Source organism: Aspergillus candidus, assembly GCF_002847045.1.
Source record: "Aspergillus candidus strain CBS 102.13 unplaced genomic scaffold BDW47scaffold_23, whole genome shotgun sequence".
In the NCBI taxonomy this organism is placed as follows: domain Eukaryota; kingdom Fungi; phylum Ascomycota; class Eurotiomycetes; order Eurotiales; family Aspergillaceae; genus Aspergillus; species Aspergillus candidus.
In genome coordinates, this window is record NW_020194028.1 from 279,512 (window position 1) to 339,894 (window position 60,383).

A 60,383-nucleotide genomic window follows, 5' to 3' on the forward strand; every position below is an offset into this window, starting at 1 on the left:
TGGTGAACACGATAGAATGTGATATGGAAGTATGACTCGTTTCGTTTCTTCGGTTGGTTGGTGTTGACTGTATGTATGTGTGCATGGATGGATCGATGGACGGATCGATGGAATTACATGGGACGGACTCGATTAGGTGGATTGATCGTCGCATGAGCATAGGTTAGGTATCGGTATGAGATGAATGGATGGATATGGTTATCTGAATTTGCCATGCGTAGTTGTCTATCTTTGGGATGATTGTCGACTCCGGCTCCTTATGTCCCTAGAAAAGAAAAGAGGGTGTACGTAGTGTAGATCACATACTAATGCTGTCCTATATAGATGGATAGATATACCCCCGCATCTGCATCTGCATCTGCATCTGCATCCTATCAACTACCAGTTCCTTTCTTTCCATCTATAGGGCTAGGTATTGTAAACGGCGGTATGCCGATTTCAGTGGGATTAGGAGTAGACATCATTTAGACAGCTAATCCCCTACTTATTAACAGACAGATCTCTTTATAAAGAAGATAAAATATAGAAAGAAAAATAGACATAATATATTTTGAAAGAAATTACTTATTCTTCTTTTAATTAATTTTAATAATTTATTATATCTAGTGTCACGATCAGGAATAAGAACCGAGTGCTCAGTTTGGTAAAGCAGATATAAGACCTTACTGTGGGTAGATAGTATACTAATTGTTAGGCGGCAGCCTCAGGCAGCCTGCTCGCCAAGACCTGCGGGGGCTGAGTCATTGAAGACACTGCAAGCTATGTGTATATAGCCTCGGGCTTTAGCCTCCTAACCTCGCATCCTTGAAGAGATTGGTAATTAGTTCTAGTAAGATTCTTATTATACTCTCTTATATATATTCAAGGGAATCATTGTCCGTCGGTTGGCTTCTACGATGCCGGGGGGAATGCAGGTCCTGATATGCTACCTCCGATAGGTTAGTGTTGGTGGCCGTAGGAAATGCTTTCCATATGTACTGAAACGATCGGAGTATGCTGGGCTCTGGCCGAGCGAAGATCTGATACATCTGGGACGATAGACCACCCAGAAAAGCAGTGTGAGCTGTGGGTTTGTGCGGGCTTCCCAGCGTGAGCCCTCTTGGCGATATTATGGGCGGGAAAAGTTGCTATTGTACTGTATACACAGCGGTGGAATCTGGCGAGGTGGATTGGGGCCTTGATTGTTAGTCGTCTTATATCCTGCATGATCCCCTGCGTTGGGGGACTAGGATGGTCTTGCATAAAGAGACCAACATTGAGGATGTTTAAAGCCCATTCATTGTTGGCGCCGAAGGTGATTGTACGATGGAGTTGAGAGAACAGAGCAGTATATAGTGTAGTTGATACTAGGCTTAAGGACCGAACACTGCGTTGTGGCAGCTGGCCTGTTGTAAGCAGTGTCACGGAACCCCGCAGTGTTACCTATAGTACCAAGTCGGCGATGGAATGAAGAAGCTCGAATGGCAACTGGCTTAGTATGACTCTCATGTTGTGGTGGACTGCTGTTTTGGTTATGGATTGATGGAGTTGGAGTTCCTTCTTATAGACCCGGCCATGGCCTACTAGCATTGTGGGGGCATTCTAACACTTTCTTCCCATAGGGTTGATTGGGCACGCTCTCCTACTCGAAAGCCGTTCCACTGATCCTGCAAAGAGTGGGCGCGAACCGTAGGCAAGGACCGAAGAAGAATCAACCCTAATATAACCAGACAGGTCGTTCCCTATCAATTTCTATATTCACCCCGTACTAACAACGCGTCGCGGTCGATAACGATAACTGGAAGTCTGGATTTAAAGACGATGCTTAATTCTCTCCTACAGTTGAAAATTAGGTTCTCTTTCCTCGCCTTTAAACCTAGATACTTTCTCGCCAGGCAGATTTAGGCGAACGTCAAAAGACTGCCCCCACAAAGGCTTGCAATTTCGCTGCTTCGGTTGTAACCATGGATCATGGTCCTTAAATGTCTTCTGGCAGTTGATTTGAAATTGCTATTCCTAGACCGATACAGGCTAACTAACACTTCCAAATCGTAAACTGAATCACATGAATCGATCGCCCTGCAGTTCATGCCAATATCAACAGAATCGCGAAGGCACCCTAGGAGTAGTCACTTCCTTCGATGTGAAAGTGCAATAAGGGTAGTGGCTCACACCGTCTTGAGACCCGGCCTCGACCATATCTGAGTTGTCTTCCTCATCCTGTAGCACCTCCCCGTACATGACTGGCTTCAATGATGCGCTCTCATCTCCGGGAGGGGGATGACACACTGCACTAATTGCAATGCTGCAGTATGAATCTAGCGGCAAATTTGACCGGAGACGTCGGAAACTGAAGCCTGTAAGGACAAGAAAAGTCGATATGCCCACTATAATGGTGATGAACATGGCAAGAGGGGAGTAGCCACATGCGGTAATATTTTCATCGGACAAATATGCGCTACCCTTAAACTCCTGTCCGTAGATGTTGTAGGCGTTTATCTTGACAAGGAATATACACTGGGAGAGAAGCCAATGCATAGCTGATGATACTGCAATGAGAGGGACACTGTATCGGTACGCAAGACTGAGGTAATATGTCGATCGCTGCTCGCCCTTTGGCCAAGACACTCTAAGCGGTTTTCGTTGGATCGCATAGCTATTGTATTCAGCCACAGCAGTCATGCATGTAAAAAGGCCATTACACAAAAGGTATAATGCTGAAAACACGATCTGTGGCGTGTTGGCTAAGAGTGCTAGGAGAATGAGGTTTTGGCCAGAGAATATGATAGCAGATCCGTTTGGCTTCCCAAATCCTAGTTCTCGAGCAGCTGAAACTGACCACGAAGGTATTGCCAGGTTATATAGAAAAATGGATACGGCAAGGCAAACGATAAACCTATGATATGTCAGGAACAATATCTTTTGTTTGGGCCAGGGTAAGTACAATATAGAAGTGACGGTCCAGCGCGTCCAGCTGGCAGCCTTCAGCCATCTCTTCGACTTGGAATCCGGTCGAGGATGGAACCCATGGGTTATACGTCTTTTTGACATAGGGCCGTAAACTCTTTTTGTTGTATCAGGCGTGTTCAAAAAAGAAGAGAGCGCATCACCAACTGTTAAGAATATCTCTTTATGATCTGTTCTTGCCGCCAAATACATACAACACACTTTGACGATGTTGCAAAAGATAACCGCGAGGCATATCGGTAGACTAAAATAAAACTGGCAGTGCTGGTCGACGTCTTTGGTCCAGCATTCGGATATAGCAATATGCGGAATGCGATCACTGCTGGAGGCTATATCGTACACACTTGATCGGCCGTCGGAGCGAAACGAGAGTTGGGCAACCCGGGAATCATGCTGCCAATTCGAAGCTGTGCCCAGAAAGTCTTGCAGCTGCTCACTACCAGGATTGTTCAGCAAGATAAAGGTGGTAAGAGTATCAATATCATCCTGTACACTAGAGTACGTTCCCACATCGTCCGTCTTGAAAAAGGCGGGATACAAACTCTGCAGGCTTCCCCAAGTGTCGGTGCCGTTTTCATTGAAAGTCCAATTTGGATAGTCCCAATTTAGCGCCATGACTTGTGGGTTTTCGCGTAGTAGACCGAGTGAACTGAAGTACCGCTTGTCCGCTGCCTCATCAAAGATAGGGGCGAGGCAAGAAAAGCCGCGAAGATTGTTCCTTTCTGTGACCAGCAGAGCTGTGCCTGCTTTTGTGTTGAATTCCACATCATATCTTTTAGCGCAATCAGATATGCTCATCTTTTTATAAGTACCATTAAAGCGTTCGGCAAGTATGGTCTCTGCACCAGCCCCATTCAGATCGTGGAAAGATCTGGCTTCATACTGGTCCACAACAAGGGATTCCTTTTCCCCCAGGTCTTTTGGAATAACGGCAATCCCGTACCCATTAGAACTTATTGATGAAAAGATAGCCGTGTTAAATCTAGAATATTCCTCTGTTAGTCATGTTGACTTGGGTATGATGTTTAAGGTCGGTATACGAACAGCATATGGATAGGCAACGAACTAATAAATAGTAAGGCCCAGAGAACCTTTCTCTTAGCGTCCATAACCAAAAGGTTCCTGAGGCTCAAAACGCCAATATTCAGCTTGTCACGCCGTGAATGGGCCTTATCGACGTCAGACCGTGACGGTGCGCTCAAACACTGCATCACATAATTGCTAGCAGCTAATAAGGCACTGCTGAGGATGTTAATCACCACATGCATTCCGGTAACCCAGCCACTGGTCACAGAGCAGTCTCCTTCATAAAGCTCAGCGTATGTGAAAGACTTGTCGCCTGATTGTTTCGAATATCCAATGCCAATCGCGATGATAGTCAAAATCATGTTGAATACCAAAATCGCCGCAGTGCCATAGGCACAGAGTATAGCACCTTTAATCCACTCCTTTCCGGGCTGAATCTCCTCTTTAACAAACGGTAGCGGAACCTTGTCAATTCCGGCTTTGTCTTGAACTCGCTGGAACAGATCCTTGCCTTTCCAGAACCAGGACGAATTCGGAAGATGGGTGTATTGGAATTTCTGGTGAAGCCGGCGGGGGAAAGACGGTGTATGTGAATGAAAGCCTTCCTGCTCAGTAGTCATGGTGGAGGCATCATCTTCCTCGGATTCAGAGGAGTAGAAAGAGTAGGTACCCCTATTCTCATCTGCCATCGTGTAGAAGATTTTAATCAGTGTGTAAGAGAAGCTCACAGTATGGAAAGTAAGCAAAAGCAGCTCATAAAAATGGCATGCGTTTTATGTAAGTGTGTTCCGCGACCCTCAGCCTTGTGTGCTTTCAGTAGAACACAGTCGTTTATTACCAATATGCCAAGGATGGCACTGCCACTTGTATTCGCTTGCATTGGTCCGTTGTGGCTATCATCACCCATAAGAGTAATGACAAGGCTGTCCGGCATAATTGACGCGAAGTATGACATAAGCAGAGGCCATCGGACTCCATGCCAGCGTTGACAACGCCAAACAATGATAGCTCTTGTACGTGTCTTTGGAGACAAATGCATTCCCAGACTACGGGGAAAATGTAAATCTTCAGAGGCTCAGGGGGAAATTGCTTCATTTATTATGAGCTGACTGCAATTATCTGATGAAGGATCCGCATGGTCATCGTCGAGCGAAACACCAGCCTTGCATACACGAGTATCATAATAGTGTTTACCAAGGCAAGGCAGCCTCAAGCAAACGTCTTCTCACTGCCAGAATAGCTTGTGTGAACCTTGGGGGATTATTTACGGCATTTGGAAATTCCACATTAATTTACCAGCTGTTGGTCCGTATTTCCAGAGATAATACAGGTTTTCATAGGCACTGGCCAGCCTGTTGTATTACCGAGATGACCTAGAGAGTGCTCTAATTATTATCATCATGCTGATAAATGTTCCTATAAACACCAGCAGACACGACTTTGTGAGGAAGAATGGAATCTATAATTCCTGCTTGAGAGCGCCGGCTTTTGTAATTTTGTATTCTTATTGTTCCACGGTGCAAACCAGAACATTGAGATTGTATATTCTAAATCTAGTTGATGTATTTACCTGAAAAGAGAAAGGAAGAGAAGAAAGAACATTAAAGGTCAAAAGAATATTTGCACCCACAATCAGCTCCCCTCAGCTGAACCCCCAAGATTTCAAGTTTTGTAAGAGCGGCTGGCTGAGTAGCATGAACCTGAAAAGATAACCAGGATTTCACAAGCATGTCACATTCATTCAACCATTCTTTCATTCATATTCCATGAGCTGTTGCTCAACGCGGACAGTTCCATGGCTGCTTTTACATTTGTAGCTGTGCCCTTATGCAGGTTGGAAGGAATGAGCGAAGAATTTTGTGTGACAGGATCCACGCCTAACTTGAATCTTTTCAGATGGCTACATTTTCCTACAAGACGAGGTTGAATGATTAAGCACTTAGGTCGTTGGGTAGTTGAGACGTCTCCAGTATATGCATGCGTGTTCTAATTGCGAGGTGAGGATGAGTTGTCTAGTACTCTTGGTAGTGGAGGTATTCTGAATGCCTCTTGCTGCTTGTGGGTGGTTCTGTTGCGGTCTTACTATATTACTTTTTACTCTTTTGATTAGGTATCTATAGATTTTCTTGCTAGTGGTTTCTTGAATATCTTACTATTACTTGGTAGGTTATCTTGTAATCACTGGTAGTCTGTTTCGAGAGGAGATTCCTACAAGTTCTATATAGAGATTCGAGGGTTATATATAAGATTGGTGCAAACCCATACACAGGTGTTAAAATCCTTTCCTGAATGAGACAAAGCAAACATGGCTAGTTCAACAGAACCCAAGTCTATTGATTATATCACAAATCAATCAGAATTACGCCAGCCCAGTCAAATCATGGAATGCTTCAATCAAGTCAGAGTAGTGCGTGCCGGGTAAACCGATGGTTTCATCCGACGACGTATCCCTGGATTCCAAATACTAGACAGCTGAGACTGATACTGCTTCGGCCCTACCACCGAAAACGTACCGCGCCAAATCAAACAAGTCGACTTAAGGTTGACCTATCTCCAGCTCCCATCTCAGAGTCTATAGGTTCTCGTATCAATTCAATACAACCACTACCTCACTCTCTCCACCCATCATCGCCCACCCCTCTACCAAAATGAAACTCTCCAACATCGCACCCCTCAGCACAACCTGGATGGCATCCGCCGTCACAGCCAGGGAGCCCTACAACGCCGCATACGACCAGTACTGCGGCAACGGCCAGACCCAAAGCTCACTGTCCATCAACGGAACCCCCTACTCCTACTACTGCGACGTCGAGCAGAGCACAGGCGCCAGCCCGTCTTTGCGTGTGCGCTCCCCCGAGATCTGCGCTGACATCTGCGACGGCGATAGCTCTTGTGATACGGCGGTCTGGGACCGCTCAAACGGCCAGTGCTAGTATAGCACGGGCTCGGGGCCTCGGACCCCAGCGCCTAGATACATGGTCATCTCCAATGACCCGCTGGCGGTCTGCCAGGCAAATCTGGTCAAGTACATGCCGGTTGCGCCGCTGTGTATGTTGCGGATGTGCCATGCTTAATGTTGACACGATGTCGTTTTGACTGACCCGCCACAGGTCACGGCGCTGATACGCGAAGATCACCGAGGTGAATGGGCAGAAGTTTGTCTTTGCGTGCAATACTCGTATGGATGCCCCTTCTTGACCCCGAGCATTCTGTTTGGGATACTTATATACTGACGCATGGTAGAACTCACAAACGCGACCCCGCCGCTGCAGAACATTGGCACTACTCCTGACTTTGATGGGTGTCTTGATCTCTGCTCCAAGCGAAACGACTGTGACAGTCTTACCTGGACAACCTGGCTTTGTGCAATGGCGACAACCAATTGGCGTCTCAGCTCAGGTTACCCTAGAGCAGCGTAGATGAAGAATGGAAGCGCTTCGAGGGTTGCTTGCATGAAAATATGTATACTGCATGATAGATCCGACTAATCCCAATTTAGTAGTCCAGTCATGTGATTCAGTGAATTGATCATTGTTGCAGTTACCACCATACAATAGGATTGATTTCAATTAATGAATAGGGAATCACTCAAGGAACACAATAGACCTATACCAGCACCCCATCAATGCCCAAGTCAGGTCCCTAGTCACTGAACTAGGCCCCTACTACTCTGCATGTAGAAGACAGCGGCTATAGGGCTGACCACATCCCGTGACCCACCCAATCACATCCCATCCCTTCCATCGCCCAGCCGTGAAGAACAACCAGTCCACTCCTGCAGTATAGGCGCCTGCCGAAACACAATCCCCAAAATAGTTTGCCACTAAGAGGAGCTCCCTTGAAGAAACCTTCGCGCGCGCCATCCTCTTACGCGAGAAAAACACCCTGTCAAACATGACCCAGTTTCATCCTGAGGAAGGTTGGCGCGATCACTGGATGGGAGGGATTCTTTGCGCAAGGGGATATTTTTAGATATTGCCGGCTGGGATAGCTCTAGAGAGAATCAAATAGTATAAAGGGAGGGAATAGTCAATAGATGCTTGCATTGATTGATTCATCACTGGTAACTAAATAACACTCTTTCTTTGTGTGTCTTTCTCCTTCGTTCATTTCTTTTTCAAACCCTTGCGCTTTGTCGCTTTCTAGAATATTTAGATCTCGCCATTGTTCTTTATCATTCTTCTTCCTTTGAAGAGATTCTCTGATTGAGTCTATCTTATACATAATCTGTGGTTGCGCTGGCGCATTACTTCCTTACTCTCGTCTATTTCACGACTCTGATATACGATATACTACATCTACCGTACATACATTCACCATCTACAAACAACCTCCTTCCGAACAACAACAAAAACAACATCAGCATCAAAAGAACCTAGAGAGAAGAAAATGTGGTTCATCATCCTCAAAGTCCTCCGCTACGGCTTCAAAGCCGCCAAAACGCACAAAGCCAACAAGTCCAACCCGTCCTCCACCTCTCCCAACGACATCACCCTCTCCAACATCCCCTCCACCACCACCAACCCCCCCAAACCCCCCCGCAACGCCCTGAAAACCAACCTCGACAAAATCCTCTTCACCCTCCAATTCGCCCTCGCCCTAACCGTCATCGGCCTCTACAGCCAAGACATCAACAGCAAGGACGAGGACGCCCCCGCCAAATGGGTCTACGCTGTTATAACGGCCTTTCTGGCGGCGTGCACAGCGCTCACGTACCTGATTCTGGTGTTTGCGATGAAGGCGCGACCGCTGCCGATGAGGCAGGGGGCGCATCTGCCGCTGTTTGCGTGGGAGGTCGTGCTTTGTATACTGTGGCTGGTTGTGTTTGGGGTGTTTGGGGAGATGTTCATTGGGGTGAGGTATGGTGGGGATGAGGATTCGGAGAGGGCGAAGAAGTTGGAGAGGATGAGGAGGGCGGTTTGGGTGGATTTGGTGAATTTTGGGTTCTGGGTGGTGTCTGCTGCGTGGAGGGGGGTTAGGTGGTGGAGGGGGAGGGTGAGGGGGGGTGATGCGCAGAGTGTGTTGGAGGTTGGGGGTGGGGATGGGGTTGAGAAAGAGGTGGAGCGGGTTTGATTGTTTAGCTGGGTTGGGTCTTGGGGAGATGGTTGTTAGGTTGGGGGCTCGTCTCTTTTTTCTTTTTGTTTTGTTTTTGTTTTTACTTTGTCTTTTACTTGGTTTTTTCTGTTGTATTTATGCATTGGTAACTCATCTGGGATGGGAATCAGGGTTATGAGCGACAAGGCATACTGAAGGAATGAGTGCATCATGATTCATTGTATTTAGTCCGTATCTCATCGCCAATCTCGTGCAGTCATAATATCCTCATCCTACCTATCACGCCCTCCCATGGCCTCCTCAAGGCGACTCTTCTCCAGCAAGAAACTCAGCTGGCTGCGTCCCTTCGATGACGGCGTTACTATGGACATTCCATCCGACGTCCGCCGTCCACTCGGCGAGAACATGGACCCATTCTGACTAGGCGTCCTGATCGGAATACCCGAACTGGTAGCCATCGACGTCCCCTGCGAGGTCGGCGAGATGGACTCCATGCTTTCGCCTCCGGACGCGTTGATCGGCATCGAGGCATCTCCCGTGGTCAGCGACGACGCGATCAGCTCTTCCTCCTGCCGCTTGCGCTCTGTAAACCGTGTCCGGAAGTCCTTGTCCACCAAGGACGCAGATGACGGCTGCTCATAGTTCTCCGACTTGAAGAACCGCGCGTCATAGTGCGTATAGTCGTCGATCCGAGAGATGAATCCGTATTTTGGGGGAGACGATTTGGCACTCTGAGACGGCGACTTCTTCTGGAGGATGTCTTTCAGGTCGACAAGGAACGAATCCGGCAGCTGGACGGGTTTCTCGAGATCGGCTGGGTCCACAGGAGCCACAGTAGGGGCCACTTTTTCTTTGACATCGGTCAGCATAAGATCAACCGAGTCTGTCGACTCCGTACCTGGAGCGTCGACTTCGGGCTCGCCGTCTTCCAGCTCCATGAATTGGTCGGATGCTCCGACTGTCAGCGGAGTCGGAGCCCTGCTGGGACTGTGGTTGCGCGTGTTGGTCCCGGACGAGGCCTGGGATGACTTGCGCCGCATGATAACGGGCCGCCTCTTACTGGACTTGGCCTTGGCTTTGGTCGAGGCGACATACGTCTTTTTACCTCTCGTAGTCTCCGGCTGGGCCTGAAGCACAGGGGTTGGCGCGTTAGAAGATGGCTTGCGGGTGACGCTTGAGCCGCCTTCCCCTGTAAGGAGCAGACGGGTGGTCTTGGGCGACTCGCTGCGGGTGTGGGTGAGGCTGGGTTTCTTCAAGATGGGCTGGAGTGGTGTTTGAGATGCATTATCAGACAGCTTCCGCGAGGGCTCCGGCTTCTGTGGACGGTGTTCTTTCTGGGGGCACAGGTTAATAAGAGCAAATGACCAAAGGGGCTCACTCTTACCTTCGTGCTTGGCGTTAGCGAGGCCGATGGGGTGTGCTCCGCGATGCGCATAAAGAGTCTAGCCAGGGATGTACCGTTGAGGGAACATCGGATCCTTTCGTTGCCCCATATTCTCCAGAAGAAATGAGCCAGTCGATGTCCCACATCGCCTTCGTGCACTGCCGGATTGGTACTGTACACTGCCCAACATCAGTCGAGATCTCCACCAGCCAACAAGCGACGTACCTTTCCAGAGTTTCACAATATCGTCCACATCGATGGGGGCCGTGTCATCCAGACCGGACGGCAGCTGCGTCGAGGTCGACACCAAGCCTTGCGGGAGGTTCTCCATTTTAAGAGCCAGCGATCCACAGTGACGTGATTTAGTGAGGTTCCAGAGACTACATGATTTGGGGGAAGTCGATCGATGATTTGACGACGCCGAGACGCTTAGAAGGGAGAGAGGGAGGCGGAACAAAGAAAGAAGACGGGAGAGAGAGGTCAGCCGGAAAGTGAATCAACTGGGGAATGATGCGTCTGGCGGTGAGTTAAATTGTGTGGCCAAAGAAGCAAAGACCAGGTTGCGTTGACAAACGCAGGGAGGCAGGAGAAGGAATCCGGGGAAGGAGGCGGGTCTGTGTCTGTGACCAGTCCCGAGTGATCTGGGGAACAAACAAAGTCGCAAGGACCGATACTATTCGCAATGGTTGATCTGCAGCGGTGTAACAATCGAGCCCGATCAGGCAAGAAATGTGGTCTCTCCCTTACTGCAGAGTCGCCGCCGTAATATTGACCATCTCCGCCTTCAGCCGCTGACCAGGGAGGCGGGGGGGGGGAGTGGGGTGAATAACAGGATAAGGACTAGTGCGTGTGTGTTTTGCGATGATGGACAAAGAAGTGAGTCAACAGAGCGTCATCCAGACCGGCCGAGGGCCTTGAGATTAATCTATCTGCAGAGGTGAGTGAGCCATCATCTATGGCATGATGTGTATGGTAAGGATGATAGGTGAACAGAGGAGAATGAAATCGCCTAAAAAAGGAAGAGACAAGAGAAGGTTTGACCAAGGAAGGACCAAGGAAGAACCGGGGAAGAGCAGAAGACGAAAAAGAAAAAGAAGACACAGTAGAAGGAAAGAAGCGACGACCACGGGGCCTGAAAAGTGTCATTATCATTGGAGAGAATCACTAGGAGTGTCAAGCTAGTCCCATTTGGTGCCAAGAGAAGTATCAATCCAGCCTGGAATATCAGGCCTGTCGGGTTGCCTGAAAAGCGAGGTATTATAAGCCAGACTAACGCGAGGCACCCAGGCACATCAAGTAGACACGGATCTATCATTCAATCGCCGAACCTAATCTTCCCTCTTACCTTACTCTACAGCCGACTAGATACTACAGGAATGCGCCAATATTCCTTCGAGCTAAGAAGGAAATGAGGAAAAAGAAATATGGGCAGATCACTCAACGGCGGTTACGTCGGCTGCTCCGATTTTAATTTATTTATTGATCACAAGTCCCTCTCAAATGACTGACTGAGCTGGTCGGTCTTCCCAATGTGGAGACGGGCGAGTGCTCATCGATCCATTTTAGGGAGTTGATCTACGGTGGACCAAGAGCTCTGAAGAAGTGGAAAGCGGGCGCTAAAACCGTGGCCACATTCAAGGGCATGAATCGGTGGGTCGGGAGATGTATAGACATCTGGTCTGAAAACAAGGTACTCGGTTGCCCTGTCTTCTGTGTGTACGGCACAGATCTCGAGACAATTGCCGAAGGTACTGGGTTTCGTGACCAGGCAGAGCCACAGTGTACCCCTTAGCTGTGGCTGGCCAGTTCCGACTACTCCCTGTAATTATGATGTCATGTTAGATCGGCCAATGCACCCGCATGTTCCAGTAGATCTAGCCACACACTATGAAAAATAATATTAATGCAATGAGCTCTAGTAAAAGCAAATCAACAGGATGGGGAAAGCAAAAAATCCAACGCTATTCAAAGCCCATACATCATGACCACGACTAATCAATGATAAGCAATGCCTTATCCCCAATTTTTCAATACGGGTGTATCCTTCCTGTACATCTTACGGTCTAAGTCAGGGTGTAGCCACCGTCGACACGGAGGTCAGCACCGGTGACATATCGAGAGGCGTCACTTAGAAGGAAGGTCACGGCGCCCATCAGGTCCTCCGGCGTGCCCATCTTGCCGGTGGGGATCAGCGAGATCCACTTGTCGCGGAGCTCCGGGTTCTCATCCAGAATCTTGCGCGTCCTGGAGGCCCGTCAGGAGTTACTCAATGAACTGGAATTTAGTGGAGGGACTTACAGCGCGGTCAACATGTATCCTGGACTGATACAGTTGACTCGGATCCCGTGGCCCGCCCACTCGACGGCGAGCGACGCTGCCAGATGGCGAACGGCAGCCTTGGCGGCATTGTACGGCGCCTGTGGCTGCGGCACATTCACAACAGCCCCAGACATGCTACCGATCATGACAATGCTGCCAGAGACCTTGCGCTCCATGAGGTGTCGGGCGACACCGGTCGCGAACAGGTAAGTGCCGTCCACATTGACGCCCCAGAGCTTCTGGATGCGATCGTAAGGGTACGAAATGGCGTCGAAATTCTCAGTGAACCCGGCCGAGGTAACCAGTTTGTCAATTCTGCCATGCTTCTCGAAAATCTCAGCTAGTACTGTGTTCACAGAGTCTGGATCGGCCACGTCTGAGTAATGGGCGGTAACCCTCGGCATTCTATGGAGTAATTCAGTATCTGACGTCACGCATGCCGTCCAATGGATTCACATACTCCGCATCCTGCACGCCCGGGTTCTCCTTGCGGAACTGCTCTACCAGTTTCTCTGCCTGTTCCTCGGCTTCCGTCTCTGTATATGTATCCCGTCAGCAATTGTTCTTCTATCCCCACAAAGGCCCGTTACACTGAATCAACCTACTATTCAAATCAACAATCGCAAGATGTGACCCCGACGCCACCAGCGCCTGAGCCATGACAAGACCCAAACCACGCGCACCACCCGTCACCACGCTGACCTTATTCTCGAGGGAAAATGCGGCCAGCGTCCGTTTGAAGTGCATACCCCCACGGCCTTGAACGACCGGAGAGCGAGGCATATCCTCATCTGGGGGGTATTCGATCTGCAGGCTCTCATCAACACGGGCATTGCGGCCCTCTTTGTCACCCAATGTGCCCTGGCGTGCTCTGTCGGTTGCGGTCAACAGGGGATCTTTTGAGGCTTGATCTTCTTCCTCTTCTTCGCTGGCCCGGGGGGGGGGTGGATGAGAGGGGACGACGGAGAATTTTGACGCTGGATGATCGGGTGAATAATGAAGCCGGGCGGGCTGTGGTGTGATTGAGAGACTTGATGGCTTGACGAGCGACTGCAATTCTAAGCATGTTGGCGTGTGGGCGAACAAACGGTAGATGAAGAAGGAAGTAAATGAGACGATCGATGCCCGAAGGAAAGAAAAATACAACTGTAGAATTGAGATTAGACGCCAGCACAAAAAGGTTGCTTACAATGTAGAAAGAAAAAAATGAGACAAATCCACCTACCTAATAACACGAAACAGACAATGCACAAATAAATATAATACTGACAATGGGAGACGGTGGTGCGTCCTCTGTGGGGTGGGGCTGTTGTAAAGAGGACGAACAGGGTGACAGACTACCTCCTATAGAATCTTGGACTCAATTTCTCTCTTGTCCATCCCGGTCAAGGACATTCTGAAAGAGTGATGTCAGATACAGAAAGATCCCTGAAAGGACTGCAATTATTTGCCTTCCGCGTGACTCCGGCCTGTCTATTCAGGCCGACCAGAATCTAGACCATCACTGCTGGGCTGCATGTATTTTCTTCTTATCTGCGGGGAATATTGGAGAGCTTCATTTCTTGACCGAAGAGATTTCCAGTATACAGACAGATCCATACTTGGAGGGTAAATTCGAGACAATGTTCAGTTTGAAATGTGTCATCCATGTTTCATTATTTAAGCAACGCTGAATGATCCTCTGTATGTTCCATGTTCCCCATAGAAATAGATCCACTGATTGAGCCGTGGGCGTGATCGTCTCCGCTTCAAGACCCACTTCCCCAGTTCTCGGCACGCCCGCCTTCCTATTCCTGATTTGACCGATGGTAACCGTTTACTTGGGTTGTATACTGTTCACGCATATATTTCGATATTCGCTTTTGTGCCTACCCCGAAGACTCGGTGTCTACCTCGGTGAACTCGACAAGTGGTGTGCCGCTTTTGCATTGATCCTGCAAGACAGTGCGTGTTAGTGATGGCTCGTACTTTTGATAGGTAGATAATCAAAATGAAGGGAAGGGGGAAAGAAGGATGAGGAGGACAAAGTAACGACAATCCATCGACCCAAACATCCATAGATATCAGGGTGGTAACGGGTTAATGGGGAGGAAGAATCGCGACATACTCCTTGTTTATGCACCACTTTGGCGATCGTCCCCTTCTGTGGGCTGCGAATCACCGTCTCCATCTTCATGCTCTCAATCACCACCAACGGCTGGTCCTTTTCCACCACGTCTCCTGCTTGAACTTCAACGCGCAGCACCTTGCACGGCATCGGTGCCAGGACGCTGTTGGTCACATCCTTCATACCCAATGCCTTCTCCATCCACTTCGCCCGCGGGATTGACAGGCGATAGTGCGCTCCGCGTTGGAACACAGAGACGGTATCCTCGTCCCTGACCACCGTGGTGTCGAGGCGGGTATGAGGGAAAAAGGAGGTGACTACCGGCGAGCCCGGGCTGCGATGGCTCACTACCTGCTTGAAGTGGTGCGCGCCAACGTCGACATCAAACGTATGATCGCCCGTTTGTTGGACGCGAACATCGAAGGTGGAGTCCTTTTTGGCCCCAACGGTGGGGTCCGCAAAGCTGATCTGCCGTGACTGGTACCCAGGCCCAAATCCGACCGATGCTCCCTCGAAGCTAGCCTGTTTCCGAGACAGTGGTTCGGCGTCATGGTGTAAACATGCTAGTGCTGCTTGTACCAGCACCTCGGGATCGATCGCCTCTCGGGTAAACAACTCCTCGCGATGTTTCTCAATATACCCGGTCTCGACATTGCCGGCGATGAAATCTGGACTCCGGCAGATCGTTTTGAGGAATTCGATGTTGGTAATGGGACCCGCCACTTCGTACTCTTCCAGCGCGGCAGCGAGCTTGCGGATTGCTTCAGGTCGCGTACTGCCCCGTACGATGAGTTTCGCAATCATCGGGTCGTAGTGGGCGGAAACCTCGTCTCCCTGAACAAAGCCGGCATCGATTCGAACATCTTCGCTAGCTTGGGGTGTGCGGACGTGGAGGAGGGTACCCGAATCCGGGACGAACCCTTGATCCGGATTCTCCGCATAGATTCGTGCCTCGATTGCATGACCGCTGCTAGCCATGTAATTCTCAACATCCTCTTGCGTTAACGGCAGCTTGGCGCCCTCGGCTACCATCAGCTGCCAGTGGACCAGATCCTGTCCGGTGACCATCTCCGTGACGGGATGTTCCACCTGGAGTCTGGTGTTCATCTCCATGAAGAAGAACTCGCCCGTTTCGTTGTCAAAGATGAATTCGACGGTCCCCGCCCCCTCATAGCCTACGGCCACTGCAGCAGACCGTGCTTTGGCCCAGATGTCTTTCCTGGTGGCATCAGGCAGATGCGGAGCGGGAGACTCCTCGAGGATTTTCTGGTGTCGACGTTGAATACTGCAGTCTCGCTCTCCGAGAGCTACAGAGTTACCATGCTTATCAGCGAACACCTGCACTTCGATATGGCGTGGTGTCGTGATGTACTTCTCCACTAGAACGTGGTCGTCACCGAACGAGTTCATGGCTTCCGACTTGGCCGATTGCAATTGGGCCTGGAAGTCCGACTTTGTCTGGGCGATGCGCATTCCCTTGCCGCCACCCCCTTTGATGGCCTTGATGAGCACTGGATATTTGATCTTGTCTGCCTCGGCTTCTAGGAATTCGGGGTCTTGGTTCTGGCCGTGATACCCGGGCACACACGGTACCCCCGCATCGGTCATGATCTTTTTCGACTGGCTAGAGACAGTTAGCGAGACCCTAGAATACCGAAGAGAACCCAAGCCTACCTCTTGTCCCCCATATCTTCGATGGCCTTCCACGGAGGCCCGATAAAGACCAGCCCAGCTTCAGTACATTTCCGCGCAAAAGCGGAGTTCTCACTCAACTACGACGGGCAGAACAATCAGCACTTTGCCATACCACGACACAGGAGATAACACTTACAAACCCATAACCCGGGTGTATCCCTTGACATCCCTCTTGTTTTGCAATCTCGATAATCCTATCCCCATCTAGATACGCCGACACAGAGCCAAGGTTGAACGCAAACGGCGAGCTTAGAGCGTGCTGTGATCGACTATCGGGGTCTGTGTATAGCGTTGTCACCCGGATCCCATGCTGGGCCGCGGTCCTCCCTACCCGTCTTCCCCATCACGGTCAATACTTGTAACGCCCATTACAGACAGGATGTGTAGAACCAACATACAAAGCAATTTCTCCTCGATTGGCAATGAGAATCGAATCCAGCGATTTGGAGCCACTCGCGGTCGCCGTTGAAGCCGCCCGCCGGGACCTCTGAGCTGCCGTCAGGGCCAGGCGGGAGGACGAAATGCGGAGAAGTGACGAGAGCGGCATTGGGCCACTCAGTGGTTGGTAATACTGATAGCGGAAATATTCAGCACCAGCGAGAAGGTACCAGTGTAAGGTCAAATATGAAGCATCGCCTTATTCAGTATGATGATAGACCGCCGATTAATAGGGATGTGAAGGGCGGCGACTTCTTGTACTCGCCGAGCAAAGCTTCCGCCCCAAGCTCCCCCTTGAGCCGACGCAAAGCGAGCCTGCGGGGAAATGCGGGCATAGTATGCACGTGACTATTAATGGGGCTAGACCTTATTTGGACTAGTGTACTTTCTCAATCTGATGGCCATGTGATCTGCAGTCACATGCCCAGATCTATGGTCACGGGCCATCTATCTGGTCCATGCAGACTACAAATTGAAGATCCAGGACATGATCCTTTCTTTCCCTGACCAAGATTCATATTGTTTTGAATTGATGTGAATATGGTTAACTTCTTGATATTCCGTTATCATGATCGAAGTATCTACTGCTTCTCCTTCCAAGCCGCACGCTTATGGTAGACACCATGACGGAAGGTCTGCTTCAAAGTCTCCATCAACGCATAGTCAAGCGGCAGCGCGGCCTGCACGGCTCCAACACCACACAAACCGTTCTTGGGATCAATGAACCAGGTGAGCGTCAGGCCACCGCCCCAAGTCAATGTCCGCTCCCCATACCAACCATCGATATCTTCCAGCGTCAGCAAGCCGCCCAGACCATATCCCAACTTTGCTCCAGTATTGACACCGACGTTGAAGTGGGGCCCAATGGGACCATCCAGCTTCGCCTGGTGTCCCGCAGCTGCCAGAGGACTCAGATGGTTGCTGAACATGTCGTCAACGGTTTTGGGCTGAAGTAGCTTGCCGTCATTGCTCAGCAGAGAATGTAAGACCTTGACGAAACTGGCCCCTGACATGAAAAGACCGTGGCCGCCAAAGTCGCCACGACCGCGTCTGTTCATCTCCCCGCCACCGCCTAGCACAGCGCGGCCGATCGGCTCCGGATCATCGGGATTGAGATCGACGAGACGCGCACGCAGGTCCTCCCGCGTGACGGGGTAGAATTGAGCGTCGTTGATGGCTAGGGGGTCGAACATTCGCTCTTGCATCCGCTCTCCCAGGGTGCGACCCGTTACCCGCTCCACGATGCGGCCCGCCCAGTCAAGCCCCGGGCTGTACATCCAATCAGTTCCGGGTTGAAACCCCAAGGGGTAGTTGAAGGACTCTTCGACTGGTCGACGCTCATTTGGTTCTTGCGCGGGAGGGGCAAATTTTGCACGCCACTTGCTGAGATCTGGATCCAAGAAGTCGTACATAAGGCCGGAGCTATGCGTGAGCAACATCTCGAGGGTGATGGGGTGGGCCTGTGGTTCGAGTAGAGGATTCTCGGCATCGTCGAAGCCAGTGAGAACCTGTTTGGCCGCGAGCTCGGGGGCGATGGACGAGAGGTCGCCCGTCAGGGTGAGGAGACCATCTTCGACACATTGAAGGGCAGCGATGGAGGCCATCAGCTTGGTGGCCGAGGCGAGGTACAGCACATCGTCGAGTTGCTGCGGGCGCTTCTCGCCGGAGAGCAGGGTGCGTTCTCCCAGGGCCCGGTTGTAAACGAAGTGACCTTGGATGTCGGTGGTGCAAATCACAGCCCCACGTATCTTCCCCGCATCAATAGCGGCTTGAAAACGGGCTTCGAGATCCTCGGCCATTTTGAGGTGTCAATACGACGTCCGTTGATTGCCAAAATAAATGAAAACTGGTGATTTACGAGGAAGTAGCAGGAAAGAGAAGCACTACAGCGGGGAGAGGCCGATAGTTATATCAAGCAGTACTCAACGTATCTCAGACCTAAAAATAAAACGAGCTTCTATAGATGAGTCAAAGTAATACGGGCACCCAAACAGGAAACGTTCGTATAAGACGGACGTACTCCGTAGTCAAAGTATAATTGTACATGATCTTTATGCTGATGATTAGTCAGAACGCTGCCCTGACCCGGCCCTGGGGGTAATCCCTCAATCCGGAAGGCGGTCAAGCAATGGGTCTTCGCCGGTTTCCTAATCAATAATGAATTTCTCTGCGTTCGTTTGCTTTTCACATTCCACCCCCAGCACCAGCAGCAACGACAGCCTGCAGCTCGACGTCACCGCCTGTGCATTGGGAATCTGCTAGGACTGTCTTTCATTTGGACAGATCGGACGACCAACCCGCGGATGAATGCGACTGTTGGTGCATTCCACCTCATACCCTTTTTGATATCCGCGTCGCATGGTTCATCGCCCTTACCTATCCTCTCTTGCCCGCTTCCCCACAGTCTGCGATAGACCGTCTTTCAGTTGTTACCCTGCCAAGATAGCACCACCACTGTTTCGTCATATATAAGTTCTATTTTATATTCCGGGAACCGCCCACCATGTCCGACGACGAGTACTACGACGAGTTCGACGACGACATCTTCTGGATCGAGGAACCCGAACCAGACGCTGCGGTAAGCCAACCCACACCCATCACCATCACCGGTTCAACAACCAAAAACCAGCAGGACTGACATAGGATGAGCAGGACGATCTCGCCGCAACAGCCCACTATGACGCTCTCTACATCGACGACCCCGTCCTCGAGGCCGAAGACTACTTCAGCGACTGGGAAGACCTTTCGGACGACTTCTACGACGAAGACCCGACCGCCATCCGCCGCCTACGCGCAATGGGCCAGTGGCCGAACAAGACCAAGGAACAACAAAAACAAGAGCAGGCACAACATCTGTCAAAGAAATCGCAACCCCTGCAGCGGAATCCGGCCCTCCAGCCAGACCTCAAGTCCTTCCAAAACGTCATCTGGAAGTCCCCCGCAGACGAGAACAAGGTTGTCCTCTACCAGCCCGGTACGGGCGAACAGGTTGCTTTATTGAAGAACTGGCGTGAAGTGTTTCGGAACTCGCATCCCGCGCTGGAGAGATCCCGCGCTGGTAGACCGCGTGGGGCGGTGACTAATGGTGTCGCTCCTGCGGTGCAGTCGGGGAAGCAAAGAGGGCGTCGGACACGAGGATCGCCCGTGCCAGCGGTGGAGAGTGTCCTGGATGACGCTGATGACGAGAAGACGGTCGAGAAAGGTTCGTCACCGGCGGTGGTGCGCACCACCCGCGTCGTCAGACCGCCTTCCACCATCCCTGTCGACTCGAAGACATCGCAGGAGAATTCCGTCGAAGTGAACGGGTCGCTCGATGCAATGCAGACTCAGCCGGATCAGATAAATGGCACCTCTGCGGCGGGCGAAGGCTACGAGGAGGTGACGAAACCGCCGACTACCCCGCGGTCCACCAGAGGGAGGAAACGCAAGGCGTCTGTTTCGCAGGCACATCCCGTATCAGGCGAAAATAATGACGACGGCCGACGGTCAAAACGAGTCACTTCGAAGAAGGTCGGGGACACGACGGAGCAGCCACCGCCAACAGAAACGACTCCAGTTCGCAGATCCGCGCGACGCAAGAAATAGACCCAGCAGAATAAAAACACAACACCTCAAGACGGAATGGCTTTTTTTATTCATGAGTAAACCCTGCTACATGTAAATACTATATAAATAGATGAATACGATCGATAAACAAATGGACATGCAATATGAACATCAATCACCACACCCAAAGAGATAAAAACCACTACGCAAACTCCCTATTAAACACCCTCCCAATAACCATCCTCCGAATCTCGCTCGTCCCAGCCCCAATCTCATAAAGCTTCGCATCCCGCAGTAACCGACCCGCCGGAATCTCATTAATATACCCATTCCCACCCATCAGTTGGATCGCATCCAGCGCACACTCCGTCGCCCGCTCCGCAGCGTACAGGATGGCGCCGGCGCAGTCCTGCGTGCGGATATTCACCCCCGTCGCGGCGGAGTTGTCGATCTCCCGTGCTGTGGTGTAAGTGTAGGCCCGCGAGGCCGCCAGCTTGGTGTACATGTCTGCTAGCTTGCCCTGGATGAGCTGGTTATGCGCGATGGGAGTGTTGAATTGTTTGCGGACGTGCGTGTAGGGGAGGACGAGGTCGAGGGCGGATTGCATGATTCTATCATCACTTTTAGCTTTTGTTCTTCTTCTTCTTCCTTCCTTCTGTCTTTCCGATTGGAGCTTGGGATTGGAATTGGAATTGGGGGAGGAGGCTTACCCTAACGGACCGGCGCTGAGAACCAGTCGCTCCAGATCCAGACCTTCCATCAGGACGCGCACGCCCTTGTTGATCTCGCCGAGGACGTTAGCGTGCGGCACGAAAACGTTATCGAAGATGAGTTCGCCGGTGTTGGAGCCGCGCATGCCGAGCTTGTCGAGCTTGCGGGCGCACGAGAACCCCTTGAAGGAATTTTCTACGATGAATGCCGTGATGCCCTTGGAGGCCATCTCGGGCTCGGTTTTGGCGTACACTACGATGTAGTCTGCGTCGGGGCCCTATTTGAGATTTGTCAGTATGGAAGGAGACGTCAGGGTGTTAGTGGAGGGACGAACGTTGGTGATCCACATCTTTGTTCCGTTCAACAGATATCCCCCGTCCACTGCCTTGGCTGTGGTCTTCATGCTGACGACGTCTGACCCGGCGGAGTGTTCTGACATTGCCAGAGCACCGATCTTCTCGCCGGACAGTAAACCAGGGAGATAGCGCTCTTTTTGGTCGGCGGACGCGTTCAGGGAGAGCTGGTTGACGCAGAGCTGGGAGTGTGCTGCGTAGGAGAGGGCGATGCTTCCTGCATGAACACTCTATTAACGACCACTCTTCCCCCTTTCAATGGTAGGTCGAGAGCAATACCTGATGCGCGGCTCATCTCCTCCATGACGATGCAATGCGCCTGATAGCCCATTCCCAGACCCCCGTATTCTTCATTCGCGGTGACACCGAGGAGCCTGCGACACGTCAGATGTGTTTACGCCAGATGAGAGTAAAGGACATCTACCCGGCATCGCCCAGTTTCTTCCACATGTCCGCGGGAAATTCATTCTGGGCGTCTGTACGCGCGGCTACTTCTTCGGGAATTTCACGACCTGTGGACTATATGTTAGCATCATGTCAGTCAAATACAGATAGATATAGAAAACTAACGAGTAAACTCCTGGACCCGCTCCCGTAGCTCATGAAGATCGTCATCGGTGGGCGGCGTGAAGCCCTGGGGATGCTTGGTGGCCAGTGTCCGCAATGCGGGGGACTGCGTGAGGGGGCTTCGTCCCAGCCGACACAAGGGGCGGCTGGAGGTGCGCAGGAGAAAGGGCAGTCGACAGACGGAAGCCATGGTTAATTGAGAGTATCAGGAATGATTGATGAGGAGATTCGGATGGAGTTCAAGGGAGAAAGATGGAGAAGAAGAAGGGCAAGATGTTCCGCCGATGCCAACCGCGGATAGACGCGGCCATCCCCGGCGTCAACTCCGCATTCTCGTGATCTCGCGCCTTACTTACTTTTGTTCCTCTGCTCCATCAACACTTGTCTCAATCATACTTCTTCGTATCTCCGTCTATATTATTTAAAAACCATGTGCTCGTCCTTCCTGAATTGATTCTGACGCTCTTGATTCTGTTTGATCTGACTTGATCGATCTCTCCACGATCATCCCCGCAATGCGTGCCCCGTCTCCACTTCTCCGGAGTTTCGCCTCCAGATCCTCCTCCTACCTCCCGTCATCGCGACGGCTCCTCGCTCAACGAACTCCCCATTATATCCGGCCAACTCCTCGCTGCACACAGTCTTCGAGATCCATCGCCAACTACTCACACCCGCATCATGCCTCCGCCCTGTCTGTGCTCCCCACAACGGTGGACCCGGCCTCCACCGAGTTCCAGGAAAACAGCCGCCAGATGGACGAGCTCGTCGACCAGATGACCAATCTACACAGCACAATCGCACAGGGAGGACCGCAGAAGGCACGAGACAAACATATCGCCCGTGGCAAGATGCTACCCCGAGACCGGGTCACGGCGTTGATCGACCCCGGCACGTCCTTCCTGGAGCTCTCCCCGCTAGCGGGCCACGACGTCTACGGGGAAGAAGTCCCGTCAGGCGGCATAATCACCGGCATTGGCACGGTGGAGGGCGTGAGCTGTATGATCGTGGCCAACGACAGCACCGTCAAAGGCGGCACATACTACCCCATCACGGTGAAAAAGCACCTCCGCGCGCAGGCGATCGCCCAGGAAAATAAGCTGCCGTGCATCTACCTGGTCGACTCGGGCGGTGCAAACCTCCCCCACCAGGCCGATGTCTTCCCGGACAAGGAGCACTTCGGTCGCATCTTCTTCAACCAAGCGCGCATGAGCTCCCAGGGTATCCCACAGATCTCCGTCGTCATGGGTCCCTGCACCGCGGGCGGTGCCTACGTCCCCGCCATGAGCGACGAGTCCATCATCGTCGAAAACCAAGGCACGATCTTCCTGGCTGGCCCACCGCTCGTCAAGGCGGCCACGGGTGAGGAAGTCTCCGCGGAAGACCTCGGCGGTGGCCAGCTCCACAGCTCCATCTCGGGAGTTACGGACTACCTCGCCGTGGACGACGCGCACGCTCTCATCCTCGCCCGCCGGTCAATCTCCAACCTCAACTACCCCACAACTAGCACACCCCTCCAACTTCCCGACGGCGAAGCCATCAAAGAACCGCTCTACGACCCAGCCGAATTAAACGGCATAGTTGGCACCAACCTCCGGCGCCAGATCCCAGCGCACGAAGTCATCGCGCGCATCGTCGACGGCAGTGAATTCTCCGAGTTCAAGCGCGACTACGGCACCACGCTTGTGACAGGCTTCGCGCGCATCTTCGGCCACCGCGTCGGCATCGTCGCCAACAACGGCATCCTCTTCTCGGAGTCGTCGCTCAAAGGCGCGCACTTCATCGAGCTGTGCGCCCAGCGCCAGATTCCGCTCCTCTTCCTGCAGAACATCTCGGGCTTCATGGTCGGCGCCGATGCCGAGAAAGGCGGCATTGCTAAGAATGGCGCGAAGCTGGTCACGGCTGTTGCTTGCGCTGATGTGCCCAAGTTTACGGTCGTGTTTGGCTCGAGCGCTGGTGCTGGAAACTACGGGATGTGGTATGTCCCTCTCGTCTCCTCTCCCTTCCCCCTTCTCTAACTTCACATGGCTAATACGAACAGCGGCCGCGCCTACTCCCCCCGCCTCCTCTTCATGTGGCCGAACGCCAAGATCGGCGTGATGGGATCGGAGCAACTCTCATCCGTGATGGAAGCCGTAGGCCGCACGGCAGACCCGGAGCTGAAAGCGCGGATCGACCGCGAGTCGGAAGCGGTGTTCTCGTCTGCGCGGCTGTGGGACGACGGGGTGATTCCGCCGGCGCAGACGAGACGGGTGTTGGGGTTGAGCTTGGCGGCTGCGTTGGGCGGGAGGGCCGAGGAGGTGAAGACGAAGTTTGGGGTGTTTAGGATGTAGTTTCTGTTTATCCTGGTTTAATGCATACGTAGTAGCTTGTGTTGAGATCGGTTGATATACTCGGTAGCGGACTCGTATTGAAGATAGCTTTTGGTCAACCCTGAATTCATACTATATGATGTAGCAGTAGAAATCTCACTGCTACTGGAAGACCATCATTGTACTGAAAGACTGGAAGTACCAAGCGTATTTGTATACAGTATATAGTATAGTATCTACGAGAAGCGCCCTCAAAAACATGTACATACATACATACATCCAAACAGCACAGCTATCCAACAATATATACAATCCTTTCCATCTTTTCTTCCTTTTCCTTTTTTCAAAGAGACAGAGAGAAATAGAGAGAGATCAAACAACCTCCCCAAACCGCCCCAACGCCCCATCCAACCTCCCAAACACGCCCCCAAACCACCCCTTCACCTCCTCCCACTCATCACGGGGCAACATCCCCCCAAACATCCTCAACCACCCCCCGACCACAAAATCCGCATAACACGCCTCCTCCCCTCTGACAAACGGCCCCCCACCATTCCCCTCCCACAACCCAGCCAACCCCTCCAACGCGCCCCTCAACGAATCAATCACCGCCCGCCTCGCCTCCCCCTTCACCCCAAGCGCCTCCCAGTCGTCCATCCCCGCGCGCCGCAAAAACTCCGCCTTCGTTTCCTCCGCGGTGGCCGGGTCAAGCGGCATACCGTGGACAGCGAGCTGAACATGCGCGCTGAACGCAGCGTCGACGGAGGTGTTAAACCGCGCGTACGCAGCCAGCACGGGATCCGACTCGCTGCGCTTGCTGAGCGGCGCGAAGACTTGCGGTCCCACGGTGTAGGTGTAGTTGAGCGGGGTGTCCGCCGGGAACAGATTGTTGTGGGCGGTGTTATCGCTGGGCCCGGCGTCCGGATAATGCGTCTGCAGGTGGATGGCGATGTCAAAGGAGTCGCCGATGGGCGGGCAATCCTTGATGGAGGCGTCCGTGAGAACAGGCAGGGTGTGGAAGTCCTTCCCGTCTGCGAAGCTGCGCGAGGCGGGGACGTTGAGCGAGCGCCGGACGGTGGCGATTTGGGGGAGCGGCACCCAGACGGTTTTGTAGGGGATGGATTTGAAGTTGAGCGCGTAGCGGGATTTCCAGGGGTTGGGGGCGCAGGTTGTGCTTTCTACGGGGGGTTTGAAGGCGATGTCGTAGAATGTTAGGTTTGGGGTTGTGGTGGTTGGCATTTTGGTGGTAGACCTAACTTGGGGTCGGTGGGTGTTTGGGCGGTTGAGGATTTGGGTGTATGTAGAATTGAGGTAGGTGAGGTTGGTGGGATGGTTTGGTGGAGGTTGTGTGTACAGCGTACTTATCGAAATTGATCTTTTAAGGCGGGGTATGTCTTACTTGGTCCGTTGTTAGATGTGCCTGAATAATCATCTTACTTCTATCGGTTTCCCGCCACTTACTCTGGAATCACCCGAGCATACCTAATATCCAAGTATCTACCGGACCTCCCTACATGTATGCAAGGCTCTACATTGACGTCGGAGAGTTCGTTTGGGGTGATTAGACAACATATTCTTAAGGGGAAGTACATCAGCGGTCGTGAGACCCTCGTCTAGTCAACATTCTCAACAACAACCTCTCACAAACCCGGATATATCAGCATTTGCCGGGACCAATAGGCCAGCAGTTCGAGGCTGAAACAAACCAACGAATGGGAAAGGAGACAGAAGATAGAGAAGATAGAACAGGATACATGATGATAATAACAGGCAGAGAAGTAGAATTTTCCATTTTCAGTGTGGTGGTTCATTCCAAAACGTGGGATGACGGAACTCCGCATCCAAAAAAAGCGATAGCCCAAAAGTATAGTTGAACATATATCTATTATCGTTGGCAGCGTACGGAAACATGGCGTGACATACAGTGCGACATTAAGCAGGTTTCGAAGCAGGATGGGTATGTGCAATAGAAACGTTTCTACTGGTGAAGAAAACGAAGGTCGGAACTCATACGGGGAGGGGAGGGGAGTGGTCGATGGTCCACTCGCGGGGCGGACCGTCTATTATAAGATCACGCAAGGCCCCTTGCGTCGTCGTCGATTGCTTTTCCGATCGTTTCGGTCCGAGCCGTCCCGCTTGCGAGAGTCGCCCTTGGAGCTGCCCTGGAGATCCTTGCGGATGATCTGTCGGCAGAGGTCCGTGAAGACCTCGTTGACATTGGCGCGTCGACGCGCCGAGGTCTCGTAGTACGGCGCATTGCCCCAGCTCTGGGACAGGCCAAACGCCCGCGCACGGGGCACGGCGCGGTCTTCCTCAAGATCGGATTTGTTGCCCACGATGACGATCGGGACCTTTTCGTCGTCCTTGATACGGATGATCTGTTCTCGGAGCTCCGAGAGCTCGTTTAGCGAGGACATGCTGGTAATCGAAAAAACGAGCAGAAACCCCTGGCCCTGCTTCATGTATAACTCTCTGGAAGGAAGCGTCAGCATTGAGTGGGGTCGTGGTGCCCGTTGGCCGAGGACGGGCCAACCAAACGGGCGATGGGTCAGGACATGAATACCTCATGGCCGCTGCGAGACGTGTCAGTGGGACTTCTTGGCGGAGATGTACAAGCGGCAGACTTACTGAATTGTTCCGTTCCAGCGGTGTCGAGGCTGTAGAAAGTCGAGGGTCAGTGTGACTGTTGTGAACTTCTATGAAGGAGTCATCAAGAGCGGTCACGTTGCGCAATACGTGCCAGTGTCAACGCACATTTCCAAGATGCATTGTCGTCCCTGTGACCGTAAGTAACTGGGCCGACGGAGATTGATCGACGCGACTTACATCAACCTCAATCTGCTTCCGGTATGAATCCTCGATAGTGGGGTCATAGCTCTCGATCCAGACATTCTGGACGAATTGAGCTGCGGTGATGATCAGCAATTGTGACCACGATCCAGCGCTGTGCGGGGGAAGCAACAGGATCTCAACCCCAGGGAATTGATTGGGCAAGATGTGTCATACCCGTCAAACAGCTTTTCCCCACACCTCCTACAGCGCACGCAAGTTATCAGCACCAGTCAAACCACCTCCAGAGACCCCGGCGGTGTACAATGGGTGCCTACCAGCGCCTAGCACGACGATATGATACTCCCGTCTAGGACGAAAAGGCCAATTAGCACCACGCGATCAGGCCATATCCAATACCAGGACAAGACTTACTGGGGCCGCATTGCGAAGACAGCAGTGCACGGATTCAAACCACGAAATCGTAAAGGTGCGAGTAAAAGGACACACGGCCTGCTGGTGCCACGGGGAAAGACTAAAAAGCGGAGGGGGCAGCTTCGGGCAAAGGCAGAGCGGACACCGCTGTGTTATCTCCTGATCCTTCGGCGGTGGGTCGTGGGGGAAAGAGAGGGGGCGAGAGGGAGAGAGAGTGGGCGGTCGGATCAATCCAATTCAATCCAATCCAATCCAGACAGACGAACGTCAAGGCCCAGCAGGTTGAGTGTTTTCTCTCTGGTCTGCCGAGTTCCGTCCAATAGAAAAATAAATCAATCGAAAATAAAATCGAATAAAAATCCACCCAAGTTGTTTGTGTTCACACTTTTTGTTTGTTTCTGCAGGCGATCCCTCACAATTGAATGGGTTCGAATTGAATTGGATTTCCCCCCCCGTGAGAGGAAGGATGAGGAGGTGGATGAAGGCGGGGTGCGATGGTACGAGCGAGGTACGGTGGTAGCGACAAGGCGATCGGTTTACATCGGACGGAATCGGTTCTCGACCAGTGGCAGTTGGAGGGTGACGACGGACGGCTGGAGTGAATTGACCTGTTTAGAAACTCCAGGAAGTATGAGGCGGGGGGGTGAGTGGGTGGGGAGGTAAAAGGAGGGAGGAAGGAAGAGAGAGGAGGACAGGGCGGGAGATCGGGGGCGGATGTCTAGACTGTGGAAACTAACGGGGTTGAGGTTGAACCTAGGTTAATTTCGTTGGACCCCGTTTCCCAGATGGTCCGATGGAGGGGGAGGATGAGGTTTGCAGTTCCGAAAACCTACCTACCCCATGCACTCCGACCCCAGCTGAGAAATGATTGCGATAGAACAACTTGTATCTCCAAGAGATCGAGGAGTACCCAGTATTGAAGAAATACAGTATTGTACTTGGTGGAGGAAGCAAGGCGGCGGCGGTGAGCAGAATCCACTGTGTGGGGATCAGTATGGTTATATCTTCGACCTAAAAGTCAGAAAAGGAAGAATCCATAGGTTTCTAGGGTCCTTATATAAGGATAGAAGAGACCCTGTATATCCCTGATTATTCCTAGACTTGCTAATTTCCGACACCAGAGCCTCTTCCAGGATTCCAGTAGATCCGAAAAGTCCCTACCTAGTTACTATACTATCCTGAAGACGGAGATAAAAATAGATCCTCTTAGCTGCCCCTTTAAACACATGATATTGAACAAAATATAGAGAAAATTATAGAAACAACGTCACAATCAGAGAAAGAAAAGAACAATTCACTGGGATCCAATTCCACGGAAGGAATACCCATGTCCCAAGGCATAAGCTGTACCAGTCGGGCGCACTCCAACATCAAGAGACCTATAAGATATCTTGATAGACGGTTTAATTGTTGGTGAAAATCCAATCCAATCCAATCCAATCCTACAAGAAACAATTTCAATAAATGCTGGACTGATCCAGGAAAACCAATAATAAAAACAGAACAAGTCTCCCAAAGCAGGAAAACTCCAGGAATATCAGTCCATCACCTCCAGAAAGGGAAACCAACCGATCTATCAATCTAGGCACCTAGTTCGTTATACTAAGGAACTGGGTGAACCTTGGACTTTGATAGACGGAGCATATCTCCGTATCAGTTCCATTATGAGGGATATTCGGAGCCCATACCTACTACCATCGTCTTCCTCTTCCTCCTCCTCCATCCTAGCCCTCTAGGGTCCTGCCTACTCCCTGAACCAGGCACCTGGACAAGGAAGGATACGAATCAAATAGATCGATCTCAACGCCCCGATGAAGATCCGTTCGGCAATTACATCGGGACTTGGCCCGTCTTTCCGGGTCGATCTACCTTTTATTGTGATTGATTTTTTATATCTTTCCTGGGGGGGTTCCTACCTGCCATGCAAAGTCTAATCCCCACTAACTACGGAGTACGGAGCACTAATGCTACATTAATATTTTTCAAACAAGGCAAAACGGCCGATTGACCCATAGTTACTGTCTGATCCTTTGGAATGGAGTTCCATTCGGATCTTCATAGATCGATCCTCATCCCGTCCTATGGAGGTAGTAGTACGCATGTGACATTGTCTGTCTGTCTGACAGCGATTTGAGTCGAGACTCAGGGGTACCCTCCATCTGGTTTATATTTTGTGGCTGAGATGATCAACCTACTACCCATCTAGGTATCTATCTATCAATAACCCTGTACCGGATAATGCGACTGCGGCAGTGCAGGGCTCTACATACCCCCTTGGGAAATAGGGAATAGCGGCTCCGTGCCTTGTCGTTATTTTGGAGCGGACTGCCGATCACGGTGGTAGTCGGGGGCTGAGTGGTCTACATTTGAAAAACGGTTTTGAGAGGGAAACGGATTGGTTGGTCTATTGTAGCAAATATGGGAGGACACAGCAAAGCATGACTGAGGTCTATACATGGTGGGATATATACATGAGGTCCGCAAGCCCGAATCAATCAGAGCCACTGCCATCATGGTGGGAAAAGGATGGGATATATAGGAGTTAGGAAAGAAAATAGAAAATAAATGAGATAAATCAATTGAATGACTGCACGACTCCCAAGAGGAACCGCAGGAGAGCCTGTGATTAATGGTCCGTCGTGCCGTTCACCCGATCCACCTTCTTCTCAGACAGTGGCTGATTTTCGCCGCCATACCGCTCGAGCGCCTCGAACACATGGCCAAACACCTGCCGGTCCACGTCGTGAGCCCAGAGGAAATCGAGATGTTCGTAGTTGGCGATCTTCGTGGTGACCGTCGTGCGCGGCAGCTCCTTCAGCATGACGTTGATGTCCACCAGGCTGTCCTCGCCGCCATACAGCAGCACGATAGGCGTCTTGATGTTCTTGGTCGGATACTTAACCGGCTTGTAGAAGCGCTCGCTGACGGCCACGCTAAACGGCGCGTGGATCTCGTCGTCGTAGAACTGGAAGTTCTGGTGCCGGATGATCTGGAACCAGTGCACGACGGACTTGGTGCTCGTGAAGGAGAACAGGTGCATGTAAGCCGCCATCTTCTGCCACCGGCTGATGTTGCGGCACTTCCAGTTAAAGAGGACTGACAGCGCGCTGTCGATGACGCGCACGAAGATGGGCGGGTACACCACGCTCTGCCACATTGTCGTTGAGCTGAGGATGCTCCGCCGCCCGAAGAGCAGGAACAGGAAGTTGGGCGACGCTTTCATGAGCGAGTCGACAATGCGGTTCGGCAGACCTGTCGGCGCCATTGCCGGCGCCAGCGCCACAAAGACGTCGATCTTCTCGTTCAGCAGCGGATGGATGGAGAAGGTTGCGAACGCTTGCGCCGTTCCCTGCGAGAACCCGATATACGACAGGGACGGCTGCGCCGTCACGTCCAGGATGTACTGGATGCTGTCCGGGATGTCGTGGAAGGCGAAGTTGTCGATGGAGAAGTCCCAGAACTCGGTCGACAGCGGGGAATACTTGACGGATTTTTTCGAGTACTTGTTGCCGCGGTTGTTGCCCAGCCACACGTCGTAGCCCTGCTCCACCAATTGGAACGGGAGACATCGCTCCTCCGACGACAAACACACCCAGACTTCGCTGCACATCAGCAGTCCGTGGTGGAGGTAGACGGCCTTCTTGCGCACGCTGTCCTTCCCCTGGTTGACGCGCAAGCCCTGCTTCTCCTCCCCTTTGCGGTAGGGCAAGCGGTGCAAACCCAGCAGGTAGCCATCGCGGGTCTGGACGATGTGTTCCTCGGCTTCGTAGCCGAACAGGGCGCAGATATCCGCGAAATCCGACGCCTGTGCCACCGACGCCGCTGTCCGCTCCTCCCGGCTGCGCTGGCCCGGGTCGTCCGGTGAGGTAGCGAAAATATTAAAGATGGTCTTGGACCGGTCGTAACAGAAGTTGATAACGGGGTCCGCTATTCAAGTCAGTATCAGTCTTGCCCCTTATCCGGTCTCAAGGGATTCAGCAGATGGGCGTATGGAAAGGGAACCTACGTAGACAGAACGTAATGATATGGATCACCCATTCCAGCAGTACCAGGATGAACGAAGCAAGAAGGGCAAGGTATTCAAACCAAAACAGCCTGCCAATCACGGGCACACGCGCCATGATGCGAGAAGCGGTCGAACAAAATACCGCTGTACTCCGTACTCAGTAGAAGATTAGAAGAGTATTGTCACACAAAAGCCTCGATAGCAAAATCTGGTCATTCTGTTAACCGACAGCAATAGTAGTAGTAACAAGTAATACCCCAGACAACGAAGGGGGGAGGGACAAATCCAGAAACAATCACTGAAGCGATCGGCCGTCACAGCCGACGTCATTGTAAACCCTCTCCATTTATCCATTTTTGTGCTGCCTTCATGTGATGGTTTACTTAAGCCGGAATGACCCGCCCAGCAAATCAGCACCCAAGGATTATACCCGGCATCGTTCCGGCTGTTCGATTGGATGAACGGCCCAAATTCTGCCGTGAGAACCTCAGGTGTCCAGTAGTTGGAATTAACGATTGTTCCTCCACCTCTCCACACCTCACCTGTTGGCGATTGGAGTTGCATCTCCTGTATAACAAGATGCCTAGCTCCTGCATTGACATCCGTGAGTATTCATATGCATGAACCAGCACAATCCCTCTTCCCCCCCCAGTTCCTCCTTCTACCCCGGATTGAAATCCACCGCAAGACTAGACAGCCAGATAGATAGAAGATAGATAGCTAACCTACTCCCCTCATCAGGAAACGCCCTCGCGCAATGCCTCCAAGAATCAGACTGCATTATGGTCCAGCGCCACAGCCCGCGCGACTGTCTCCGCGAACCGCTCGTCGACGAACTGCCCACGAAATGCCAACAACTCCGTAAAGGATTCAGCGAGTGCAAGTGAGTAGATGAACCACCTAGCCAGATCACCTGGGGATTCTCGGCATCCGGATACCGGCTCAAATTGATTGATCGCCATTCTCTGACTTGTTTCCCACACAGACGCGGAATGGTCGACATGCGCAAGCGATTTCGCGGAAACCAGCCCATCGCTGTCTCCAAGGAGCTGGAGGGCGGGAGCTCCCAGTCTGGGGGACAGCTGTATGGTGGTAAGCCGGCGTTTGAGACGGTTAAGGAGGTGAATGGGACTGAGGTTGAGATGGATCCTGAGAAGACGAGGGGTTTGTAAGTGATATTGTACGGTGCGAAGAATTGAAGGGTGGGGGTAAAAGAAGAAAAGAAAAGAAAAAGAAAAAAAGGTCGCATGGGTATCGCTAGGCTTGGGAGTTGTGATTTTGTCTTTTTTATTGGTTTATTCAGCATGGGAAGGAGTTGTTGATGTATGTATATTAGATTAGGGTCGTCATGCTATAGGCCTTGTACAGTTTAGATATGTCTATCCCTCTTCTTTTGGGTCCGTGTGGTTTCAATCCTAACAACTACTCTTTTACGAGTGCCCGGCTCTAAATCGACGGAACATCGTACACGAAATAAGACAGGATTCATTCAGTAATTATGTGCTAATATATCAACTACTGCGTCTTCTTCGAGTCGACAGTCGCCTTCGGCGCAGAGTACAGCCACACGACAACAAAGGCCAAGAACCCACCGATCACCGACCACAGGCCGGCGATCCAGACCCATCCGCCAGTGATCTTCCAGCTGCGGGGAAACTCGTCGTGGGCGAAGTGGCGGACCGTCACCTCTTCCTTTTCTTCGATGTTGCTGAAGAAAGGACGCTTGTAGTTGACGCGGAACGAGAAAATGCCATGCTGGTCGGGAACGGTGAAGCGCGTGCTGTAGATGGTGCTGTTGGCGGTGCGGCCTGAGGGCTCGAGGTCGAGACGGTGGAAGGGCGAGAGCATGGTGAACTCGAGCTGCAGCGCATCATTGGCGGGGACTTCGAAGGGGACGAAGTGATCCTGATCGTACTCGGACAGTTCGATGCTGTAGACCTGTTCAGAAATGCATGTCAGCTGCTGATCCATCGTATCCTCTCACACTTCTCTCATGTAGGCGTTGACATACGATCTCATTCTTAACCCGGTACATCGCAGGGTTCGGCTCCTTCAACTCAACGTCCGTAGCCAGGCTGTGCTCAACCTTTCCAACCTTGAGCACACCGGTCTCCTTGAAGGTCCAGGCCGTCAATTGCTGGGCGAATTCCCGGTTGGCGGTCTGCGTCTTCTTTCCACTCGGGGTCTTGACAGTCGCGGAGAACCAGTGGTCCTGGAGACTCTCCACGGAGCCGAGCAGAGTGAATCGAGCCGAGTTGCGACCCTGCATGGCAGACACAATATCCAGTTGGGAGCCCGTAGCCGCCACTTCCTCCACAGATCCCGAACTCTCCTTGGGGTTGTAGCTGTAGGCGGTCGCAGGGGCGCGCACGATGGGCGCAACGAGGTTATTATCGTCGCCGAGGGTGTGGGGAGAGGCAGTCGGGAAAGCCAGGACGCCTTCGCCGCCGAAAAAGTCCTTCGTGTCCGGTCGGAGCTGGCCCGGTCGCGGGACAATCAGGACATCGTGCTTCTCGGGCGCAGAGATGGTGTCGTAGTTGAAGTGATCGACGACGACGGAGGAGCGGTCCGATGACATGTGGAAGTCAAGCTCGATGAGTAGCGAGCTGATTGCGCTCGGTGTGGTCGACTTGCCGGAGAGACCGAGCAGGACGTTGCCGTCGTTGTTTACGAAGTCGACGATGTTCTTAGGACTCAAAGCCGGGCCCAACCCTGTCGGACGGAGTCAATTCAGCTGCACAAGACACAGAACCCTTAGGGGACGCTAGACGGATGCCCACCTTTCGACCGAGGGGGAAGAATCAGGAGATGGTCGTAGGCCTTCTCCCCGTACTTGAACAAGGACAGGTCAGAGCTCTTGGGCGATTGGAAGTCGAGGTCATATCCGCGCGCTGTAGAAAGAGAGGTGTAAGTGTCTCGCCCATCAGCGCGCATCCAAAATACAAGATCATACCTTCTAAATCACCCCAAAACGTAGAGTAAAGGCCCTTGTCGTCCGCATCCTCCAACACCACCAGCAGGCGGTTCCCCGAGCTACTCAACGCATGTGCCACAGCCAAGAAGCTGAAAAGAAGAATAGAAAGGCACCACCGCATTTTGAGCGAGTCCGCACAGCGGAACTGAAAACAATGACGGAAGAAAAAAATCTGACGGAGTGTGTCGACAATTGAAACCCAGCAAGAAGAGTGTCGTCAGTTGAAGTGGTGTCACCAACATCCTACTATAAACGGGCGACGTGTTTGGACCGAGCGCCAAGACCTCCAAACCTCCATAGTCCGTTCCGTCCGCCTTTCCCGTCGTCACAACCTCATGCCGAACCTCTCCCCCTCCTCCTCTCTATCTCGACCCGTCTAGCCACCCCTCCTCAGCGCACGCCCCGTCGTCTTCGTGCGCTACCAGAGTCGAAGCGCAAGTAACCTCCGCAACCTGTCTATCTCAATTGACCTGACATTATTCCCCCCAGGTTCAGTCCCACCCGTCGACTCCCGACCTCACCCAAAAAGTTTCTTCCATCGCTCCACCGCAACCATGTCCACCCCTCAGTTCTGGTCCACCCCCCTCCGCTACCTGCGCTGGGCCTCCATCGAGAAGCCCGCCATCTTCTACTCCCTGATTATCGGCTCCACGGGCCCCGTCATGCTGTTCGCCGCGCCGCCAATCCGCCGCGCCTTTGGCGACATTGAGCCCGAACCCATCCCCTTGACATATCCCAGTACGGACTCCCTTTTCTTTTCCCAGTCCACAGTCGCCTCTCTCTCTCTTCCCCCGTGGCTACCTGTCCCCTGCAGTCGGTAGTTTTGCAAGCCATTGACTAACAATCTTTGTACAACAGTCCCCGAGGGCCCCCGGAATCCCCCGAAAGGGTTCGAAGACGCATAAACTTGCCCTCCCAATCAATCGCTAGGAACCGGCAGTGTAGTGCAGTGGTGTGTTTGTTTCATGGATGGAGTTGAACTTTGTCGCTTGATTTTTTCTCCCTTTGGTGTATTTAGCATGGAAAATATATGACCCTTGACACCGATCAGTCAGTACCTGCTTGGTAGAGAAAAAGACGTCTACCGGGTTGTTCTGGTAGCGCATCACAACTGCTGACTGGGGTCATGTTCTGCGCACAGAAAGCAGGGGAGCATTCGCATAGAATGCCGCAGGCAGACAAGACAGCTAGAGCGGAGAAACATATCCGATCCATCACTCATCAATATCTTAATATTGAGCAATGCTAGCATCAAGCTTCAAGACGGTCAATTGTCAAAGATAAAAAAAACAAATTATTGCTAATTTCTGTTCTTCATTTGTTTCTTTATTCCCTCTTTTCCAGAACTATACTACAAAAACAAACTATAGTAGGCAGATCACACCCTGAACGAACCACATGAGATTGTCTCCCCTCATGCAATGCAATGCATAAAACACCAGGAAGTATTCCACTATTCCACCCTTCCATGGACTAGACAAACGCTAAAAAACTATTGTGAATCAACGATGTGGCTCCTGAGTTGTGCAGCTCTGTTGGAATAGAGGTTCCAATCATAGATATAGATATCTCAAATCCATAGTTGAAGATGATTTTCTAAGCGAGAGGGTGGGTCTCAGCCCATGGTTTCTAATACAACTTACCCGTTGAATAGGTCCTCCAATAGGGGTCTGGTGATTATTGTAGTGAATGTGGAGATCCATCGACGAGGCTACGGGGTATACTGTAAGAGTCCCATAGTTGGCTAAGTCGCTGTATCCAGGGAATAATGGGATACGTCCATGCTCAATACATGAATAACGTCTACACGGCAGTCGGTAGATACAATGAAGTCTTGCGTCGAGCAATGAAAGTATAATTAGATAAATCATCTCTGGGACGCATCCCCGAAGAGAAAAACAACGAACGCCATATATGCTCATATCTACATATAGCTCGTGAACAGCATCACTGTATATCAATCATCAAACCTCCTAGCTGACGTCTTGCAAGATCAGTTGGATGCTCCCATCAGACTCCACATGTAAGAAAGCAAATCGAGAAATGAAAGGGTAAACAACATAGCCCTTTTTCGATGCAAAGAAAAAACACAGGCTGACAAGCAAATCAGAGTATCACACGTTTAGAACGAAGATAAGCAGAAACAAAAAGACGAATAAAAAGGATTCCGAAGGCGAGACCCAAAGGAAACGGAACAACCAGGTCCGGTGTTACATCAAAGTCAAAAAGCCGCCAATTCACCATGTACCCAACGCGCAAAAACTCTCAACCTGGACCATCTTTTACATAGATGATGCAAAAGTGGCCCGCTCGAAGATCATGATACCATTATCAGTTCAAGTTAGGCATCCACCCACGTCGGGAAGACGTTCCTTAAGTCTCAAGCGAGTTAACGATAATCTCCTGGGACATCCAGGACTCTAGAAAGGAAAAATATCCGGGTTTCCTGGAAATTCGGCTCCGCAAGATTGCAATCTAGTCCCCGGTCTGATGCTCCAGTAGGCTAGACGTGAAGAGAAATTTCCAAGCAAGAAAAAAGGCAAGAAAAAAAGAGGGCGCAGTCCATAGGCAAGTGTAGAAGCATGGACGGAGTGAGTTCGCAGACGCTCTGCGGCATGATTCATCATTACATTGTGGCGAGGTCATTCCAGAATGCTGATTGAAAGATGGAGAAGGCAGCGCAAGTGAGATGTTTTGACGGGGGTTGGCGAGAAGAATGAATACATTCTGTCGCCTACCGGGTTCGCCGAGAGTCCCCGGCTGCCCGTGGCCTATTACGGTCCCCATATTCCGGAGTGGTATTATATCCTATCCGCGGATCTGGGACCGAAGTGGGAGGATAAGCAATTCCGGAAGACACGGGGGAGTAGTCTGGATCCGCTTCATAGCCCGGGCCAGGGTATCTAGGAGCAGCATTACCTCTCCCATTTTCGTAACCACTATAAGGGTTGGGCGCGTAGGTGTAGCTCTGGTGGACATCCGCGGACACGGGAGGTTGGCTAACAGCTGTATAGGGAATATGCTGGCCAGGATAAGGGTTCTGGTTGGATCCTCCGAAAGACGAGTGAGAGGGAGGGTAGGTAGAAGTAGCAGGGTAGGTGGAAGTAGCAGGGTAGGACGGGCTCTGAGATTGTGGGTATGGCGGTTGGGGCGGATATGGCTCGATGTATTGAGCGGGCGGAGCCGAGTAGGCAGGCGGAGGGGAGGGTCCTGGCTGCGGGCGGGGTTCTGGCACGGATCCTCCATAGCTTGCTGTGGCCCTGTTAGGCGCCTGCGGTAAACTGAAGTCATGAATATAAGTACCTCGAGGATGGCCCTGGTCAGCACGTCGGGCAACATCGGCCTCCCACCGAGCGGAATCAGCCTTCAGGTCTGCAATCATTTCCTGTGGGGGAATTCGTGGTCAGATGATGCTTTCATTTTCCAGTCCTCACCACTACAGGTTTGTATCCAAACCATGGCGCAAGGGAGTCTCTCCAAAACTTACAGTAGTGAGATTCCGGTAGGCACGGATGAAATAACCCTGACGGCCCTGTTCGCATCAAGTCAGTAACGGGAGCAGACACGGCAAACAAGACATAATGTTTGCTGGGCGGCTTCGTTGGGAGTATTCGCGGGGAGGGATAAGACCAAAATAAAATAGAGAAAATATAGAAGAAAAAGAAGAAAGAAAGAAAATTCGGGATACGGACATTGTGGTTTCCAGGTCTTACGAGGGCATCATTTCCAAGATAACGGCATATGTCTGCTTGGATGACCTCCCGGCTGATACCATCGCCGGGGATGAAATATTCGTTCTGACGCTGAGGAGCGTCGTATCCATGACGGCCAGTCATTGTCCAGTGGGAGAAATCAAAGTCCAAGATTAAGGTAGTATTAAGTCAACGGATCCAAATGGCCTAAACGAAGTCCGGGAGAGTTGACGGGTCCTTGGGAAGATGATGATGATGGCCGGTGAAATCCTTTTCTTTCCTAGGGGTCTTTGGAATCAAGCAAGACCGCAAGTATGGTTTAATTCAACGGCGTCCAGGGAAATCCAAGGCTGAGCAATTAAGGGAACCCGACTTTCTTTTTTTTTTGGTTAAAAGACAGGCAACGCAGAGCAAGTAGGCGACACGATGTTGGTCCCAAATTAATAAACACACTGATAGATATTATTCGGTTGTCCAAGAGGCTGCGAAGATCAATGAAGGAAATCCTGGATGGGCGTTCCGGTCCACGGTAAGGCTGTAATGCAAAGGATTGGTCTTTGTTCCTTTGTTTTTCTCAGGATCCTGAAATGGTCTGATCCGAGAGATACCAGGGTTCGGACTGAGAATGGAGTAGAGAGAAAAGGCGAGAGAGAAGTGAGGGTGAGGAAAGTGAAGCGACAAGGAACGGTCTCTCAAGTGTCAAGCGGTAGAGGGGGATGGGGGGGGTATTTAGGGGGAAATGGGTGACGATCTTGGGCGGGGACCGTCTCTGCCTGTTGGGTTGATTGTGGTGGTGTATGGGTGGGTTGTTTTCTCTGGCTTCCTTCCCTTTCAGTTTGTAGGAGTCCCGACAAGGTATATGTCTTCCTTTTCCACTGGCAGGATAGGCCAGATGGTTTTTTTAGGAGAGAGAGAGAGGAAGGAAAGGAAGAGGAAGAAAATAGGAAGAGGAGGAGGGGGGATGGAAGAAAAGGTGGGTAAGCAGACGCAATGAGGACAGAAGATAAGGGGAAAACCCAGGTGCGGCGGCTAGAGAAAAAGAAAACCCAGACAACTGACTGGATGGAAGGGGAAGAGGGGCGAAAGAGGCAAGGAAGAAAAAATTGTGATTATTCCCTGAATTATTGAATTATCAAATCAATTCAAAAAGAAAGAAGGAAGGCTGTGTGGGTTGTTTGGGAGGATTGATTGATGACTGCTTGGGCGGTTGGGCTGGCTTGGGCTGCCTGGCGCCTGTCTGGTGCCACGACCGACTCTCGTCTTCTCCACCTCCAGAACGATCATTAGACCTTTTGTCCACTCGACCATCCATCCGAAAAGCATGCATGGACTAATAGGGCTTAGATGCCCTGCCGACTTGCAGGAGATTTTCCTGTCCCTAGCCGTCTGCTTCTTCGTGATCCTGGCGGTATAATCGACGCTACTATTATCTATGACTACTTTGTAGAAAGTCATTGGGTGCCTCTTTTATTCTTTTTTTGTTTCTTTCTTTTCATAAAGTCTGTTTTTTTTTTTTTTCCTTGATTCCTTCGGTTCCTTTTCTTCATACTCCAACCGGAGGATTTGTAGTCGAGTCATACTCGAGTGACGACGAAAAGGATTTGTAGGAACAACAGCATGGGAATCATCATCAGCTGTCATGGGTCGGTAGATTCAGCACCTACCTAGGTACCTACCAAACGGGCAATATTGTTGGACTTGATTGACTGCGTAATCGGTAGACAAGTCTGTCATTGGCTTGATGGGGTTATGGAGATTATTTCCTCGCCCGGGTTTTATTTGTTTTTCTGGATGCCAGTTTCTCCCTTCTGGTTCTTGAATTTTTTTCAGTTCGTTTCTCGTCGCCTCGAAAATATCGGACCCATTTGAAGGATTTGCTCGTAAAAGTCCAGATTGGTCTGGCTTTGCTATGAGAGATAGCCTCACTCATTCTCTGGCTCTTTTTCTGTCTCTCTCCCTCTCCACTCGGCGGGGAACAGTGCCGAGGTGGTCGAGTGGGCCATCTGTCGTCCTTTCACATCCTTTGATCGCGCCCAATACTGTCCTTCAAATTGTATCAAGCATCCAATAAACCGTTCAAAATCGTGCCGATGGTGATGGGTGATGGGTCGATCGGGAGTCACGATGGTGGTATTCCGCATCATTCAGCTCACAGAGTCATCCCCATCCGGATGAAGGACATGTCCCCCTAATAATATGTAACAACTTACGCCAGGGGTGAGTCACACAGCACCGTCAGAGTCTGCATATCTGCACCCATTGCAACATTGCATCGAAGAATTGCATCTCATCTCTTTTTTTTGGGCTGGGAGGGCAACCGAGTGCAGGTACCTAGGTACCTAGATTAGGTACCCAGGAGCTACCAGATGCGTGGGTACAGGATACATGGAACTGAGGTACGGGGGCAGACAGACTCACTGGCCCACCAATGAGGGATCATTCAGCGGTGCCAGTTGGGCACAAATGCGTGGCGGGCTTTGGGCACTCACGGGCCTCGCCCCCAACCTAGCCCGCCCGGGCCGCTTCCCTAGAACCATGGTTCTGACCGTTCCAACGTCATCCATTGGGTTTGGGAGGGGGTTCTTCTTCCGAACAGTAACATGATCAATCTGTCCATCCATGTTATGATTCAAAGTATGAGGCATGTTTCATGGCTAACTACGGGATATTCAAGGAGCAGACACAAAAAGATCACCCCGTCAAGTCTGCTGACTACTGCAGAGTCGACAACTAACTAAGTAACTTACGTACGAGGTGACGGATCGGCTATCCTTTCCCTGCAAGCTTCACCTGTTAGCGAACCAGTGAACTGTCCGCGTCTTCCATTCAACCTGTAGGTACCTAGAATCAGTGGCGTCCTGGGTACTTGTTACACACAGCTAGACTTGACAACGAAAGTACCAACAATTCAAGTGGACGAGACAGGTTGAAACCTCTGCAAGGCGACGAAGCAGGGAACCTCTCAGAACAGACGTACCAGCCTCACCCTCGAGTCTGGGGACGAGAAGCCCTCTGTCGCCTTTTCCCAAAGAATGAACCGGTCTGTCTCGCACTAGCCAACCACAATGGAGTGACCCGTCAATTGACGCGCCCCCATCACTAGCGAACAAACTCTGATCCCAGGGCGATGGATAGTTTCGAAATCTGCACAGCGGTGAGCGAATCACTCTTGTGGGCCGGCTGACTCTCTGCTCGAATAGCATTGATCCAGGTGTCGTCGTGTCTGCATCGATCCCATCAGGGACGACGACTCCTCTGCTCTGAGACGTATTGCGGCGGATCAATCAACCCACAGCCCACACAGCATTCCACCAGCATGACCTAATTGTCATGTCTGATTTTCGTGTTTTCGTACCACCCACCGGAATAGCCGTTTCAGGGACCCTCAACGTCTCCGGATCACGCTACACCGGGAGATCACCGATCGAGGTACTGTACTCCATACATAAGCACATGTACGGGGACTGCACGGTACATAATGTGTATGCGCAAGCCCAACAAGCGGATTGAGAATGTGCCTTGGCTTTGCAGAGTGACTGGCCCATAACTGCAGCGCAGCCCTTGCACACCACCAGACTTCCTCAAGGAAGAATCAATCTAAAGCAAAGCCAATCGTACAGCCTGCAGACTCAGAGACTCACATGGCTGCCCGAGCCCTCCCGCCTCGCAAACTCTAAGCTTGGCCGCTCACCACTGTCATCATGATCCGGTCATCCCTGTCCCTGTCTATTGACGACGACGACTCGAGCGCGCGCTCTCCCACCGGGTGATGATGGGCTGACGGCGCCCAACTGACGTGACCGATGTGTCTCTTCCTTCCGAGATCTATTTGGGCTTGGTGGGCCGGGCTTGAGCACTATTGGTGCTGGGAAGGGCCTTGTTGGACTTCTTCGCGTTAACTGATCCTTCGTGCCCGTTTCTCAGTCAGCTACATGTGCATAGCAGTGCGGTTGGTTGTGCCCAGCGTGGCTGGTTCTAAATATCTATGAGATTTCAACGCCGAATATGTGATCGTACAGAGCTAGTGTGCAGGGTGCGTTTTGTCGGACGATGATGACATAGGCCTGACATGTGTTGAGGGAAACTATTAGACAGTTGTCCTTACCGTCTAGGTATACGTGCCACCGAGGTCAGGTGTAGTCTGGGAAATCAACCAAATCGGTAAGAGATAGGGATCATCCAAAAGAGAGTCCTCTCTCGTAAGATACCTAACTACCTGATACTTTGGTAGTCAGCTAACAGACTGGATCTCTTGGATTTATGACATTCTCTATCCCCATCTTGCATCAAATCACAGTGTGCTATATATATACCTGGTTTGTGCTATCCGATATATATCTCAACCAATGACTGAAAATAGTACATAAGACAATCCACTAGCCAAGTGTATAACAAAATCTGTCAGCGACCAAGGTTAAAATTCAGTAACTAGTCTCAAAACAACTTTCAAAAGCCCTTCAACTCTATTCGTGTACTGGATCCCAGTCTTTGCAGTATGAACAGTCCATAGGTAGCAATGCTGGTTGCGGAGTAGACTGGCAAAATCCTCTATATCGAGTTTACCGCCAACCAATCTGGGCCTCACGCGCAGATCCGGTCATGTCTGCGCTCAACTTGTCGTCCTCGACGTCCACTTCTCAAATGGGAGGGTGAATTTGTTATAACCATTGCTCGGGAGTGGAAAGAGAGAATTCAAATATCAGCTTCAGCTTAGTTCCGTTTTGTGTTCAAACTTCCAAGAAAAGAAACCGAAATAGAGAGAAAGAAACCGCCATGACTGGAGCACCCTCATCCTCGACATGTCGCTCTCCCCAGACCCTCTCATCGCCCCCAGCGGTTCCCTGAACCACCACTCTCGCTACACGCACCGCCACCTACAGCTCCTAAGGCACTGCTCACCCTCGTCGCCGCTGCGCGTCATCGCGCACGTCGACCTAGACGCTTTCTACGCGCAATGCGAGATGGTGCGTCTTCAGACGCCGCGCGAGGCGCCCCTCGCCGTGCGACAGTGGGACTCCCTAATCGCCATTAACTATCCTGCACGGGAGTTTGGGATTACCAGGCTGATCGCCGCGAGGGAAGCCCAGAAGCTGTGTCCGCAGATTACCCTCCAGCATGTCGCGACGTTCCGGGAGGGCGAGGGCGGGAAGTGGGCGTATCGTGATGATGCGTTCAAGCGGGTGGCTACGGATAAGGTGTGTTTGGATCCGTATCGTGCGGAGTCGAGGAAGATTTTGAAGGTCATGAAGGAGGAGCTGTCAAGGTGGCATGAGAGTGTGGTGGGGGGTGGTGATGGACCTCATGTACCGGAGGCTGGGCTGGAGAAGGCTAGCGTTGATGAGGTGTTTATGGACTTGTCGTCGCTGGTCTATGGCGTGCTTTTGCAGAGGAATCCTGAGCTAAGGATGGAATCGCATCAGGATGAGAGAGTGGCGGCGTTGCCGCGTCCGCCTACGACGGCTGTGGAGTGGAACCAGGCTGATTGCCTTGTGGACTTGGATGAGGCTGAGACGGAGCTGGAAGACCCTGACTGGGATGATATTGCCATGGTGATTGGGGCGGAGATTGTGCGATCAGTTCGAGCAGCCGTATGGGACAGGCTGCAGTATACCTGCTCTGCGGGCGTCGCCCGGAACAAGATGATGGCTAAATTGGGGAGCTCCACCAACAAGCCGGACAAACAAACTATCGTGCGGAACCGCGCCGTGCAGAACTTCCTTGGCGGGTTCAAGTTCACCAAGATCAGAATGCTCGGAGGCAAGCTTGGGGAGGAAGTAGCCGCGCATTTCGGGACAGAGCAAGTCAGCGAGTTGCTGCAGGTCCCCCTGGAACAGTTTCGGGCGAAATTAGACGACGGCACGGCCTCCTGGATATACAACATTATCCGCGGAGAGGACAAGAGCGAAGTCAATTCCAGGACGCAGATCAAATCGATGTCGTCTGTCAAGGCATTCCGCCCGAGTATCAATTCTGTCGATCAAGCTGAGAAGTGGCTGCGGATTTTTGCGGCTGACATTTATGGTCGTCTTGTCGAGGATGGGATCCTGGAACATCGTCGACGCCCGCGGACCGTTACTATACATCACAGGCAAGGATCTCAGGCCCGCTCGCGTCAGCTGGCTATCCCCAGTGCGGCACCGATTGACGACGACCTGCTCTTTGAGCTTGGCAAGACCTTACTACGACAGGTTGCGGGCGATGGGAACCTTTGGCCGTGCGGAAACCTGTCCTTGAGTGTTGGTGGGTTCGAAGAAGGCGTTGCGAAAAACAAAGCAATTGATGCATTTCTCCTCCGAGGCAGCCAGGCTAGAGATGTCAGTATCCCCGCAAGAAACAGCGAGCAGAGCGATGCACCAGAGTCACAACAGCGCAACGAGAAGCGCAGGAAAATCGAAGACGACGGTATCAAACGCTTCTTTAACAAACCCGTCGGCGACGAGCCGAAGCCCCATCCCAGCGACTTCGAGCCAGAAAAAACTGAAAGCGCGCATCTCCTCGAGAATGATCGCTTAGATACCACCTCGATCGGGGTTTCCCCCGATCCTTTCACCTGCGATCGATGCGGTAAGTCGCTACCGGACTATGAAAAGGATGAGCACGACGACTGGCATTTTGCGAAAGACCTGGAGAGCGAAGAGAGGCAGGCAGCAAGGGCATCGCAACATGTGTCCAGTCCCGCCAACAGTCCCGGTCCGTCCAATCCTCGTGGTAGAGGAGGCCGTCGTGGTCACGGTAAGCCTGAGAAAGGGCAGAAACGACTTGCGTTTGGATAGTTGCGTGGCTGCACATATACCGGGGTTGAATGGGACATGGCTGTCTAAAAATGGATCTTGCGAATATGTGAGCCCTCTTGACCAGCCAAGAATGACAGGCATGGTCTATATACACTTTTTTTTATGACCAGGGCATACCCCAGTAACTGCCCAGTTGCCCGGTCAGCTGTTCCATGGTTCCGATTCGATCTACCCATGGTCATAATTTCCTCTAAATCTATATATATATACAAACCAAACAAATACAACAGAAACTCCAACCATGAAATGGATATGCATGAGCGTACATACCTCTCTAGTTGGAGGGATCTTACAAAAGTCAAGCGCCGTGCTGCATGACATCAGCAGGCCCAGCCAGCCGCGGGGTTGAAAGTGCGGACAACGCGCCAACTCTGTCAAGCTCTCGACAGGTCGACGTCCGAACAGCACAAGTGGCTAGGCATGACGATCTTGCTGCTTTATAAATCTCCTTCATACGCCATTTCATAGAGTATATATCGTTTGTGTGGTCGAATTCTTCGATGGGGTCTCTAATTGCCCCTCCACACAACGACAGCGCATCATCGCAGCCTGCCTAGCCTCAGCTTCTATGACTGCACCCACCGACCAAGAAAGAAACGCAACAGAAAACCAAAACCCCCAATTCAAAAACCCGCATCCCCTACCCGGGATAAAGCCCTGACACCAACATGCCGCGACGTCCACGCCCCCGCGAATATGACGAGATCTACGGCAACGACCCCAGCCAGTACTACCGCCGGCCAGCTCGCGAGCAGCCACCGCCGCCACCGCCTCCACCGCTCCCTATCGACGATGACCCGCCTATTCCCTACCGGGCGCCGAGCCCGCCAATGATCGACAAGTTCGAGCGCATGCGGATGCGCGAGCATCCACGACGGGAGCGCGAAGAGATCGATCTGTCGCCGCGATCGGTGGAGCCCGAGCCGATTTATAGACGGCGGGGACGGGGCAAGCCCAAGCCCCCCATGTTCGACAGCGATCACGAGAGCATCACCGAGTATGAGGCGGACAAGAAGTATCCGGGCCAGTTTCCCGAGAGCGAAGTTGAGGGAGACCTCGTTCCTGTTGGGAGGAGGCGCTCTTTGCCTCCAAGGGAGTTGCTGCGCGATCATGCTAAAAGTCATGAGTTTATACGCCGGAGTAAGAGCCAGAAGAAGGGGGAGAAGATGAAGAGGCTGGAGTTTGAGCGTGGTGAGCGGCGTCCGTCGTCTAGTGGTGGGAGGCGAGAAGAGTATAGGAGGGAGAGGAGTAGTCGTCATCCGCTTCCGCCTTCACGGCTGAGGCCTGCGTCTGGGTATCAGACGGAGATGGAAGATGACGAGGATGATGAAATCATGATCCCTGGGAAGGGGGGTAGAGGGAGTTCCGAGAGAGATGAGATTGAGGAGCTTAGTATACATGGTGATGAGTCTTCGCCTGAATCCGAGGATTCTGCCACGCTGGCTCGGGCGCCTCCTAGGCCTCGAGACCCTGGTATGCGTCAGAGGCATGGGCGACGGGGTAAGATCTATCTACATACAGCAACCTGGATGAAGACTTATAGGTTCAGGTTACGAAATGCCGCGCCCTCCCCGTGTGCCCAGCCCGGAGGTCAGCTTCGAAGAACAGAGGCTTCATCGACGGTATGTCAGACTCTTCACGTCGGCTCCGGCTTTACTATGATTACTGAGGCATGGCAGCGAAATGAGAGGAATGCCCCCGCGCGAAGAGACCATTCCAGAAGAAAGGATGAAGAACGGCCCCCCAATGCCAGTCCCAATCCCCATGCATCGCGTCCCCCCCGAGCACCTAGGCCCACGAAAGGGAGAGTTTCCCGTAGTCGACCATCGGCTCCTGGAGGCTACAAAGGCCATCCCAAGCGACGCGAGCGAAGACGAGAGCGATAGTGACGACGAAAACGGAATGATCAAAAGCTTTTACCAACACCACGACCCGGAGCCTTCTCGGCCCATCAGCCCACGGAAGGACGCCACCGACGGCTGGGCAATTGTCAACGCTGGCCCTAAGCCAATGCACACTTTGCGGGAGCCGGACCCATTCCCGGGGCCTCGATTTCCTAAAGACTCGAAACAAAAGGTCGCTTTAGAAGACAAGAACGCGCCCGGCACAGAGGTAGACGGAGGCCGGGGCAAGATCGGTCGACGGTATGTTGGACTCAAGGATAAGCGGGACAATCTCTGGACGGAGATTACGAAGGATTTGGTTGTGAAAGAGGCGATTGAGCGCATTGGGTACGAGTACGAAGAGACCGCATCGTCGTACTATGTTTTTTCATACCTGCAATATGTAAGTTGGATGCGGTCCTTCTCACGTTTTCCCCTTTTTCCATTTCACATCAATCCCGGTTTTACATCCTTCCCGTTTTCACATCCATCCCATGTGTGTTTTTCTGTGTCTTTCTCTTGTTTTATTCCGGTTGATTTTCTTTGTCTCAACTAACACCGCCACACAGGATGACGTTTCAGCCCTGGTGGAAATGTCAGAGGACATTCGCCAGGCTCGCCGTCGGCGAATCCAGGAGATCCACCAGGAACGAGCCTCGATGGCGGAGAAGCCTAGCCAGCCGATGCTCGACAAGCCACCGTCACCGGCTCCTCGTTTCCGGCCTCGAGAGGAAAGGAGGGCGAGGGAGCGGATTGATGAGGGTCGGAGACCGGGTCGGTCGGGGAGAAAATAGATGTTTTTTTTTATTCTATTTTATTTTATTTTTTTCCTTCTTCTTTCTTTTTCATGTTTGGCACGGGTTATTTTTTTTTGACATGGTTGATGTTCTCTTTCCACTGATCGGGGGTTTGATGAGTTATGATTGATTATGTACTACGTAGTAGGTACTCGCCTGTACGAGTACCTTTTGAATGACAGGATCTGTATGCCACTGCAGAGTTTAGAGATACAATGGAGATCCAGATCCAATTGACCGATTGGCATATAGATGAGCATAACATGGCATGGCATGGCATGACATGACATGACATGATATTTACTCTCGTACCTGGTAGCAAGGCAGGCAGGCACCTAGTATTTCGTCACACAAAAGCCACTGACCACCCAGAATCTATCCCTCCACAATCAACCCAGGTCAAGCCCCGTCCCACTGATGAATGAATCTCAAGCATTTCCAAGCCATGCACATCACACCGCATGTGTTATCCGTCCGTACTACGGATACAGGCAGGTTAGGTCATCCCTCTGCACAACATGATCAAACCATTGCCATACCATACTCCGACGCATAAAAGTACTGAGACACAGCCACTGACGACGGTTAGAATATTGGGTTGGTTTTTCTAGATTTAGGTACTCGGGTGGAATTGGTGCTACGCGGTTGTCTAAACTTAGTAGGTGGGTTGACTAGGTAGGTAGAGTGATGGTATGACCCCACACGGCTGGAACAGGTGAGACACATGGCCAATTAGGTGGGAAGTCGAGCAGGACTGCGCTTGGTTGAGTAGGTAGATACCGTGGACGGAGATGAAAGCTAGGGAGCTTTCTCCGTGGATTCGGGCTGTCTTTGCTGGTTTTGGATGGGTTGGCTGTATCTGGGTATCTACCTACCTACCTACTATAGATGTTTACCTTGGCAGTAAGATAGGTAGATATCAACAATCTCAACTTCCCTTCTATCCCTGGAGAGAAGACAAGATAAGGAACGAGAAATAAGAAAAGGAAAGAAAAAAGGAATCCTCATCCAGCTGTAGAACAAACGGACGAACCCTCCACCTACCTCACCTCCAGCTGAGGTCTACTTATTGACTCGACATGAGATGTCTCACGTCGGGATCCCGCTGATTGGTTGTTATTCTCCCTCAGGTGAGTCTTCGGGGTTGTATTTCAGGGGGACTCAGGTGTTCACGGGGTCAATAAATGTTTTGATGATCGAATGATGATGATGGGTGTGGTGAGGAAAGAATTGATGGGCAGCATGGCAATCAAGAGGGGCTTGGTTATACGGGTAGAATTCCGGGATACACTTTAGTATCTGTCTGTCTGTCTGTCTACCTTGGATGACGGAGTGATGGGTCAGGGATACCTACCTGGTAGGTACCTGGTAGTACCTAGGAGAAGGATGATGAGGAAGATGATATTGAACTATTTGCTATTATTTAGAAGGTGTGATAGGTCGGGTTGATATGATATGATATGATATGATATGATATATGATATGGATGGATCTTAACCTGTTCATGGATATTACCTGTTTATTGGCGTCCATTCCAAAGACTGATCTAGTCTATCCCGTTAGCATACATATTAAGAGTAGGTAATTGTACTCCTCAGTCAAGAATCCTCCTGTACATGAGAACATCCATCCGTCAGTATCGATGATAAAACAGTGAAAAGAACATGGCAGAAATTACAGGACAATGACATCCAGAAACGCCACAGTCGCAGGTTCAGCCCCCACCGGGGTGGGTCCGTGACACAGCATATTGTTTCTTCCCTTCCTTCCTTCCTTCCTCCCTTCCTCCTTGTGCTGAAATGAGGATTTCATATTAAGTGCTCTGCTGTGGCTGGGGGGGAGTGGATGCATGGGCTTTATAATATATTAATCCTGGAGGTATGAGCTGTCTGTCTATATTTAGTCTGTTATACTCCGGGTTTGGGTTGGTATGTATGTATGTATTGTATAGTTGGTGTAATGTATGGTGTAATTAATGCACATGGCAATAACCAAAGTTGGGTTTCGTTGGTTGGCTTTGAAGTTGGCGGGCCAGCCATTTACCTCGTGGATTCTGATATACTGGCTATACTGTGTACTGTATTGGAGGCAGTACGGCGAGACATTCCTCGGCACTGGCAGCGCCGACAGGAATGTCTAATACGGTGAGGTATGTATCCTTCAACCCCTCCATTCTCTCATTAAATGCAAGTGAGGACATTCTCACCTGTAATCCAGTGTCTCTACGAGGTAGATAGGAGTGTGCGCCCAGACCTCCGACCAATCGACATCTACCATGACGGTCGCCGATTAACTTTCCGAAACAGTGGCCCTTGGATGGGAGAAGACAATCTTGTTGGTTGCCCGCCTCGAGGCCGTATGGAGGGAAAGCCACTAAAAGGCGGGGTTGGCTTTCTTATCAAGTCGAATGTCAATGGATGATCATCCCCGCGTCGTACAGACAATGGTCGCTAGCGTCGACACCGTCTCCTTGTTAGCTCGACTCGACTCGACAATTGCCGTTGGTGGGACTTTCGCTTCACGCGTCCCGGGGAGGGAATCGAAGCGAGCGACCGGGACTGGAAGAGCGATCGATTCGACCGAGTTGTTTAAGTACTTTGGATCAAAGTTCAACCAATGCAGTACCCCTCCGGCAGGGTCCGAGAATGACATGCCATGCGACCGTTGGGTTGCGTTATCTGGCGTGGTGGTACAGAAATCCGTCATCTGGACGTTATTTATTATGAGGTACTCCATCAGACGCCATGGAAACGGGGTAAAGACCGATTGATTGGATGGTGTTGAACTTCGACGGGGATCTGGAGACGGAGTGAACCGACAGGATAGTAACAACTACTGAGATACCAGCCACGATGATGTTTGCTGCCGACGGATCGCATCACCCGGAGAGTGTGCTAGTTAGTGCCGATCATGGAATCACCTCTCTAGCCGGAGGTGATACTCGGACATCTTGCTGTTCGTGTGGATTGTTGCCTGCGACCTGGCTTCTGTATCGCTCATTCGATTAAGGCCTAGAGTCGACCACGACAATTGATCGGAGCGACTCCTGTCCAGTATTGGACAGTATTGTCCATGACGACACCAATATGAGTTTGACATGACGTCAAGTTGGTTGCCAGCGTGTTGAAGTGACACTCACCAGGGAAAAGCGAACAGGACATATATCAAAAGGAAAGGAAATCCAGGGAAGAAACAGAAAGGAAAACAGGATGATGGCCAGGATTTGATTGGGTTTATCGTACCATGGAAGCTGTCGAGGGACCGACCCAAATGATTTGTCGTGGACACCTTTCCGTGCCGTTAGTTAACCTTGGATACGTGGGCGGATGAGGCGGGCTGAAACCAGGCTCACCGATCTATCTCCGGTCGGAAAGAACAACAATAATCAAAAGAAGAAGAATAATACCCACCAGAGTACCAGGAAAAACATGGCTAGATAATCAATCTCACACACATCCAGGCATCTGGACCGCTCCTTGCTGTGCCGAGCCGAGTCTCAATCTCCACCCGGGTCAGTTTTGCCCTGTGCGGTGGCGAGTGTCTTCTTTGGTAAGAGGTCTAGTCGTCGGTACCTATGGTAAGGGAGGTAATGGAAGAATTATTACCAGGTAAGACAAGGATCATTCAATGTATTGATCCTCTAGGGTATGACCAATCATCGAAAATCGATCTCTGTTTTGGAGTTGCTCGGGTATCTCTGCCGTTCCCGAGTGGTTATGTCGATCTATGGTAAATAATATAATATAATAATAGGATGCGCTACGTGTGTCTCTGTCAGACCAAGTGACGCGGTCAATCGGGTGTGATGTGTGTGAACAGGGATGAGTTGTTTCTTGAGGATATTACCTGGTACTCCAAGAGAAATATCTTGATAGGGACTTGTATATACCGAGTGAAGATGGATTCTTGTATAGCATATCAAAGGTGAGTCCAAATTATCTTCTGGGGCTATTGATTTTGATTTATTTTTATCTGGATATCTAGATATTCTGATTGATATTTATCTATATATATCCATTTTAATAATCATAATTCTTTTTATATACTTCTTGATGTATTCTGTTATAAATTTAATATATTATATATATATATTTATATTTGAATGAAAATCCTACTTTAATTCGGATTAGAGTATCGACTCGATCTGGTTCTCGACCAGGGATCCGAAGATACCAGTACCCGACAGAAGACGGAGTACTCCGGACAGATCATCTCGAATCACCCATCAAAGATGGAATTCCAGCCGCAATCCAGATGAATGGTGGCTGATTTGTCAGGGATTCCAGTGTCCACCTTTATCCTTCCACTTTCTAACGATCGTGTTTTATCCCTTGAAGGGATCTTTTCTTGCCTCGTCCGTAGTAAGGTGGTGGTTGTCTGGTTTAGGTATGGATAGTCATACCCAGCCAAGACGGTGGGAAGTCATGGATCCAACTCTCCACCCTGCAGCGGGGAGTGTCTGTTCTGTTTGGGGTCTCCTGTTCGGTCTCTTCATTTCCATTTCCTTGAGCTGATTGATTTCCAGACATTCTGGAGACTGAACTCCTCTTTGGTACTAGTCGGAGAAGATATCCATCCATCCGTACATACGGCGTACATACAGCGTGCATACATACTACATCTGTACATGTACATATTAGTAGGTAACCAAGGTAATAATATAATCCACACTGAAGTACGACGGATTATTCCAGTGTGAGACAAGAGATGATTCCCATCGTGAACGATAATTATTATGAAGATAATCAGAAATCGGTCGAGTCCTTTAGAGATACGGAGTAGGTATACAAATGAGTAGGTGTAAAATATTATACTAGGAGTAAATATATCGGATACAGACTAAGCCCGAGCAGGTTTAAGCCAAATCCTTCCACATCTTAGCCTTCTTTATTGTGATCATTCTTAATTCTGATCCTCTCTCTCATTCTTGTGTCGGATTACCGAACGTATCGAAATTATAATAATAATAATAATATTCATTTCTCATTTTTTATTATTTTTTCCCCTCTAGTCCCCAGCATTCTCCATCTTCACACGCTTCCTGATCCCTCGTCTCTTTCCTCTCTTCCTCCTCCCTTGGTATCTCTATCTATCTACAATTCTATCCTCCTCCCTGGTCGCCATTTCTCCGTCCTCCTCATCGGCCCCAACTCCTGATATTGGCTTATCAGGCCCGAGGTCACCGATTCACTCAACTCTCCCACCCAACCAATGATTCTTGAGGATGCTGATATCCCTCTGATCGTTGCTCTGCCTCGGCCTTGTGCTTCCTTCCGCACTCTGTAACCCCAGCTCGCTCTGTGCATCCATCCGCAATAGACCGTATCATTTGGTCGATTTTCCTTTCCTCGCTTGATCGTTTTCGTTTTTTTCCCCACCCCTCCGGTTTACTTTACATCAGGACTGGAAATCAGGACTGGGAAACCTTCACTCGGCCTACATATTTCACCGGTACGTCAAGTTCCTACACCCCCCGGTCCTCCGACTGGTGTTGTTGGGTCATCGCTGATCGGCACCAGCCAGTGACTCCCATCCCTCAAAATTTGGAAAGATCTTCCGTGGGACGCCCGTGGCCGACTATCAACTGTCGTCATAGTTTGGGCCGGATCTAGGGTGAATGGTCTCATAGATGGTTGTGACCCAGGTTGAATTTGTCCTGGCCATCTGCAACTATCCCATTTACTGATCCCGTTCGGGCCGACCGTATATCTGGGTCGGAGTCGGTCAATTCTGGTGCACCCGGAGATTCTCGAGATCGAGGGTGGAGACGAGTGGTAGCCAAATCGATCTAAGCTGGAGAGGGTAGAGATGGAGCGCAAGACGGCACCCAGCACTCGCCGGAGAGGAACGGCCGCCGTACCGTATGTCATGCAGCTGGGTCTGATTTTCTCGGTGCTGGCGTTGTTCACCGGCCCTGCCTCGGCGTCTTGCGCGAACGTCAACACGGGTGCCGACAACAAACCAAGTATGCCCCTTCTCCCTTCCGCGATCGACCCGCGCGACCTTGGCTGACTCCTTCGCTGCCAGATTTCAGCACGTTCCAGTCACTGGGAAACTGTCAAAAGCACTGCGAGGATGATTTCGCTTTTGGCATTTTGCAGGGCAAAAAGTGCTGGTGCTCGAATATTGCTCCCAACAAGGCGACAGAAACCGATGACAAAGATTGCGCGGTTTCATGCCCCGGGTTCCCGGATGACGACTGCGGAGATGCGTCCAAGGGGCTCTTTGCCTACATCGAATTATCAAACCATGCGCCCTCGGGCACCGCCACGGCCCCGTCGTCGGCCACGTCAACCGAATCGTCGGTGCGTACCGAACCTTCTCTTCCATCAGACCTTTCATGAGACTGACCCTCCTCTAGTCCTCGTCCGAGACAACATCCGACACGAAAACTACCGCTGGTACGTCTGTGGAAACCATTTCCGGAGAGCCGACAACCATCACCGTCGGGCCCACCGGGACGTCGAGCGCCGATGCCAATGAGGTGTCCGAAAAGAAAGATAGCGGGTCCGGCCTCAGTGGTGGCGCGATCGCTGGAGTGGTCATCGGTGCGATCGGTGGATTAGCGGTCATCGGTGCCCTCATCATCATGCTCTGCTGGAGACGCCGTCAACGCTCCGCCAGCCCTGATCCGAGCGTGCAGAATGTCCTGCTCGACGGACGCAACAGCAAGGGCTCGCAGATGAGCATGATGAAGGGCATGTTCTCGGACGGACACAGCCATACCCTGTCAGGCGCTTCGTCGACCAACCCCCAGCGGACGTTCACCGACAACCGCATGAAGACGGACACGGTGATCTGGCCCGCTGGTCGCCGAAATAGCAGCGTCTCCCTCCAGGATAACGAGGACTACACTCGACCAGTGTTACGGGTAAGCTTGTGTCCTCCCCCGCCAAGTTAACGTTTGGGTTTCAATTCTGACCTGCTATATCTAGCTCACGAATCCTGATTAACCGTCGAACACAATTTTACTGTTTATTTATCTCTTTTCGTGCCTTGCAGCTCTCCTATGTCGTCTCGATTTTACGCATTTCAGCGATAACAGCGGTGTTATGATACCCCAATTTCACATAATCCTTATTCCACTACTTCGCGCCATTTGATCGGTGGTAGAATGGGTCCGGGGTCCGGGGTCAGGGATCCTCGAGGCATTCAATGAAGTTGTCACGCAATGCATTCCGGGGTATTACACAGAAGACCAGGAACCACCACCCACCAGAAGACCACAGAAGAAGACAGAAATCATTACAACAAGAAGAGAAACAAGAAGAGAAACAAGCAGAGAACAAGAAGAAAAAAAAAAGAAAAACAGAAGAAAAAAAGGGAAACCAGGGAAAAGGGAAGAAGAACTAGAAAATGACACAAACCCGACCTTTCCCACGGGTGTGGTAGCTCTACTACATTACATCCCTAGGCTACTTTGACATCAACATTCATCGGCTTCACGAGGCGTTCCGTCTACATTTCTTTCTATTTGCTCTTGGGTCAATCTTATTGTGTACATCAATCACCATGTGGAGTCTTATACTTATTACAAGCTGAAGTACATACATATTGCGCAGCAACTAATTGATACCTACTCGCCCGACTAACTCGTCAGCAGCCTTCTTTCCCTATACATAATGAAATGTAGCAATGTCCTGGTTATAGATTGACAGCGCCAGGATAGAGGATTCCTGTCTATCAGTGGGTTATAATGTCGTCTAGTGTCCAGCACATGACGTTCTTATCGAGTCGCAGGACAGTTTTGCCTTTTTCGGAAGTGCGGAGATGTCGACTCTATACCGTTTCAGTCAACCAGTCCCCTCGCTGCATTATCACGTCTCGGGTCAATACTATCTATCTATCTGTCTATCTAATCATCTATCATTATCCATATCGATCGATCGACGCAGTGGCAAGACAAGCCTTCACTTCCCAGTCCCCACAGCTCGCGGAACTACCACACCCAAAGACAGCTGTGGTTAGGGGTAGCCAACATCGTCCAAAACAGCCTTGTGAGACATAAGGAGAGGGAACAGCGCCGCATACGTACGTGTTTGTCCTTGCTCCCCACCACCCTGTCTGTGTCTGTCTGCCTCACGTCGCGCAAAACCTTGCATCGCCTCCCGATAAGACCCAAACATAGGCTACCGACAAATTAACAATCTGTATGGCTGTTTTGGGTGCTGTCATCAGTGCGCTTGCTTAACTGGGCTAGTTATGAGAGTCTGCGGGGTGTTGGAGTCACTGTATGATTGAGCGAATGAAGTCGCATTGATGGCTGCTACCCCGGGGGAGGCCTCTTATCGTCGATCTGCGTCTCCGCACCGGTTTGGGTGAGTTGATCCTGGCTTGGGTGTATATGTAGGGTTTGGGAGCCGTTTTACTTGCCGTGGGGTGTGCTCTTTGATAATTGATGCGAGGGTAAATCGATCTCTTCTCTGGTTTGATTTGGTTCTTCTATCACGCTTTTTTCTTTTCATTCTTGACTCTAGTCATTCTACCGTCTTGTTGAGTTGCGTTCTCTTGATGAAATCAGGTTGAATGTGCCCACGTTGTGTGCATGGATTCAGACCATCATGGATGAGTTTCCTGGATTGGACAACCTGCGCGTGCTGGGTCTCGTCCTGGTCTCACTGGTAGGGGTATGGCTTGTCTTGGGACATCCCACGAGGAAGCATTTCGCACCGTGGTTCAAACTACACCATCGTAGACTCTCATTCAGCGAGACACCGTCCAGAGACAAAACCCCATCTACTAGTCCTGCCTCGTCCACCAGCTATACAACCGCTCTTCCTCCTCAACGTCGAGAAGTCCTCGCCACCCTGCCAAAGACGGCCCCAATTTACAAGAAAGTCAACGAGGAAGACGTTCAGCGCCGTCTGATCCCAATGGACGCGGACTACCGCTCCTGTGCCGACGATCGATTCACCCCGACGGGCTTCTCCGTCGGCGAGATCAAGGCACTGGGCGATTTCCCGGACTATGCACAGCTCAGCGGGGTGCCCCTTCCGCAGGCATACGATGGGTTCGATATTGAAAAGGCCCTTCCGAGGCCGTATCGCCCGTTTCGATGGTCTTATCATCAGACGATGTGTAAGTCCCAGCGCCTGGCTTCTTACCTGGCCCCCCCTACAATATAATTGCTCAGCATTGATTGACCCTGCCCTACCCACAGCCCTAACAAAGCTCGAAACCGACTGGTGGATCGAGCTCGAAAACACCTACAAGTCGCGCATCGCACAGCGCAACGACCTCTACGCCAAATACGGCACCGCCGTCGTGGGCTACCTCCCTGGCTCGGAACTAGCCTGTAAAGAGCTGATGGAGATGGTACTGCAATTTGTGTGCGCGCGGTATCCGAAGTACTTCTCTCTGGGAGACAATCGGATCTTTCATAACCGTATTCTCGGCACGGAAGTGGATGTCAGATCCAAGAATCCCCTTGAGATCTTGATCCAGAATATCCCTGAGGATTTCGCCATCATGATGCGCGATGAAAAAACGGGCTTTTACTTCCTCCGAGCGGGTGTCATTTGCTCCGCGCTGGGGTGGAATATTGGGACTAAGATTGGGTTGCAGTTGCATGAGATTCATGCCCCTATTCCGGATTATAGGGAGAAGATGCAGTTTTCTATGGATCGGTATGTTCTATCACCATCACTATCACCATCATCGCCATCATCACAAAAACAACCCTTAGCTTGGAAAGATAACCCCAAATTAACGCATCACATCATAGATTCTTCACCAAAATGCCCACCGAAAAGCCCATCCAGCGCGGCTCCTGGGGCCTCGAAATCAACCAACCCCTCTACATGCCCCCCGGCGACCCGCACGAAGCCATCCGCCACACGCAGGACCCAAACCTCCGCCTTGGAGACTGCCATCTACGTGTCGATTGGCAGACGCTCCGCCGGCTGCCGCTCTCAGCGGGCATCGTGTTCAACTTCAAGGCGGTCTTCACCCCTGTGTCCGAGTTCCGCGACGAACCGGGTGTGCCGGCGCTTTTGTCGACGGTTCTGAAGGAGGGGAAGAGGGATCTGATGGTTTATAAGAGTACGTGGCATGTGGAGCATGTGGTTTTGCCGGCTTTGGAGAAGTGGGCGGCGGAGCAGGTGGGGGACGGGGTGGTGGATGGGGGGTGGAGGGTTGCTACTTTGGATGAGAGTCCTTGGTTTAGGGGGTGGGTGGAGAAGTGGAGGGGGAAGCAGGGGTTTTGATCTTTCTCTTTATCTGTATTTTCAACTTGCTGGGTGGGATGTTGTCTTTACAGATTGTTCTTCAGCGGTATTTCTTATATTGTTCATGATATGGTGATTGACTTATATGGGCGCATGGCCCATCGATTGATGTTCAACAGTAGCCTGATATATTGAACCCCTCCTGCGAATAGCCTGTTGTTCCACTTGACGGAGATTGTTCCAACTCACAACCTGCCAGGTTCATTCGACATGGTCAAAGCCGTGCCAAGTGAGTCAAAAACCGGCGCTGGTATTGCCAGTCGGCGGTATAAGCTTTGACACGGCGTGTCCTCGCGTAGAGCGCGACGAAATACCCGTTGTGGGAATTGGTCCGGAGAGTCGGTGTTGGCAATAGATGGCGACAGTATACAGCACGGTATACAGCCACTGGTTCATTCAACGAACCACAACCGCAAATGCCTCAGTCATGACCATCAGACCGCGTCTCACCCTCCTCGCTCTCACCCTCACCCTCCCCCTCCTCGCTCTCCCTATCCATCTCCTCCAACTCCTCCGCCAACGGGCTCACCCTCTCATCCAACAAATCCAAATCCTCCAACTGCTGCCTCGACGGCAACTTCCACAAACTCGTACCACACATGCGGTCCTTCGTAAGCAAGTCATCCACAAACTGATCCATATAAGTGAGCACCACCGAGTCGCGCACCCTCCGCTTCAACTTCCGATAATCCAGCAGCAGCGGCTCCAGCGTCCGATACACATCCACCGCGTCGAACGTCAGCCGCACGTAGAACGCCGCCAGCGCCCGCAGGTACTTGAAGTCGCCGCGCGCCTGCTGCACCGCTGCGCTATCCGCCTCCGTGGGGTCCTCGTTGTCGCTGCCCGGGTCGCTGAAGTTGAGGTATTCCAGGATGATGTCCCGCGTCGGGTTTAGTTGTAGGAGCTTGAAGGCGAGGCAGAGGAAGGGCGTCGGCTTCTCGGATACCCCGTATGTGCCGCCCACTGCGGTGAGCTCCACTGCGCGGTCGCAGAGTGTGGCGGCGTTAAGCCCGAAACATTGTTCTTTCCAGTAGTAGGATTCGGTGATGCGGTCGCGGACGGCTTTTTCGAAGAGCGTGGCTGGGTTGACGCCGCGGACGAGGGGGCCTGAGTAGCCGCGGTTGTCGAGGAAGGTGCTGGCGTCGGCGCGGTGAGTTGTCATTCTTATTAATCTTTTTGTTGCTTCTGTTGATCTGTTTCCCTCCTCTTCTTGACTTTCTTCTTCTTGGGGGTTCTGGTTGGGGTCGTTGGTTGAGGGTGAGGAGTGGAGTTGTCGTGAAGGTGTGGAGGTGGAAAAGAAAGATTGCTGGTGCGATGCCAAGCCAGCCTTATCGATAATCGCACTGACAACCGCGGGGATAAACATCCGATCTTCCTTTCAATCTTCTGGATTGGTGGATCTGCATCCACATCACATCTTCGCATCTCCATCGCAGATAAGGCGCATTCCACGTCAATTGACCCTGGTGATCCATATACGTGTTTGACAGTACATTCCTCAGAGACAAATGGTGGAATCGTGACCATGGTCCTCCTCACCTCCTCCACCGTCTCAGTCATCCTCTCCACGGGGATCATCTGCACATTCACTATCCTCCTCTTTCTCTCCGGGTACATACTTCAACAGCAGTCGGTTCGCAGCATCCAGCATGCGCTGCGTCCGCCCGACCCTCTATCCGAACACGGGTCGCCGAGATCACCCTTCAAGCGATCATCACCGCTCCTCGAGCGAGGCGTCGTCCTCCCAGGAACACCCTCCGACCAACAAGACGAGTATCAACAAGACAACACACCTCCCTCCACAGGCAACTACGCCTACCTTCAGCTCCTCTCTACCCCCGACCCCTCCGACATCTGCTCCGCCATCCTCTTCTTCAAAACCCTCTCCACAAACAACACCGCCATCCAAGACCGCCTCTTCATGTACCCCCAAGAATGGGAAGACCAAGCCCACCAGCAGTCCAAACCCGTCTCCACGGCCCTCTCCATGCTCCGCTCCGCCAGCCTCACATACGGCATCTGGCTCCTCCCCATCGACATGACAGCAGCTACCTCAAAAGGCTACTCCTCCACCGACACGATACTCATGCGGCTCGGCCAGATCCAGTTCATGAACTACGATAGCGTGCTCTACCTGCAAACACCAGGGCTAGTCCTCGATACTGCAAAGCTAGACGCCGTCCTCCTCGACCGCCCCCTCCCCCTCCGCCATGACAAATCTCGCCCGGACTCCTACAACAACGAGGCCTGGATCCCTATGCCCCTCCGTGCAGACCGCGACGCCACCCTCCCTCCCGTCTACCTTGTGACGGTCAACAATATAGCAGCCGGTAACGTCGAAGCCCGCGGCC

At 51.6% G+C, this 60,383-nt stretch overlaps 25 protein-coding genes across 25 annotated transcripts in view; 13 read left to right on the forward strand and 12 right to left on the reverse strand.

Annotated features, from left to right (window-relative positions):
• Positions 1-1,893: 1,893 nt before the first annotated feature.
• Positions 1,894-4,828, reverse strand: BDW47DRAFT_106098 (uncharacterized protein). The gene is made up of 3 exons (XM_024812705.1): positions 3,991-4,828; positions 2,924-3,928; positions 1,894-2,875 (listed from the first exon to the last, which is right to left on the reverse strand). Exons 1-3 carry the CDS (start codon positions 4,659-4,661, stop codon positions 2,077-2,079), a joined length of 2,475 nt encoding a protein of 824 aa, XP_024671951.1. The 5' UTR covers positions 4,662-4,828; the 3' UTR covers positions 1,894-2,076.
• A 1,792-nt stretch (positions 4,829-6,620) lies between these two features.
• BDW47DRAFT_125924 (uncharacterized protein) lies at positions 6,621-7,264 on the forward strand (the record flags this gene model as incomplete). The annotated part of the gene is made up of 4 exons (XM_024816466.1): positions 6,621-6,898; positions 6,944-7,020; positions 7,083-7,113; positions 7,216-7,264. The coding sequence occupies 4 exons, from the start codon at positions 6,621-6,623 to the stop codon at positions 7,262-7,264; spliced, it is 435 nt and encodes a 144-aa protein (XP_024671952.1).
• Positions 7,265-8,361: 1,097 nt separating this feature from the next.
• Positions 8,362-9,045, forward strand: BDW47DRAFT_125925 (MARVEL domain-containing protein; the record flags this gene model as incomplete). The annotated part of the gene is made up of 1 exon (XM_024816467.1): positions 8,362-9,045. The coding sequence occupies one exon, from the start codon at positions 8,362-8,364 to the stop codon at positions 9,043-9,045; it is 684 nt and encodes a 227-aa protein (XP_024671953.1).
• A 207-nt stretch (positions 9,046-9,252) lies between these two features.
• BDW47DRAFT_33033 (uncharacterized protein) lies at positions 9,253-10,996 on the reverse strand. Its single transcript, XM_024818766.1, has 3 exons — positions 10,637-10,996; positions 10,412-10,590; positions 9,253-10,361 (listed from the first exon to the last, which is right to left on the reverse strand). Exons 1-3 carry the CDS (start codon positions 10,740-10,742, stop codon positions 9,300-9,302), a joined length of 1,347 nt encoding a protein of 448 aa, XP_024671954.1. The 5' UTR covers positions 10,743-10,996; the 3' UTR covers positions 9,253-9,299.
• A 1,478-nt stretch (positions 10,997-12,474) lies between these two features.
• On the reverse strand, positions 12,475-13,796 carry BDW47DRAFT_117701 (putative D-arabinitol dehydrogenase ArbD; the record flags this gene model as incomplete). The annotated part of the gene is made up of 5 exons (XM_024815113.1): positions 12,475-12,655; positions 12,710-13,135; positions 13,191-13,266; positions 13,336-13,653; positions 13,691-13,796. The coding sequence occupies 5 exons, from the start codon at positions 13,794-13,796 to the stop codon at positions 12,475-12,477; spliced, it is 1,107 nt and encodes a 368-aa protein (XP_024671955.1).
• A 563-nt stretch (positions 13,797-14,359) lies between these two features.
• On the reverse strand, positions 14,360-17,079 carry BDW47DRAFT_131796 (acetyl/propionyl/methylcrotonyl-CoA carboxylase subunit alpha; the record flags this gene model as incomplete). Its single annotated transcript, XM_024817397.1, has 4 exons — positions 14,360-14,664; positions 14,838-16,457; positions 16,669-16,867; positions 16,931-17,079. The coding sequence occupies 4 exons, from the start codon at positions 17,077-17,079 to the stop codon at positions 14,599-14,601; spliced, it is 2,034 nt and encodes a 677-aa protein (XP_024671956.1). The 3' UTR covers positions 14,360-14,598.
• Positions 17,080-17,532: 453 nt separating this feature from the next.
• BDW47DRAFT_106109 (serine hydrolase domain-containing protein) lies at positions 17,533-18,897 on the reverse strand. The gene has a single exon (XM_024812706.1). It carries the CDS (start codon positions 18,767-18,769, stop codon positions 17,552-17,554), a length of 1,218 nt encoding a protein of 405 aa, XP_024671957.1. The 5' UTR covers positions 18,770-18,897; the 3' UTR covers positions 17,533-17,551.
• Positions 18,898-19,165: 268 nt separating this feature from the next.
• On the forward strand, positions 19,166-20,573 carry BDW47DRAFT_33070 (uncharacterized protein). The gene is made up of 2 exons (XM_024818767.1): positions 19,166-19,548; positions 19,623-20,573. Exons 1-2 carry the CDS (start codon positions 19,474-19,476, stop codon positions 20,553-20,555), a joined length of 1,008 nt encoding a protein of 335 aa, XP_024671958.1. The 5' UTR covers positions 19,166-19,473; the 3' UTR covers positions 20,556-20,573.
• Positions 20,574-20,669: 96 nt separating this feature from the next.
• BDW47DRAFT_106111 (acyl-CoA dehydrogenase NM domain-like protein) lies at positions 20,670-22,349 on the reverse strand. Its single transcript, XM_024812707.1, has 6 exons — positions 22,151-22,349; positions 22,005-22,092; positions 21,860-21,954; positions 21,562-21,797; positions 21,227-21,504; positions 20,670-21,127 (listed from the first exon to the last, which is right to left on the reverse strand). The coding sequence occupies exons 1-6, from the start codon at positions 22,335-22,337 to the stop codon at positions 20,719-20,721; spliced, it is 1,293 nt and encodes a 430-aa protein (XP_024671959.1). The 5' UTR covers positions 22,338-22,349; the 3' UTR covers positions 20,670-20,718.
• A 193-nt stretch (positions 22,350-22,542) lies between these two features.
• Positions 22,543-24,493, forward strand: BDW47DRAFT_33075 (putative 3-methylcrotonyl-CoA carboxylase, beta subunit (MccB)). The gene is made up of 2 exons (XM_024818768.1): positions 22,543-24,122; positions 24,186-24,493. Exons 1-2 carry the CDS (start codon positions 22,663-22,665, stop codon positions 24,475-24,477), a joined length of 1,752 nt encoding a protein of 583 aa, XP_024671960.1. The 5' UTR covers positions 22,543-22,662; the 3' UTR covers positions 24,478-24,493.
• Positions 24,494-24,828: 335 nt separating this feature from the next.
• On the reverse strand, positions 24,829-25,782 carry BDW47DRAFT_131798 (uncharacterized protein; the record flags this gene model as incomplete). The annotated part of the gene is made up of 1 exon (XM_024817398.1): positions 24,829-25,782. The coding sequence occupies exon 1, from the start codon at positions 25,693-25,695 to the stop codon at positions 24,829-24,831; it is 867 nt and encodes a 288-aa protein (XP_024671961.1). The 5' UTR covers positions 25,696-25,782.
• A 626-nt stretch (positions 25,783-26,408) lies between these two features.
• BDW47DRAFT_33115 (putative RAS small monomeric GTPase (Rsr1)) lies at positions 26,409-28,097 on the reverse strand. Its single transcript, XM_024818769.1, has 8 exons — positions 27,661-28,097; positions 27,564-27,595; positions 27,463-27,489; positions 27,283-27,362; positions 27,211-27,233; positions 27,085-27,113; positions 27,020-27,029; positions 26,409-26,928 (listed from the first exon to the last, which is right to left on the reverse strand). The coding sequence occupies exons 1-8, from the start codon at positions 27,669-27,671 to the stop codon at positions 26,520-26,522; spliced, it is 621 nt and encodes a 206-aa protein (XP_024671962.1). The 5' UTR covers positions 27,672-28,097; the 3' UTR covers positions 26,409-26,519.
• A 1,940-nt stretch (positions 28,098-30,037) lies between these two features.
• Positions 30,038-31,951, reverse strand: BDW47DRAFT_106123 (sterol esterase). Its single transcript, XM_024812708.1, has 2 exons — positions 31,667-31,951; positions 30,038-31,587 (listed from the first exon to the last, which is right to left on the reverse strand). The coding sequence occupies exons 1-2, from the start codon at positions 31,779-31,781 to the stop codon at positions 30,287-30,289; spliced, it is 1,416 nt and encodes a 471-aa protein (XP_024671963.1). The 5' UTR covers positions 31,782-31,951; the 3' UTR covers positions 30,038-30,286.
• A 234-nt stretch (positions 31,952-32,185) lies between these two features.
• Positions 32,186-33,064, forward strand: BDW47DRAFT_106124 (PET191 family protein). The gene is made up of 3 exons (XM_024812709.1): positions 32,186-32,270; positions 32,408-32,549; positions 32,652-33,064. Exons 1-3 carry the CDS (start codon positions 32,246-32,248, stop codon positions 32,836-32,838), a joined length of 354 nt encoding a protein of 117 aa, XP_024671964.1. The 5' UTR covers positions 32,186-32,245; the 3' UTR covers positions 32,839-33,064.
• Positions 33,065-33,077: 13 nt separating this feature from the next.
• BDW47DRAFT_33141 (dolichyl-diphosphooligosaccharide-protein glycotransferase) lies at positions 33,078-34,850 on the reverse strand. The gene is made up of 4 exons (XM_024818770.1): positions 34,620-34,850; positions 34,447-34,557; positions 33,678-34,378; positions 33,078-33,604 (listed from the first exon to the last, which is right to left on the reverse strand). The coding sequence occupies exons 1-4, from the start codon at positions 34,759-34,761 to the stop codon at positions 33,182-33,184; spliced, it is 1,377 nt and encodes a 458-aa protein (XP_024671965.1). The 5' UTR covers positions 34,762-34,850; the 3' UTR covers positions 33,078-33,181.
• A 133-nt stretch (positions 34,851-34,983) lies between these two features.
• BDW47DRAFT_106128 (NADH:ubiquinone oxidoreductase subunit NDUFA3) lies at positions 34,984-35,900 on the forward strand. The gene is made up of 2 exons (XM_024812710.1): positions 34,984-35,378; positions 35,499-35,900. Exons 1-2 carry the CDS (start codon positions 35,195-35,197, stop codon positions 35,543-35,545), a joined length of 231 nt encoding a protein of 76 aa, XP_024671966.1. The 5' UTR covers positions 34,984-35,194; the 3' UTR covers positions 35,546-35,900.
• A 1,474-nt stretch (positions 35,901-37,374) lies between these two features.
• On the reverse strand, positions 37,375-38,476 carry BDW47DRAFT_117711 (putative transcription factor RfeG; the record flags this gene model as incomplete). Its single annotated transcript, XM_024815114.1, has 3 exons — positions 37,375-38,025; positions 38,128-38,172; positions 38,354-38,476. 3 exons carry the CDS (start codon positions 38,474-38,476, stop codon positions 37,375-37,377), a joined length of 819 nt encoding a protein of 272 aa, XP_024671967.1.
• Positions 38,477-39,040: 564 nt separating this feature from the next.
• Positions 39,041-39,690, forward strand: BDW47DRAFT_106130 (uncharacterized protein). Its single transcript, XM_024812711.1, has one exon. It carries the CDS (start codon positions 39,072-39,074, stop codon positions 39,324-39,326), a length of 255 nt encoding a protein of 84 aa, XP_024671968.1. The 5' UTR covers positions 39,041-39,071; the 3' UTR covers positions 39,327-39,690.
• Positions 39,691-42,745: 3,055 nt separating this feature from the next.
• BDW47DRAFT_33206 (DNA-directed DNA polymerase eta) lies at positions 42,746-45,336 on the forward strand. The gene has a single exon (XM_024818771.1). The coding sequence runs from the start codon at positions 43,132-43,134 to the stop codon at positions 45,103-45,105; it is 1,974 nt and encodes a 657-aa protein (XP_024671969.1). The 5' UTR covers positions 42,746-43,131; the 3' UTR covers positions 45,106-45,336.
• Positions 45,337-45,693: 357 nt separating this feature from the next.
• On the forward strand, positions 45,694-48,113 carry BDW47DRAFT_33208 (uncharacterized protein). The gene is made up of 3 exons (XM_024818772.1): positions 45,694-46,626; positions 46,676-46,748; positions 46,806-48,113. The coding sequence occupies exons 1-3, from the start codon at positions 45,795-45,797 to the stop codon at positions 47,563-47,565; spliced, it is 1,665 nt and encodes a 554-aa protein (XP_024671970.1). The 5' UTR covers positions 45,694-45,794; the 3' UTR covers positions 47,566-48,113.
• A 34-nt stretch (positions 48,114-48,147) lies between these two features.
• On the forward strand, positions 48,148-49,309 carry BDW47DRAFT_106138 (uncharacterized protein). The gene is made up of 2 exons (XM_024812712.1): positions 48,148-48,301; positions 48,396-49,309. Exon 2 carries the CDS (start codon positions 48,598-48,600, stop codon positions 48,784-48,786), a length of 189 nt encoding a protein of 62 aa, XP_024671971.1. The 5' UTR covers positions 48,148-48,301; positions 48,396-48,597; the 3' UTR covers positions 48,787-49,309.
• Positions 49,310-53,363: 4,054 nt separating this feature from the next.
• Positions 53,364-54,868, forward strand: BDW47DRAFT_33311 (uncharacterized protein). The gene is made up of 4 exons (XM_024818773.1): positions 53,364-53,771; positions 53,834-54,111; positions 54,168-54,677; positions 54,742-54,868. The coding sequence occupies exons 1-4, from the start codon at positions 53,615-53,617 to the stop codon at positions 54,757-54,759; spliced, it is 963 nt and encodes a 320-aa protein (XP_024671972.1). The 5' UTR covers positions 53,364-53,614; the 3' UTR covers positions 54,760-54,868.
• Positions 54,869-56,026: 1,158 nt separating this feature from the next.
• BDW47DRAFT_131804 (heme-dependent oxidative N-demethylase family protein) lies at positions 56,027-58,011 on the forward strand (the record flags this gene model as incomplete). Its single annotated transcript, XM_024817399.1, has 3 exons — positions 56,027-56,884; positions 56,967-57,432; positions 57,531-58,011. The coding sequence occupies exons 1-3, from the start codon at positions 56,368-56,370 to the stop codon at positions 58,009-58,011; spliced, it is 1,464 nt and encodes a 487-aa protein (XP_024671973.1). The 5' UTR covers positions 56,027-56,367.
• A 101-nt stretch (positions 58,012-58,112) lies between these two features.
• Positions 58,113-59,194, reverse strand: BDW47DRAFT_131806 (PRP38 family protein; the record flags this gene model as incomplete). The annotated part of the gene is made up of 1 exon (XM_024817400.1): positions 58,113-59,194. One exon carries the CDS (start codon positions 59,192-59,194, stop codon positions 58,454-58,456), a length of 741 nt encoding a protein of 246 aa, XP_024671974.1. The 3' UTR covers positions 58,113-58,453.
• A 279-nt stretch (positions 59,195-59,473) lies between these two features.
• Positions 59,474-60,383, forward strand: part of BDW47DRAFT_33359 (uncharacterized protein) — a 1,203-nt gene continuing 293 nt past the window's right edge. Inside the window, exon 1 of the mRNA XM_024818774.1 lies at positions 59,474-60,383. This exon is cut by the window's right edge and continues 293 nt beyond it. Coding sequence (XP_024671975.1) covers positions 59,558-60,383 — 826 coding nt within the window. The 5' untranslated portion in view covers positions 59,474-59,557.

What these genes read in the sequence shown, in the direction of transcription:
- BDW47DRAFT_106111 (XM_024812707.1), bottom strand. Translation starts at nt 22,337, where the DNA reads ATGGCTTCCGTCTGTCGACTGCCCTTTCTCCTGCGCACCTCCAGCCGC. An exon ending in GCGGGTCCAGGAGTTTACTC is followed by an intron (nt 22,093 to 22,150) that starts GTTAGTTTTCTA and finishes TATAGTCCACAG; the next exon opens with GTCGTGAAATTCCCGAAGAA. An exon ending in AAGAAACTGGGCGATGCCGG is followed by an intron (nt 21,955 to 22,004) that starts GTAGATGTCCTT and finishes GACGTGTCGCAG; the next exon opens with GCTCCTCGGTGTCACCGCGA.
- BDW47DRAFT_106138 (XM_024812712.1), top strand. Translation starts at nt 48,598, where the DNA reads ATGAAAGCTAGGGAGCTTTCTCCGTGGATTCGGGCTGTCTTTGCTGGT.
- BDW47DRAFT_106130 (XM_024812711.1), top strand. Translation starts at nt 39,072, where the DNA reads ATGGGTGACGATCTTGGGCGGGGACCGTCTCTGCCTGTTGGGTTGATT.
- BDW47DRAFT_33141 (XM_024818770.1), bottom strand. Translation starts at nt 34,761, where the DNA reads ATGCGGTGGTGCCTTTCTATTCTTCTTTTCAGCTTCTTGGCTGTGGCA. An exon ending in GTTTTGGGGTGATTTAGAAG is followed by an intron (nt 34,558 to 34,619) that starts GTATGATCTTGT and finishes CTCTTTCTACAG; the next exon opens with CGCGCGGATATGACCTCGAC. An exon ending in TCTTCCCCCTCGGTCGAAAG is followed by an intron (nt 34,379 to 34,446) that starts GTGGGCATCCGT and finishes TCCGTCCGACAG; the next exon opens with GGTTGGGCCCGGCTTTGAGT.
- BDW47DRAFT_33311 (XM_024818773.1), top strand. Translation starts at nt 53,615, where the DNA reads ATGGAGCGCAAGACGGCACCCAGCACTCGCCGGAGAGGAACGGCCGCC. An exon ending in GGGTGCCGACAACAAACCAA is followed by an intron (nt 53,772 to 53,833) that starts GTATGCCCCTTC and finishes CTTCGCTGCCAG; the next exon opens with ATTTCAGCACGTTCCAGTCA. An exon ending in CCACGTCAACCGAATCGTCG is followed by an intron (nt 54,112 to 54,167) that starts GTGCGTACCGAA and finishes ACCCTCCTCTAG; the next exon opens with TCCTCGTCCGAGACAACATC.
- BDW47DRAFT_33075 (XM_024818768.1), top strand. Translation starts at nt 22,663, where the DNA reads ATGCGTGCCCCGTCTCCACTTCTCCGGAGTTTCGCCTCCAGATCCTCC. An exon ending in GCTGGAAACTACGGGATGTG is followed by an intron (nt 24,123 to 24,185) that starts GTATGTCCCTCT and finishes TAATACGAACAG; the next exon opens with CGGCCGCGCCTACTCCCCCC.
- BDW47DRAFT_106128 (XM_024812710.1), top strand. Translation starts at nt 35,195, where the DNA reads ATGTCCACCCCTCAGTTCTGGTCCACCCCCCTCCGCTACCTGCGCTGG. An exon ending in CATCCCCTTGACATATCCCA is followed by an intron (nt 35,379 to 35,498) that starts GTACGGACTCCC and finishes TTTGTACAACAG; the next exon opens with TCCCCGAGGGCCCCCGGAAT.
- BDW47DRAFT_33115 (XM_024818769.1), bottom strand. An exon ending in GGAAGCAGATTGAGGTTGAT is followed by an intron (nt 27,234 to 27,282) that starts GTAAGTCGCGTC and finishes TTACGGTCACAG; the next exon opens with GGACGACAATGCATCTTGGA. An exon ending in CGACAATGCATCTTGGAAAT is followed by an intron (nt 27,114 to 27,210) that starts GTGCGTTGACAC and finishes GACTTTCTACAG; the next exon opens with CCTCGACACCGCTGGAACGG.
- BDW47DRAFT_33208 (XM_024818772.1), top strand. Translation starts at nt 45,795, where the DNA reads ATGCCGCGACGTCCACGCCCCCGCGAATATGACGAGATCTACGGCAAC. An exon ending in TCAGAGGCATGGGCGACGGG is followed by an intron (nt 46,627 to 46,675) that starts GTAAGATCTATC and finishes TTATAGGTTCAG; the next exon opens with GTTACGAAATGCCGCGCCCT. An exon ending in GAACAGAGGCTTCATCGACG is followed by an intron (nt 46,749 to 46,805) that starts GTATGTCAGACT and finishes GAGGCATGGCAG; the next exon opens with CGAAATGAGAGGAATGCCCC.
- BDW47DRAFT_106098 (XM_024812705.1), bottom strand. Translation starts at nt 4,661, where the DNA reads ATGGCAGATGAGAATAGGGGTACCTACTCTTTCTACTCCTCTGAATCC. An exon ending in TCGTTGCCTATCCATATGCT is followed by an intron (nt 3,929 to 3,990) that starts GTTCGTATACCG and finishes GGAATATTCTAG; the next exon opens with ATTTAACACGGCTATCTTTT. An exon ending in TGGACCGTCACTTCTATATT is followed by an intron (nt 2,876 to 2,923) that starts GTACTTACCCTG and finishes GACATATCATAG; the next exon opens with GTTTATCGTTTGCCTTGCCG.
- BDW47DRAFT_106123 (XM_024812708.1), bottom strand. Translation starts at nt 31,781, where the DNA reads ATGGCGCGTGTGCCCGTGATTGGCAGGCTGTTTTGGTTTGAATACCTT. An exon ending in TATCATTACGTTCTGTCTAC is followed by an intron (nt 31,588 to 31,666) that starts GTAGGTTCCCTT and finishes TGACTTGAATAG; the next exon opens with CGGACCCCGTTATCAACTTC.
- BDW47DRAFT_33033 (XM_024818766.1), bottom strand. Translation starts at nt 10,742, where the DNA reads ATGGAGAACCTCCCGCAAGGCTTGGTGTCGACCTCGACGCAGCTGCCG. An exon ending in TATTGTGAAACTCTGGAAAG is followed by an intron (nt 10,591 to 10,636) that starts GTACGTCGCTTG and finishes GATGTTGGGCAG; the next exon opens with TGTACAGTACCAATCCGGCA. An exon ending in CGCTAACGCCAAGCACGAAG is followed by an intron (nt 10,362 to 10,411) that starts GTAAGAGTGAGC and finishes CTGTGCCCCCAG; the next exon opens with AAAGAACACCGTCCACAGAA.
- BDW47DRAFT_33070 (XM_024818767.1), top strand. Translation starts at nt 19,474, where the DNA reads ATGTCCGACGACGAGTACTACGACGAGTTCGACGACGACATCTTCTGG. An exon ending in AACCCGAACCAGACGCTGCG is followed by an intron (nt 19,549 to 19,622) that starts GTAAGCCAACCC and finishes TAGGATGAGCAG; the next exon opens with GACGATCTCGCCGCAACAGC.
- BDW47DRAFT_106109 (XM_024812706.1), bottom strand. Translation starts at nt 18,769, where the DNA reads ATGGCCGAGGATCTCGAAGCCCGTTTTCAAGCCGCTATTGATGCGGGG.
- BDW47DRAFT_33206 (XM_024818771.1), top strand. Translation starts at nt 43,132, where the DNA reads ATGTCGCTCTCCCCAGACCCTCTCATCGCCCCCAGCGGTTCCCTGAAC.
- BDW47DRAFT_106124 (XM_024812709.1), top strand. Translation starts at nt 32,246, where the DNA reads ATGCCTAGCTCCTGCATTGACATCC. An exon ending in TAGCTCCTGCATTGACATCC is followed by an intron (nt 32,271 to 32,407) that starts GTGAGTATTCAT and finishes TCCCCTCATCAG; the next exon opens with GAAACGCCCTCGCGCAATGC. An exon ending in AAAGGATTCAGCGAGTGCAA is followed by an intron (nt 32,550 to 32,651) that starts GTGAGTAGATGA and finishes TTTCCCACACAG; the next exon opens with ACGCGGAATGGTCGACATGC.